Source organism: Haemorhous mexicanus, chromosome 20, assembly GCF_027477595.1.
Source record: "Haemorhous mexicanus isolate bHaeMex1 chromosome 20, bHaeMex1.pri, whole genome shotgun sequence".
Classification (NCBI taxonomy): domain Eukaryota; kingdom Metazoa; phylum Chordata; class Aves; order Passeriformes; family Fringillidae; genus Haemorhous; species Haemorhous mexicanus.
Window position 1 is genome coordinate 4,213,195 of NC_082360.1, and position 67,960 is coordinate 4,281,154.

General features: G+C 50.7%; 4 protein-coding genes across 13 annotated transcripts; 3 read left to right on the top strand and 1 right to left on the bottom strand.

The window, feature by feature from the left end:
* Positions 1-1,973: 1,973 nt before the first annotated feature.
* Positions 1,974-6,187, top strand: SRSF2 (serine and arginine rich splicing factor 2). Of its 8 annotated transcripts, none has more exons than XR_009488900.1 (5): positions 1,974-2,122; positions 2,258-2,666; positions 3,214-3,983; positions 4,636-4,745; positions 5,259-6,187. XR_009488900.1 is itself a non-coding variant. In XM_059864298.1 (4 exons), exons 2-3 carry the CDS (start codon positions 2,305-2,307, stop codon positions 3,515-3,517), a joined length of 666 nt encoding a protein of 221 aa, XP_059720281.1. In that variant the 5' UTR covers positions 1,974-2,122; positions 2,258-2,304; the 3' UTR covers positions 3,518-3,524; positions 3,880-6,187. The 8 variants fall into 8 exon arrangements, 3 of the variants coding, with proteins under 3 accessions (XP_059720281.1, XP_059720280.1, XP_059720279.1); XR_009488898.1 differs by having other exon boundaries at positions 3,214-3,524; positions 3,880-3,983; positions 4,636-6,187; XR_009488899.1 differs by having other exon boundaries at positions 3,214-3,524.
* A 299-nt stretch (positions 6,188-6,486) lies between these two features.
* METTL23 (methyltransferase 23, arginine) lies at positions 6,487-8,234 on the bottom strand. The gene is made up of 5 exons (XM_059864295.1): positions 8,038-8,234; positions 7,854-7,958; positions 7,539-7,776; positions 7,119-7,203; positions 6,487-6,816 (listed from the first exon to the last, which is right to left on the bottom strand). Exons 1-5 carry the CDS (start codon positions 8,116-8,118, stop codon positions 6,615-6,617), a joined length of 711 nt encoding a protein of 236 aa, XP_059720278.1. The 5' UTR covers positions 8,119-8,234; the 3' UTR covers positions 6,487-6,614.
* A 390-nt stretch (positions 8,235-8,624) lies between these two features.
* JMJD6 (jumonji domain containing 6, arginine demethylase and lysine hydroxylase) lies at positions 8,625-22,814 on the top strand. Its single transcript, XM_059864293.1, has 7 exons — positions 8,625-8,879; positions 9,626-10,014; positions 12,896-13,182; positions 14,435-14,570; positions 14,688-14,826; positions 15,464-15,591; positions 17,215-22,814. The coding sequence occupies exons 1-7, from the start codon at positions 8,751-8,753 to the stop codon at positions 17,249-17,251; spliced, it is 1,245 nt and encodes a 414-aa protein (XP_059720276.1). The 5' UTR covers positions 8,625-8,750; the 3' UTR covers positions 17,252-22,814.
* A 6,389-nt stretch (positions 22,815-29,203) lies between these two features.
* Positions 29,204-58,013, top strand: MXRA7 (matrix remodeling associated 7). 3 transcript variants are annotated; one of them, XM_059864627.1, is made up of 6 exons: positions 29,204-29,795; positions 36,620-36,715; positions 38,756-38,816; positions 42,864-42,963; positions 45,068-45,148; positions 52,285-53,979. In XM_059864627.1, the coding sequence occupies exons 1-5, from the start codon at positions 29,307-29,309 to the stop codon at positions 45,099-45,101; spliced, it is 780 nt and encodes a 259-aa protein (XP_059720610.1). In that variant the 5' UTR covers positions 29,204-29,306; the 3' UTR covers positions 45,102-45,148; positions 52,285-53,979. The 3 variants fall into 3 exon arrangements, with proteins under 3 accessions (XP_059720610.1, XP_059720608.1, XP_059720609.1); XM_059864625.1 differs by lacking the exons at positions 45,068-45,148; positions 52,285-53,979 and adding an exon at positions 56,976-58,013 and having other exon boundaries at positions 29,205-29,795; XM_059864626.1 differs by lacking the exon at positions 45,068-45,148 and having other exon boundaries at positions 29,207-29,795.
* The last annotated feature ends 9,947 nt before the right edge of the window (positions 58,014-67,960 follow it).

Sequence of the window (67,960 nt, forward strand, 5' to 3'; positions counted from 1 at the left end):
CCAGGCTCCACTCCAGGGGCCCAGCAACGGCACCAGAGGCCGCAGACACCAAGTGATGCCTAGGAAATTCCACCTGGACATGAGGCAGAACTTCTTCCCTGTGCAGTGCCCAAGCTCTGAACAGATAGTCCAGAGAGGGTCTCCCTCACTGGGGATATTCCAGAGCCATCTGGACAGCCATGTTCCATGCACTCTCTAGGATGACCCTGCTGGAGCAGGGAGGTGGGACCAGATAAACCCACTGTGGTCCCTTCCAACCTGACCCACCCTGTAGCTCTGCGAAATACAATCTGCACCCCAGCCACAGCTACATATATTTAATACATTCATTACATGATCTTTTAATTCCTAAACAGTATTTTTTTAAATGTCAGTGTTTTGCAAAACAGCGTGTAATTTTCATGTTTGGAGGAAAGTCTGTTTGATTATTCAGAGGCTGCTTTACAAAAATGCAATTAAAATATCAAGATGAGGGGTCTTAACACAAGAAAAACTCTCTTCTTCCTTTTTAATATTATTAATTTGTATTAGCAGAATGCTAAGATCCTCTAGAAATAATGTCCCGCTCTTGTCTTTTCTCCCTTATGCCAGTACAAGCTTCCATCCTGCTGCACAGCAAACTGGGCTGGTGGGCTGGAACAATTCCTTTGGCAACAGCAGCAACGTGTGTTGAAGTGACTGAAACTAGGAAACAGTCTTCTGTCATTTTAGGAAAATCACTGTAAAGATAAAATTTCAATTTCTCCTTTGAAAAAGGATTGCAGCAGATGAAACACAGAAATTTTTAATCAAAACTCTCTGGTGAAAAAATGGAATAAACATGAAGCAACCCAAAAAATGTCAAACCAGTACCAGTTTATTTGATTTCTGAAGTCATTTGTAGCAGGAAGCAAACTGTTGCTTCTGGATTTGTATTCATGGCACTGTTTATTTTTATACTTCTTCTGTGGAAAAAAAAAAACCTAAATACAATTAGAGTAAAACTAAGAATTTAAATTCTAATACTGAAATAATTTTCATATCAATACTGCCATTGGATTAAACCGAACAGAATAAATCTTATTTCTATTCTTTTTTTCACACAATGTTATGGAACAACTGGGTAGAAACTTTCAAAATTGTTTTGAGAATGAAAACTAGGTGTCACAGTCCAAGAGTTTGGGCATTTTTTTCATGCCTGAGGTGACAGAGATACAGCTTTTGGGATGGGGGGAGCAGCTTTCTCGGAATTCCTTGGACTCTGAGAAGTTGCTTGTCACCCTTACACAAGGGCTGTGCAAATCTTCTCCCACAGCACGAACTTGCACAGCGGGCCGATGATGAGGATGATTTTAGTATCTCCCTGCTCGGCTCTCGCAGGCACCGAGGAGCCGGCGGGGACCGCCCGGGCCGCGGCGCGGATCCACCGCGGCACATCCAGAGCTGGCGGGCCCGCGTAGCCTTCCTCGGGCACCGCTGCCCGGCCCCTCACAGCCACCACAGGCACGCAGCGGAGCGCGGGCAGGAAAGGTACCGAGCTCCCAGGGCAGCTGCTCGGGGAGAACCGCTCTGGCAGACCCCGGCTCCACTCCCCTCACGGCTCTCCCCTCCACGTCCGCCATTTTAAACCGTCCCGGCCCGCCCGCGCCACAAGCGATTCACTTCACCATCGCTTTTTATTCCAGCGGCGGGGTTTTGTCGCCCCTCTTCCTCTCCCCCACACACACTGCTATGCCCGAATTTCTTTTCTTTTTATTGTTAGTGCTATTTTGGGGTGAGTTTTTTTACGGTTTTCAACACACATTGTTCAAAAATTTCCCCGCCTCCACCGAGCCCTTCCGGGTTACGGCGGCGGCGTTTTAAGAGCCACTTTCCAACGGCAGGGCGAATTATTAATTTAGAAGGGGATTCCCCACGGTCCCTCCGGGACCACCTCGGGGAAAAGGAGGAAAAAGGCATCGGGGGTCGCTCCCGCGGCGCCGCGGGCGGGGCGGTGCAGCGTTTTCTTCCGGGGCGCCGCCGGCCATTTTGTGGCGTTAAGCCGCGCGCGCGGGCGGTTCCCTCTCATTTCCTCGTTGCGGCGGGACGGGGCGGCCGCTCCTGGCGCTTCGCTCCGGCCTCGGGCCGCCCCTCGGACCCTGAGGTGGGTGCTGCTCCCTGCGGATCCCGCAGCTTTCCCCTATGCGCTGTAGCTCTCCTCTTTTTTGGACTCGCCTCGCGGCGTGAGGCGCGTCGCCCTCAGGGCCGCGCCGGCTGCTGACCCTCTTGAACCCCTCAGGTTTATTCTCTTCGTCCGCCGCCGCCCCTTAGGGGCTCCTGCTCACCATGAGCTACGGCCGCCCGCCGCCCGATGTGGAGGGCATGACGTCCCTCAAGGTGGACAACCTGACCTACCGCACCTCCCCCGACACTCTCCGGAGGGTCTTTGAGAAATACGGCCGCGTGGGCGACGTCTACATCCCCCGGGACCGCTACACCAAGGAGAGCCGCGGCTTCGCCTTCGTGCGCTTCCACGACAAGCGGGACGCGGAGGACGCGATGGACGCGATGGACGGGGCGGTGCTGGACGGCCGGGAGCTCCGCGTGCAGATGGCCCGCTACGGCCGCCCGCCCGACTCGCACCACAGCCGCCGCGGGCCGCCGCCCCGCCGGTACAGCAGCAGCGGCTACGGCCGCCGCAGCCGCAGGTGAGCGCCGAGGAACGGGCAACAGAGTTTGGGCAGTAAATGAGATGAACCTCTACTGTGCGCCTGTGCAGTGGGAGCCGTTTGTTTTCATGTTGGTTGCCTAGAGAGATAGCGAGGTCTCTGTCTCTGAACGGTAGGGACACAGAGTTGAGCCATGCGCTCTAGGCCGATCCTGCTTAAGCAGGGAGATTGGACAGGATGACCCACTGTTGCCCCGTCCAACCGGACCGATCCTGGCATTCTGTGCCCTTTACCCTGTGAGTTTCGCGGCGAGGCTGGGAAAAGGAAGTGGGGGTACTAGAGGTTTACTAGCACAGGCACATGGGGTTCCCTCGGAGTGGAAGAGTTTTGCCTTGTAGTAGGTTTAGCCCCCGGCCACTCGCTCTGAACAACGGCGCCCTCGTAACACTCACTTTCTTGCCCACGTGCGTCCTGTTCTGCCTTCCCTGTCCCGCAGCACTCGCTCCAGTCCGTGCGTCACCCGTGAGCAACTTCTAACGTGCCTTTTTTTTTTTTTTTTTTTTTCTTTCCGCCTGGTGTGTTTTAGCCCTAGAAGACGCCGTCGCAGCCGATCTAGAAGCAGGAGCCGCTCTAGGTCCCGGAGTCGGTCCCGCTACAGTCGATCCAAATCCCGGTCTCGCACACGCTCTCGGTCTCGCTCCACCTCCAAGTCCAGATCTGCCAGGAGATCCAAGTCAAAGTCCTCATCTGTCTCCAGATCCCGATCCAGGTCAAGATCCCGGTCCAGATCTAGAAGCCCTCCCCCTGCCTCAAAGAGGGAATCCAACTCTAGATCCAGGTCTAAGAGCCCTCCTAAGTCTCCGGAAGAAGAAGGAGCTGTATCCTCCTAGGAACATGGTAATGTACCCCGGGATCAGCACAGGATGCATGTTACTTTATTAGAGCACTTAGGTGGGGTGTTGGGTAGTTCTTGGAGCATTAATAGCCTGAGCCAAGTGAATCCTAGTGGGGCACATTGTTAGTTGTTGGTTTTGGTTTTTTTTTTCTTGAGCAGTGATTTTTTGGTTATTGATTTAGGGAAATAATTACTGAAGGGTTTTCTACGGAGAAATTTTTTTTTTTTAACAGAGAAAATGTTTTATTGCAAGATTAATGCCTTGGTTTTAATAAAATATTGTATGAGACGCAACCTATGATGAAAATGACTATTTCTTACTGTATTTATCCAACATCTGCATTTTCCCCTTTAAAGCTGCGGTCTCCTGTTTGCTAAAAGAATATTGGCCAGTATTGCAGATTTTAACTGATTTGGCTGATCCTCCAGGGACCAGTTTCTGTGGGCGTGTGTTGGAGCAGGTTTGTCTTACACTGTTAAAGATACACTATCCTTTTAGAACGGAAGATCGGTTCAGTGGCCATTGTACTGACTGGAGGTAATAACTGTCCTAGAAAAAGTGGTAAATTCCTTGCAACGAGAAAACCACGGAAACTAGTTTTTCCTCAAGTCGACATCTTCAAGAGGCATCTAAGGATACACCGGGTGGGGAAAGGATAGTGTGTCTTTAACCCTTCAAACTGTTTGGTCCTATTTTTTAAAAGGAAAGGGCCTGAGCTAGCTCTGGAGTTAGATAATTGTAGCAAAATTAGTCACATTTTCGGTTTTGAATGCTAATTAGAGCTTAGTTAAGTCTTAATGAAGAAGTATTAGTTTTGTAACTTTTATAGAACTCTGAATTGAGTGGTGAACAGGCTGAATTGAAGTTAATGGTGGATTGATCTACAGCCTGGTGCTTCTTCTCTTTTGTAACTAAATATTTTGACCAAACCTTACATTTGGTCTCTGAAGTAAAGCAACACACGGGGGGAGGTGGAACACTGTGGAAATTCCTAAAACTTAATTAAATTAGTCAAAGCCAGTTGAAACACAACTAGAAGTATCCCTGAAGTCATCCACACCCAAAATGGACAAGGTAGAAACCTGGCTGAATTTTTCTCTCTTCAAACCTAGATGCTTCAGCTAAATGAGAGCCCAGATAAAGGACGCCTTTGGGGGAAAAAGATCGCTTGAGTCTTCAGCCCATTGGAGAGACCCTGGCCGAGCAACCAGCTGTTGAAAAGGTTATTTTGTAACATTTTGTCTAACTTTTTACTTGTTTAAGTTGCGCCTCAAGTGGCAGATTTTACATTTTATGTGCCATTTTGTTGCTGTTATTCAAATTTCTTGTAATTTAGTGAAGTGAACGACTACCGATTTCAATATTGGCTTGGATATTTGAGGTAAAACTTCATTTTTGTTTATATAGTGCTGACTTCTATTGGAAATTAAAACCGATGGTAACTTGCTGCCTCCAGTTTCATACTGAGGAATCATGCAGCCATTATATGCTGATAGCTAACTGTCAAAAAGTACTCTCAATTTTATTTTGTTTCCTTAAATGAAAGTCCACAAAACTTCAACTTGAAACTTACTGTAAATGCTTTTTTTTTAAAAAAGAAAGAAAAACTTTGACTTAAAATAGCATCTTCAAATTCAAATTGGTAGAAATCTTTTCAGGTGACAGTTGATATTTGCAAGGATTGTTTTATCAGACTCAATTCTAATCTCTTCTCTTATGTATTTTTGTGCACTAGGCGCAGTTGTGTAGCAGTTGAGTAATGCTGGTTAGCTGTTAAGGTGGCGTGTTGCAGTGCAGAGTGCTTGGCTGTTTCCTGTTGTCTCCTGATTGCTCCTGTGTAACGATGCCTTGTCGTGCAGAAACAAATGGCTGTCCAGTTAATTAAAATGCCTGACAACTGCACTTCCAGTCACCCGGGCCTTGCGTAAAAAAAATGGAGCATACAGTGAGCACATCTAGCTGATGATATACACACCTTATTTTTTCCAGAATGGTAAAACTTACCAACCTACATATATGAACTTACATATGAGAATTGTAATGTTAAGCAAAGAAATGGTTCATTCCTTTGTAAGTACTGATTGGTGTATCTTTTGCTTAAGACATTCTGTACTATACCCACTGTCTCTGTAGTTAATATTAAACATTTTTTCTGTGTTAACTTTTCTCAACTTAATGTCTTGGGTCAGCTTATTTTTAGCTTGAAAAGATTTCTGCAATTATACTGTCAATGTTTAACTTCTATATAGTAACTAAATGCATTCTACTGCTTATAAATTTTATCCACTGGGGTTGCTTTGAAATTACTGTGGGCAAACTTTAATTAGTATTGTTACTAACCCAATGTTGTGTGGCAGGTGGTAACACACCAGGCCACAAACACAGACCCAGCCTGGGATGATGATGTGGGAGGTCCACACTGAGCAGTACTAATAATTGCATTGCTGTGTGCTTGCTCTGGCTCACCGGGCTGCTGCTTGACAGGGGCTGATCTTTACAGTGACGATTTGATTTGGTACCAAATGACTTGTAACTTCAAACATCCTTTGTCAAGGGTTATTGTAATGCCTTGTTTTATCTTATGCATGTATGTTAAATGGGAATGGAAACATCTGAACAGTGGCAGTATGGCTTTGTTGAGGATTAAAAGTACTTTTCTACAAACTGAGGAGTTTGTATGTTCTAGGTTAGTGCAGTCTCCACACTCATTTACCAACAGAGGGGGCTGGGTTTTGTATGTGGAACTTTGGGAAGGATTCTGAGTCCTGGGAAAGGGATCTTATGGGAATGTTTTTTTATTGTAAAAGAGTGCAGTTACCTTTTTATAGCTGAAGCTGTGGATTTAGGTTGGATCTTGTGGATTTCCAGGTTAAACTCTGTGTAGTGGCTCACATGATGGAATTGAGGCTCTGAACTATTTCATTGACTTGGGGGAGGAACACAAATTTCTCAAAAGCCATAGCTGGAAAACCAAACAGCTTTATTTTTACAATGCATGTTTTAGGAATTGCTGCTTCCCCAAAATATCCATGAGGTTTGCTGTAACTAGGACTGTTCTCTGCAGCTCTGTGCTACAGTGAACAGCTGAGTATCACCTTGTACTGCAATCTAAAGTGGAATAAAGTGAAGTGCCCTCTGACTGTGCTAGTGAGATGATCATCATTTCAATTGTGTGTCTTCCTGGCATAGAGGAGCTGGCCAAGTGCTCTTTGTCTGCACCAAAGGAGTGCAGGGGAACGTGGATGCTCTTCAGGTTCCATTTGTGGAGCAGAGCCTCGATAGACCAGTCAGCACTGAGGGGAGGAAAAGGAGTGAAAACCTAACCCAGGGTTATCACTGCTACAGTAACTCCAGCAGGCTGTCACCAAACTAGTCCAGCCCAGATGGGTTTATCAGTTTTCTACTTCACACCAAATTGGTGGTTCTTGGCTTATTTTCAGATTTTGTTGCTTCCAGGGTTTACTGGGCAAATAGCAGCCTGACTCACAATAAAGAGTTTTTCTGAGTTGGAGTGGTGCTGCCACAGAGGAGTTGATGCTCATCCACAGCTGAGACAGGAGTTAAAATTTGAGTTTTAAATATGTTAAAAATTTACCTTCGGACTTGGTATGTTGTCCAGAATTGAGCATGTGGGTTCTTCTCCAACAAGAAGTAAATTGTAGTTAAAATATCTTCAAAGTCTGTGTAGTTTAGGGAGATAAAGCAGTTTGGGTTAGTCTCTGTTCCAGGTGTGGATAAATCTGCCTGGTTCCATGAAATGGTAATTACAAATCAATGCAAGCACAGTGTATCTGTGTATGAGAGACAAAGCAGGGCATGAAGGGACTCAGTTATTTACTTAATCTTCTACTCCCACACCCTCAGCTGTATTTATGACATCTCTAAACTAGAATTAACCCAGTGTAACAAGGTCAGTAGCACAGTGTCACCTGATCTACTGACACTGTTCCCAGCAGTACTTGGACAGGAACTCCTTGCAGTCACAAACCAAATATACCTAGGAGCCTTAACGTACCTTTGGGGTCAAAAAAGACATCTGAGCCTAAAATAATGTCTATGGGCGCAAGAGAGAGCAGTTCTGGCGACACCCGGCCCCAGGTGAGGCCGAGGACGGGCACGTGCGGCAGGCGATTCATGAGGCAGCTGCTGCGGCAGCTCTGCAGGCACTGGGGCAGCTCCTCGCTGTCTGACAGGATCACCTGGGCACCACACCTGGCGGCCACCACGCCGGGGAGACTCACACCGGCACCGATCTGAAATCACAGCGTGTTCGTGGAGACCGCGGGTGGAACCTGACCCGCGGGTCACGAGAGGGGGGAGCGGGCGGTACCTCCAGCACTCGCTTCCCGGGCAGGCTCCGCCTGTGCGTCCACAGGTATTGGGCCAGGACCACGGCGGAGGGCCACACGTACATGCCGTACTGCGAGTCCAGCACCTGCAAGACACGTTGCGAGGCGCTGTGCCGGGATCCCGGGAGCTGCCGCCGTTCCCCGTGTTCCGGCTGCCCCCGGTACCTCGGGCACGCGCACGGCCAGCGCCGCCGGACCCTCCTCGAAACGGTACCGCCGCGCGCGCTGCCGCCGCGGCGCCGCCATGGGCCAATCGCGGGCAGACACGTATTGGCGCCAGGCCGTGCCAGCCAATCGGCGCCTCCCCCCGGAGCGACGTCACGCGGAGCGCCGCCGCGGGCGCTGATGGTGGTGAGGCGCTCGCCCAGCCGCGGCCTCCCCCCGGGGCCGCGGTTAAGCCGGGCCGCTCCCGCCCACGCCGCTGCCCCGGCGGGGCGGGGCTGGCGCCTCCGCGGGCTGCTTCCCGGAGAAGGGAGGAAACCGGGTGACACGCGGTCGGCCTGCTACTGTCCGGAGAGCAGCAAGCGCGGAGCGCGGGCCCGGCGCGATAAAGGCAGCGGCGCCGGTGGGCTCCCGGGGCGGTCGCGGAACTCCGCAGCCAAGGGCGCCCGGTGCCCGCGCTGCCTCCGTGCCGCCCGCGCTGCCCTTCCTCAACATGGCGGCGCGGGGGCGCCGCTTCCCCAGCATCGGCCAATCAGCGCCGAGGCGTGGCGGAAGCCGGGGCGCAGCTGGCCAATGGGAGTGCGGCGGGGGCGGGGCCGCGGCGACAGCGGCGGCACAGGGTGAAATTTCTGGAAGGTGCGGCCGGAGCCGGGCCGGGATCGGGATCAGGGTCGGGCCGGGGGCCGCGGGCGGTGACGGCGCCCATCGCCGCCGCCATGAACCACAAGAGCAAGAAGCGGATCCGTGAGGCGAAGCGCAGCGCCCGGCCCGAGCTGAAGGACTCGCTGGACTGGACCCGTCACAACTACTGCGAGACCTTCCCCCTCAGCCCCACCACCTGCAAGGTGCGTCGGGCGCAGGGGAGAGAGAGGGATGAGGAATGAAAGGGTGGGACTGGGGAATGGAGGAGGGGAAATTGGGAATGGAGAGGGGCGCAACTGAGCGAGTCCTGCGGGGAAGGGAAGCGACCTGAGGGGGACGGAGGGGACTGGGGGAAGTGGGGTGGGGGCGCGACTGGGGATAGGGGAGCCCTGAGGGGACGGGGATGGAGGGGGCGACTGAGGGAATTGGGAACGCCTGAGGTGAAGGGGGAGCTGCGGGACGGCTAATGGGAAGCGGGAAGGGGGGCCCTTTCCCGAGGCTGCGGTTGCCTCAGAGCTGGCGACTGGGAGAGGTTTGGTGAGGGACGGGACTTTTTTCCCTCCACGTGGCGAGGCGTGTGGGAAGGTCAGGGCCCGCCGGGATTGAACCCGCATAACTCCCAGGAGCGCTTCCCGGTGTCCTGAGGGAGTGAAAGGCAGCAGGGGATGTGTCAGCCGAAAGGGCAGGGTGGCCTCTCCGCCCGAGGACCTGCCTGGGTGCGGAGCTGTGCCAAAGGCTTCAGGCGGCGGCTGTCACTGATTTGTGCAGGGAGCGGGCCAGGAGAAATAGGGCTGCAGCCTCGGGGAGCTTAAAATAACACAGAGGCAGCTCCACAGCCGCGTGGTGTGTGGAGCAAAGGATATGTGTGAAGCACCCCCACAAGCAAGCGCAGCTCTAGGACGTCAGTCTGTCCTAATGTCTGTCTTGCTTTCCTCCCTTGGTTTCACAGGATAACGTGGAGAGGGCAGATGCACTCCAGTTAACAGTGGAGGAGTTTGTTGAGCGTTATGAAAAGCCTTACAAGCCCGTGGTGCTGCTGAACGCTCAGGTGGGCTGGTCTGCCCAGGAGAAGTGGACGCTGGAGCGGCTGAAACGCAAGTACAGGAACCAGAAGTTCAAATGTGGGGAGGACAATGATGGTTACTCTGTGAAGATGAAGATGAAATACTACATCGAGTACATGGAAACCACCCGTGATGACAGCCCCCTGTATATCTTTGACAGCAGCTATGGAGAGCATCCCAAGCGAAGGAAACTCCTGGAGGACTACAAGGTCCCCAAATTCTTCACTGATGATCTCTTTCAGTATGCAGGGGAGAAACGAAGGCCACCCTACAGGTAGAGTGACAGCAAGACAAAACGGGGTATTTTAAGCTCATTGGTTGTTCCTAAATACCTGGGATTGTCTCCCAAAAAAAAAAGATATTTTTACATCATCTCTGAAATGAGTGTAAAACTGTAATCCTGCAGGAGAGAAGGGCAGACTTTTATTTATAATAAATTTTTAAATATAAATTCTTTATATCATAATTTCTCCTTTTGCCACCAGTGCTGCTACAGGTTTATGGTGTAGGGTTTTTTATTTTCATTCTATTAAGTCAGTTTACATCACTTCTTAGATTTTTTCAAAAATTACGTAGTTCCTGAGAGCTGTAAAGATCAGTTTTTGCTGTGTGTGCATTTTAGTGTTCAGCTTTTAAATACCTCAGGAACAGCTCCTGGGTTTTGCACCAGTGCCTTATGTACAGTGTGGAATTTTGTTTAATTATGAGTCACTCCTTTTAAGGTAAAGATCTTAAGCTAGATTAGGATCTAATATGGGCACCAGTTCTTAGCTCCCCTTCAGATGGTTTTGAGAGAGAACAATATTTCACATCTATGTAGTCTTTTCAACTCTTTGTTTTTGCTTCAGCTTGGAAGAGGGTGAAACGACATTTCATTCATAAATTCAAATGCAGCAACCTTGTATTTGGGCTTTAGATAAAAAGCCATTTTTATTTATGTTGCTGTGGCACTTCATAGCACTGTGAGCTTAAATTGAACCCTCCCAAGTAATTAAAGTCTTTACAGTGACATTATAATTGTCAGACAATGCCTGTTGCTCTTTGAGTGCCATGAGTCTGTGATGTGGTTTATTTAAATAAAATTGAGCAAGAGCTCATCAGTAATAGCACTTTCCTCTGCTCTCTCGTGCCTGTAGTCCAGTTGTGTTTTTGCAGGAGTAAAGCAAGAATCTGATTCCATTTGAGATCTGTGAAGGAGGTGTTTTTACAGTGCTCCTCATAATTCTCTTCCAAGAACATACCATGCTGTAGTCAAACACAAAACCACACCGGGTGTAGTAGAAACTGAAGACACTTAATGACCTACAGATATTTACCCAAGTTAGAGGTGAATGAGAGAATCTGGTTGTGACTCATTTATTTTGCTGTCTGTGTCCCTCACACCATCCCCACCTACAGGCACATGCTGAGCTCCTTGCTCTTGATCTTGGTATCCAACTTCTTGTATTTTGTTCTGGAAAATGCAGGTATTTTTCAGGGTTTTTTGAGAGCTGAGTGATGCACAAGAGCACAGTAATGTCTCCTGGAGTTAGAGGGTTCATCTAGGTACAGAAATGAGTGTGCAGTACTTTCAGAGCATAATTGAAAATCTCACAAGTAGTGCTGCTAATCACGTGAGGAGGATATGACCTCTACAGGTTGATTCTCTGGGTTGAGAAGTGTGTGATAGTGTGTAGACCTTAAAAGAACAATTGGTGCTGTTTAGCACATTTTTATTGGCATTGTTCCTCTCTAAAATAAAGGCAGTAATTTCTGGAAGCCATTTACTGAAGCAGCTATTTTAATTTGAGGAAGGTGGCTGGGGTTCGCTTTCAGATTGATTTTAGGAGTTGTGAAGTATTTAATGTTAAATTTGATGTCTTGGGTCAAACTGTGTTTTGTTCACTGTAAGTTAAATGTTTGGAGGAAGGTGCTGGTAAATGGCAGTGTTGCTAAATAAGGGTTTCAAACCTGTGTGTGTAGATTCAGGTTATTGTCAGAAAAAGGGTGTTGAGCAGTGCATCTGTCTGTGCCTTCAGACAGACCTTCATGTGTGTAATTTCTTCTGATTTCTTAAGAAAAGCCTTGACTGTTCTGCCTGTAGTTTAAAGAGCTTTCTGAGCATAATATGAATCTGAAGAGTAAATTGGCAATAGAAATGACAAACACCTGCTTATTTTCAGCTCCTTCGTGAAGCAGGAAGAAATCATCTTGATAATCAAACTTTACTGTCCTACAATTGATGCTGACAAATGATCCTTCAAAACCAGTTTGATTTACACCTGCACTGGAAAGGGGAGATGGAGAACTTGCTATATTTTCTGAACTTTTGCATTCCTCTTGCTGGGCATCACCCTCCTGTCACTACACCATGGAGGGACTGTGTTGGTGCTTTAGTTTCTGCACTCTCTGCTGCCAGTTAAACAATTATTGTCATTTTTTCCTCTTGGTGCCTGGTATGAAGTCACCTCACACTGCTTTTTCTGGTATGGTTGGTCTTACTGCTCTGTTCCAGGGGAAATGAGCAGTTGAAGGTGCTGCTGCAGTTAAACGTGTACAGTAGATAAAGTTCTCCACTGGGAGAAATAAACCTTGTAAATGGGCAGTGGGAATATAAGCCTCAAATCCTGAATGGTCACTGGAGAATAAGCTCCATGTAGTTAAGTGTTGGAATGAAAAGCCTCTTGTGAATGAACAGAAGGGGAAGAGAGAGGCCAGGGTTGTGTAACTTGCTCTGTTCCTTGTTGTTGCCTTTTGTTCCTCATTGTTCTGCAGTTCTGATGTGTTTGAGCAGCAAATTCTAGAAAACCACAGAAGAATCCCCCTGCCTAGGAAGAATCCCAACACAGGCAGTTGGGACTTAATCATGCTCATAAACTTTGAAATAATTATTTTATTGAAGAACTATTTAAAACAAAACAGCTATGACATATAAAAAGCCATTTTCACTTACTTATCTCACAGTCATTCCTGTCCCAATTCATATAGGATTTTAGGTTAAACTCCTGTTATATCCTTTTGCTGCAGTGTGAACTTAACAAAATCAGGAATGTAAATATAACTGTCGTTACTTTATTTTCTAACTGAATGTGCAATGAGCTGCTGTAATTGTCTGTCTAGCATAAAGAAAGGGACCTGCCTGCTCTATAACTAAAGCACTTTTCTCCTCCATGCAGATGGTTTGTGATGGGCCCACCTCGTTCTGGAACAGGAATTCACATTGATCCCTTGGGAACGAGTGCATGGAATGCCTTAGTCCAGGGACATAAGCGTTGGTGCCTGTTCCCAACCAGCACCCCCAGAGAGCTGATCAAAGTGACACGGGAGGAGGGGGGGAACCAGCAGGACGAGGCCATCACCTGGTTCAATGTCATCTATCCTCGCACACAGCTTCCCACCTGGCCCCCCGAGTTCAAACCCCTGGAAGTCTTACAGAAACCAGGAGAGACAGTCTTTGTGCCAGGTATGTGCAAATCTCTCCAGGAAGGTAATCTGGGAGAAAAAAAGCATATTTGTAACGTTCCTGTGTCATAGAAATGAAGGGAACATTTCTGCTTTCTTAGATGGTCTATTTCTTTCAAAACAAACTGAGCTCATTTTGGGACTATTCAGCTACTTCCTGAATGTCACAAAATGTGTGTGACCTGTGTCATAGGATTGCTTGTAATACAGATGGCAAAACAAGTGGTATTTAAATTGCAGCATCACAGGAATGTAGTCTCAACTAAATTGCAGTAATAGAAAGTTGTCAGGGCATAAAATAATAGAGGTGTTTGAGCCCCAGTAACTCTTAGACAAAAATGTTTGAGTTTGTACATGGTGGAGCAAATTCATGGCTGAGTATTGCATGTGAATTTTTCTTAGCTGTGGGAAATGAACTACTTAAAGGCACTGACACCTTCCACCCACCTCTCTGTGGTTATGCTTCATCTTGCATTTGAAATCAAAAGCTAAATAAAGCTTTGCTAAAGATGCCCTTCCCTCTGAGTGGCTGCACACTGTGTGCCCATTGTAAGTGGGGGTGAGGTGAGTTCAGTACCAGATTCTAACCTCTGAATGTTGCATCATTTATGTGCAGCACAGCCCATAGTTTCTGTCCACATTGCTGGTGTCTAACATCCAGCTGACTTGGTGTGTGAAGGGTGCCTTGTGATTGTCTTGGCACTTATTAGTGACTCCTGAGTGTACCTTCTGTTAAGAGTTTGTAGCTGTCGGGTTCCATTAAACTGTTCCCACAGTCTTTTCTGGGCCTCTCAGTGGGTTGTAAGAACTCCACTATTTTTATCCCGTGTGGAAAAACAATTTTGCATCTATGTTTAAATGAAAGGTTAATCTCTAGTCATAAGAACCTTGCAAAACCAGCGTGGAAAGTGCTCTCAGCTGAACAGAAAGGGCTCTGTGCAGTCTGGAGTACAATGGCTGCTGCTGTTAAATAAACTGTCAGCAGCCAGCGTGGTGCTGTCAGGTCACATCTTCAGTCCTGAGTGTGAGCTGGGTCATTTGGTCAGAGCATGGAGCTGCCTTCTGTAACAAGAACCTGTCAGGCACTGGGGTGAAAGCTGAAATAAGACAGGAAAGATGATGAGTTGGAAAACTCACCTGGGTTTGGGAGATGAGGTCCAGTTCCACCTGCACTGTGGGAAAGGTGTTCTTGGCTGTTCTTGAACTTGCTCTCTGCCATGCAGCCACCAATGGTCACTGGTGTTGTGTTTTAGGTGGCTGGTGGCACGTAGTCCTCAATCTTGACACAACTATTGCCATCACACAAAACTTTGCCAGCTGTACCAACTTCCCAGTGGTGTGGCACAAGACAGTAAGAGGGAGACCGAAACTGTCACGGAAATGGTACAGGTAAGAGATTCAGTAGCATTCTTTGTATATTCTTCATTGAAAACAAAACCTAAAAATACTCATTTTTGTGCAGTGTTACAATTCAAAGGCTAAACCTGAAATTTTAACTGTATTTAGGATCCTAAAGCAGGAGCATCCTGAATTGGCAGCCTTGGCTGATTCAGTTGACCTGCAGGAATCTACTGGTATTGCTTCTGACAGTTCCAGTGATTCTTCCAGTTCATCAAGTTCCAGCTCCTCAGACTCTGATTCAGAGGTAATGCTTTTTGCTGCAATAGATGATCCGTATTCTGCATTTACATTGTTTTTCCATACCTGATCATGTGCCTTTATCCTTATATTCATGCCATATGGAATAAATTACTAGAAAGCAGCTAAACCCATCTACATAGTGGAGGTGCCTGAGATCTTAGCAGGTTCTGTTTGCTGAAGCCTATCTTCACATTGCTAAATGGATTAAATCTGTTTGATCCATGTCTATATTATATATGAGTCTGTCACTCTTTTAGCTTGTGGAAAATAGCTGCAAAGTCAATGTTCTAAAAATTGGGAGAGGGAAAAAAATCCAAAACAGGTCAGTTAGGACACAGGACTCTTGTGGACACCTAAATCCTTCAGAAGCCAAAGTCTTCTCTTGGAAGAGGAGGTCCTTCTAGGGACCAAAAGGAGCACATTCCTTGTCTTGCCTCAAGTCAGCTTCAGCCAGTGATGAAATCCAAAAACGTTTCTGTTCCTGACTTTTAAATACTTAATTTAAAATTTCCTTGATGTGTCTAAAACAGCACGTCCTTTGACCTTAGGGTTGCTGAGCTCAAAGAACTTGTGGTGAATTGCACAGCACAGACAGTTGTTGAGGTTCCTCTGAATTGTGGTTTCATCTTTCCATGCTGCAGTGTGACTCTGGCTCTGAGACAGAGGGGATGATGCACCGCAGGAAGAAGCGGAGGACGTGTGGGATGATGGGGAACGGGGACACCACTTCGCAGGACGACTGCGTGAGCAAAGAGCGCAGCTCCTCCAGGTGACCCAGGGCAGCTGTTGGTTTTAACAAGCACAGGACAACACAAGGGAAGGCTGGCACACTTCAGATAGGGAATTCCTCAGGAGAGAGGGATGGAGAGCAAGGGATTCCTTACAGGAATTGACCAGTGGTATCGTCCCTCCATGAATTATTTTAATTGTTCCAAACAGAAAACTAAGATTATTGATGTTTTCTTTTTAAAAATCAGGGGTTTTATTTAATAAACAGTCTTATTACTTTTCCTAGTTGTCTCTTCTAATAGATGAGAGGATTTGATTTTATCTTTGTTTAATAAGAGAGGTGGGATGTTTAAACTGCTCTTCAGAGAGCACAAATGAATACTGAACAGTTAAAGATGAAGAATGATCAGGCAGCACTCAGGTTTCAATGTCTTGTTCAAACAGAGAACCTTCAAGCAGTTGTATGGTTTCTCTTACTGCTGCCTGGATTATTTCAATTTGTTCCACTGCTTTATCTGTTAAAGGCAAAATTCTTCCTAAATTCCAAATGTCTGTGTTTACATTTTAAATAAATAAATAAATACGTAAATATCAAGCAAGTTTCAGTCACTGTGGAAGGAGGCAACATTAGTATTGCAAAATCAAGGGTAGATATGCTTAGGGTAAAGTTGCTGAGGAAAGCAATTCTCTAGACAGGCGAGGTTAAAAAGAGTGGAACACTGGGAATCTGGGAGTATACTGCAGGGAAGAACTTAAACATTCTTTGCTAAATGAAGCATTTTTCTCATATAGCAGAGGCTTGCCAAAATTCTTAAGCAAATTCCTTGCAGCTTGGTTAACCAGTGCTGCTGGATTGGCTGCCTGCCTGCATTAGAGTGCTGGCCAGCTCTTGAGCTCTTGGATGCTCCAGGTTTGGCATGGATGCAAGTGCTGTGGTGGCTTAGTGTGTGGCTTGCTAAAGGAGGTGTGCAGCAGTAATTTACCTGAGGAAGTCCATATTCCAGCATGATTCCAGCCTGACTTCCTAATGTGAGACTGCCTGAAGGCCTGTGTGCTCCTGTAGATTGCTCTCTTATTTCCAGCAGTTGCTCATGACTGAATACAATTGAATTACAAGTACAGAGCATCATTAAAGGTTGGGGAGAACTGTACTGACTGCTTATTTTACCCTGGAGGTTCCACAGTTTGCTTGTTATGACATTGTCAAATCCCATTTTGGCAGCCAATGTGACTTCAGGCAGGGAATGAGCAGCAGGAGAGAAAAAACCTTTAATGTAGACCCTGTTTTAAAAAGAAAGCTGTAAAAATGCAGATCACTATGCAGATCTGTTCTTCTGAAAAACCCATGCACTTTTAAATTATTTGCCATTCAAATTTTAAAATGAATACCCTAAATATTGAAAATTATCACCTTGCCTAGAACATTTGCTTTTTGGGTTTCAATGTTCTGCCTCCCATATGTTGTTTCACTCTGTGAGGGTGGGTGGGCATTCTGTTCCAGCTGTGTGATGGCTTAGTTGCTAGAAACGCTTCCAAACACGAAATCTTAACCTTGCTCATACAATGCTGGAGGAAGAATAAGCCTGAGATTAATCTGCATGCTGGGATCTTGTGGCATGGTACAAGGGGAATGCTTAAAGGCAGTTGTACCTTTTTTTGACAGGATTAGGGAATCTTGTGGAGGCCGCAGCTACCCCTGAGGGATAACATCACCTACCCAGAGGCAGCTGCTGATGGAAGCTCTGTTAGCAGCCAGCCAGCTCTGTTCTACTCCCTTCTGCTTCTGTTTCTCACACTCCTTAAGTTTTTGTTACTCTTCTTCGATCCAGACATCTTCATTTCGTGCTGTCCAAGGTTGGCTCCTGAATAACCTGTAGGGGAACACCGCAGCTGTGTCCTTTGTGCAATGCTTTGTCCCCTCTGACCCCTGCACTATAACCCAGCTGTGGGTAAGGACATGCCAAGTATTTCGTGGGTCACAGAACTGGCAAGGAAGGCAACGGTCAGTTTTTAAAGAACTCTTTTTAAAACCAGCAGGTAAATGAAAAACCTGCCTTGCTTTGACACTGTCATATGTTTACATGTTGTCCTGTACACTTGAGGAAAGGAACACCAGCCCTTTTGGCCTATTGGAATGACTGGTGGATCTCACACCAGAATTTTGGGAAGAACAAGGAGGATACGAGCTTCTGCAAGAACTGAGCTGTGGAAAATGAGTCCTTGGATCTTACCCTGCTGCAGGAGAACATTGCTGTTGGGGCTGGCACTTCCAAGTGTGTGTCTCATAAAATCCTGGAATATGAGCACCTGGAAAGAACCCATCAGGATCCTTGAGTTCAACTCCTGGCCCTGCACAGAAACCAAGACACCCACCCTGTGCCCAAGAGCATTGTCCAAACACTTCATGTACTCGGGCTCAGTGCTGTGACCATTGCCCTGGGGAGCCTGTTCCAGTGTCTAACCACCCTCAGGGTGAAAAACATTTTTGTGATACCCGACCTAAACCTGGCCTCACTCAGCTCCAGCTGTTTCCTTTTGTCCTGTCACTGGTCACAAGAGTGAAGAGATGAGTACCTGCCCCTCTGCTGTCCCTCATGAGGGTGCTGAAGACCCAAATGAGGTCTGACCTCAGTCTCCTCCAGGCTGAACAGACCAAGTGACCTCAGCCACTCCTCATACAGCTCCCCCTCCAGACCCTTCAGCATCCTCATGGCCTCCTTTGGGTGCTCTCCAATTGCTTAATGTCTGTTAGATGTTGTGGTTCCCAAAACTGCCCCCAGCACTGAAGGTGAGGCCACCCCAGGACGGTCCCCTCCCTTTCCTGGCCGGTGATGCTTTGCCTCATGCCCCCAGGACATGGTTTGCCCTCTGGGCTCCAGGGCACTGCTGACTCAGATCCAGCTTGCCCCCAGCCAGGAGTGTCTGGACCCCAGTGCAGAATGCAGCCCTTGCCCTTGTTAAACTCCACATGGTTGGTGATTGCCCATCTCTAATTCGTTGAGGCCTCTCTACCCTTGAGGGACTTGACAGCTCCTCCCAATTTAGTGTTTTCGACAAACTTAATATTCCTTCCAGTCCTGTGTCCAGGTAATTCATGAGGATGTTGAAGAGCACAAGGATGAGGATGGAGCGCTGCAGAACCCCACCAGTGACCAGTGCCAGCCTGGTGTCACCCCAGTCACTGTCACCCTTTGTGTCCAGCCTGTGGGCCAGTTGCTCACCCTTCATGGAACACAGTTAACCAGCTCTGGGCTGGACAGTTTGTCCAGAAGGTCACTGGGAGAGACCATATCCAAAGTTTTGCTGAAGTCCAAAAGGTGACATCTGCTGCCTTTCCTAGATCAGTGAGGTGGGTCACCCTGTCACAGAAGGAGATCAGATTCAACAAGCAGGACTTTCCCTGTGTGAAGCTGTGCTGCCTGTGACTGATGCCTGCACTGTCCCCCAGGTGTTTTTCAGTACTTCCCAGAGTAATCTCTTCCATGATTTGGCCAGGCACTGAAGTGAGACTACAGGCCTGTGGTTTCCAGGGTCCTCCTCCTTGATGTTGAGAACTGGGGCATTTGCCAGCTTCCAGTCAGCTGGAACCCCTCAGATTCCCAAAACTGTTCAAAAATCATTGAGAGGTTTTGCAATGACATCAGCAGCATCTTGAGGATTCTCAGATGAACGCCATGAGGCCCCATGGATTTGTAGGCATCCATGTGGAGCAGCAGATCCTGCTGCTTTGGGCTTGACTGGGAGTTGAACATTCACAGTTCTCCAGTTCAGGGCACTGAGACCCCCTTGGTCCATCATCTGTGCAGAAGACAGGCAAAGAAACATTAAACACCTCTGCCATGTCCATGTCTGTGTTTGTGAGGAGAGCATCCTCATCCTGGAATGGGCCAGTGTTATTTCTAATTTGCTTTTTGCCATTAATATATTTTACAAAACTCTTTTATTTCCCTCACGGTTCTGGCCAGTTTCATCACCAGTTGAACTTTGGCCATATGAATTTTCTCCCTACAGTGGCAGCAGCATTTCTGTATTCTTCCCATGTCACCTGACCTTTCTTCCACTGGGCAGACACCTTCCTTTTTCATCTTATTTCCAAGAGAAGATCCCTGTTCAGCCAAGAAAGGGAAGGTGGTGTGAATGCCCCAAGCACTGAAGCAACTTCAGCAGAGGTGACCACCAACCTGAAGCATCTTTTGTGGTCTGAATCTGTGTGCTCCGTGCACACACCTGAGGTGCAACACCTGAACCAGCAGCAGTCCATCTGCTTCCACTCTGTCAGGGTGACAGGTAACAAAGCTGCACTAGCACCTTGTGATGGGAAGCTCAGTGGAGCAGGAGAATCCTGGAGTTTCTTGCTCAGCAAAAACTGTGGCAGGAAAAAGCATTTGCCAGTACTTCCAGTCCTCCAGGTGTGATGTTTAGCACAAGGCAACTGCTGACAAAGTCTGACTCTGGCAGAATCAAATGTTTTGGGCTTGGAACACCAAACAGTTCTGGGGCTGTGGGCTCACTCAGGCCAGTGCAGTTCACATCCCCAAGTGGCTTTTCTTTGAGGGTATACATTCAGACCTTTCTGAAAGTTGCAGTGCCAATTTTAAAGGACTGAGGAGGGGGATATGTTGTTGTTTTATGCTTTTTAAAAATGCAATGTGTTGTTTAAGTCTGTGTAGATGCATTTGTATTATGCCAGGTAAAGCTCTCGTCCCCAAGGGATCTTTTGGAGCTCCTGGTTTGTTATATTAGCAGGGGCTTGTGCTGGTGGTGTCTCTGTGTGGCTGAAATCTGAATTTCCCATGGGCTGCTTCAGTGGGTGCTCTTCTGAGCCCTAGGAGGTGGGTGTAGAACTCACTTCAGCTGTTCTTTGGGAAAGAAAACTTGACAGCAGGAGTGCTGTGCACATAGTAAACACTCAGCAATGCCCAGGCACTGATGAAAGAACAAATTAAAGAGAGATTAAAGCCTCAACTGTGACTTTCTTAAATGTGTTGGGTTCGGTGGAACCTGGAGTGTTGCTTTTCTGGGCTCTCTGATCCATTTTTAACCTTGTCTGTTCCTTATTTAAACACTCCTGGACCATATCCTTCTGTATAAAGGAATCCTAAATATGTTTTTTGGGATCTCTGTTTTTGAGTCTTTTGTGCCAGTAAGAGCAGTGTGGTGGTGGGGAAAAGGAGAGAGGGAATTTTTTAGCTGTCCAGACTCCCAAATTTCCTGTGATAGATAGCTAGGCATAAGCAAGCACACTTGCTCTGTAGCCACTACAGATTCTTCCACAAGATCACTTTTAAAAAATCCTCCAACTTCTCCCACTCCTGGCATTTCTGGCCAAGGCTGAACAGCCTGGGAGCCTGCACAGTCTGTGTGTGTTGTCTCAGAGATGTCTGCAGCTGCTGCCTTTTGGAATCATGTGGGGCCTGCAGAGGTGAAGGCTCACAATACTCAGCTCTGTCACAGTGAGGGGAGTCCTTGGAGAGTTCTCCCTTCCTCTCTGGTGGCTGGGCAGCACCTCAGTGAGGTGCAGCTGCATTTGGCACATGTGGTTCAGTTGGCACAGTCTAAAATCTAATGTGAAAGCCTGATTGCTGTGCTGGGAAAGCCACACCTCTGCCTCTAGAAGCACAGTGGGAAGATGCAGAGTGCAGAGCATTCTTCCATGCCTGTGAACTCTCCCATAGTGTGAAATAATGCAATTCCAGGAGAAGCCTGTGTTGGTGGGACACCCCTCAAAGTAAAGCAGCGTGTTTACAACAGACAGCAGACATCATGATACCAGCAACCCTCTCCTGACTGCTCCACAGGGCAATTCCTGCTGTGAAACAGTCTGTGCAGGCTTACCTGGGAATTATGACTCTGGGATCTCCAGTTCTTCCTCTTCTGGCTTTTGCCTGAGCCACTTTGGTGAGTCTTTGAGCAGTGAGGAAAATCCCTACCTCACAGGGCTGTTGTGAGGCTGAACTGCAGTTGCTGTGTAAGATGCTTTGAAGCCATCCACCCACAAAAAGTGTTCCATTCATCCTGAGCAGCCTGAGCCTTCTGAGCCTGGTGGGAGCTTTTTGTAGCAGAAAACATTGGGGATGTTGTTCAACACTTGGCCATGTGGTGTTCTGTGGTGGCCCTTCCAGAATTGCTGTATGGTACATAAATTGTAGCAGAACAAAACTTCCTGTTTTCACCAGGGTTGAGCTGTTGCAGTTCCATGGCCTGCTCTAAACAGGAGATTCTGCTAGAGCAGGATCTGGTTTTAAATAGAACTAGATGCAATTTTCTCATCAGGGAGTCAGCTTCTCTGGCCTTACAGGGATGGGGGGAGCTGGTGCTTCCCAGGCTGGGTGAGGGAGCAACAGTTAAAAACTGTGCTCCCTTTGTGCCTCACTCCGTGCTCGTGGGAAGCTGGCTGGGGAGAGTGGGCTCTGTGCTCTCACTTCTCCAGGCTTTTGCTTCTTGGGACATCCTTGTCTCTTGTTCCAGCCCTGCTGCTTTTGTACTCTAGAGGCCCTGGATGCAGCTGGTCCAGCACCCTGTGGACCCCTCATTTCCTTGAGGAAATTTCCTCATTCCCTTGAGCCCCCAAGCAGCAGCCCAGCTCTGCCTCACTTCTCTGGGGGCTGCTCTGATCCCCAGGGATGGCAGAGAGCTTTAGGCTGGGTGTCACAGTCCTGCCTGCTCCAGGAAAGCTGATGGGATTTGGGAGCTCTGCCTGTGCTTCAGAGCCTGGTGACAGCCACAGGCTGGGAGAGTTCAGGAGGAAATGATCCAGCACTCCATCAGAACCACAAATGTGGGCAAGAGGCACCAGTGCCAGCACCTGTTCCTGCACAAGTGCTATGGGAGCAGGTGACACCGAGGAGCCTCTGGCAGAGCTTCCTCCCCTTTCAAGCTGGTGTGTGCTGGCTCCAGTTTGTCTTCTCAGTTACATCAAACCTCTCCAAATGCTTCAAGGAAAGACAGCAGCCTCTTTCATAGTTAACCTCTACTCTCCTCCCTGAGTCCCCACCATTGTGGGCTGGGAAGTGAGACTGTTGGCTGAATGGAGTCTGGAATGCCTCTGTGGGCTTATTATAACTGGGAGGTTTTTGGCATCCCCCTTGTAAAGGGGGGGAAGGAAAGTGTTACCATTTGTGGGACAGTCCTACTGTCAGCTCCAAGCCCTGCCACTGCCCTTAGCTGCTTTTATCACCCATCCAGCAGAGCTGGGATACTTGTCTTGTTCGGATGATTGTGGTTTTGCTTTTTATTTTAAATAAAATCAATTATTTTGCATTATCCTGTCTCTTTCATACCGTGCTGATCTGAAAAAACCTTACAGGTGTGCACTCTGTTTCCTAAGGTGCTAAATGTGTTGGGAACAGCTCTGGGAGTGCTTGGGGGTTTGCCCATCTGTGCTGGGCTGTGGCTTGGAAGCTGCTGGGGTTGCATTGGCTCTGGGAGGTGGGTTTTGTTGCTAGGTTTGTTACCAGACTGTCCCACCTGCTCCTTGGCCCTGCCCTGGCCTCCCCAGTCTGTGTCACAAGAGGTTTCTGTGTTGTGTTTCTGGTGCCACCTCACACTGCCAGGAGGGGGTTTCATCTTCCAGGTGTCCTGTGCTGCTTTGGGATGGCCACCATGGTGATCAGAGGGATGGAGCACTTCTCCCATGAGGAAAGGCTGAGGAAAATGGGATTGTCCAGCCTGGAGAAGAGAAGCCTCCAGGGTGATCTAATTGTAGCCTTCTGCTCCCTGAAGAGAACCTACAAGAAAGATGGAGAGAGACATTTTACAAGGGCCTGGAGGGACAGGACAAGGGGAATGGCTTCAAACTGACAGGGGCTAGGTTTAGCTTGGATAATAGGATGAAATTCTTCCCTGTGAGGGTGGTGGGGCCCTGGCACAGGTTGCCCAGAGATGCTGTGGCTGCCTCATTCCTGGAAATGTCCCAGGCCAGCGTGCATGGGCTTGAAGGTGTCTCTGCCCATGGCAGGGGTGGAAGAGGATGAGCTTTAAGGTCCCTTCCAACCCAACCCATTCTGTGATTCCATGATTCTAAATAAGCCTCACAGTGCAGAGGGACTCTGTGGAAGGGCTGCACTCCAAGCAGAGGGGTTTGGGGCAGAGCTGCCTCAAGGAGCCTGGCTGTGAGGTGGAACAAGGACTGGAAAGATAGGAGAACTTGTATATTTTGTCAGTGAGAGTTGTTGAAAGCAGTAACTGTAGGTAAATAAGCTGGAACAGAGTGTGGGACAGCAGCCCTGAGGCTTTTGAAATATTTATAGCAATATAGTGTAAAATGAAACACCTCAAAGAGTAAATGGCTTTGTGGCAGCAGACAGCAATTCACTCATTTCCACATAAACCTCTGTCCTCCCCTTCCCAGACACTGCTGGAAACATTCTTCTTCTTTAGTGTCACCTATAAAACATTTTTTTTTCTTCTTTCCAGTTGCCCTTCAGCAGCTCTCCCCATGCCCAGCTCACCTCCCCTGCTCCATGCACAATTAGCAAATGAGCCCCTCCTCTCCTTGTGGATGATCTGGGTGTGTCCATGCCTGGCATTTAACAAGCCCCAGTTCCAGAAAATGCTGCAAGTTAATGGTGGCTAAAAACTGTACAGCCACTGTAGAAATGCTTTTATAATTGATCTCTCTTATTTTTCAGTCTGGAGAGGCAATTTAGAGACAATCTCACCATTCTTCCTCATTTGCAGGTATTGCTGGTACCTCCTGCAGTCCCTCTGTGGCCTTGCAATCAGGACTTGATTTATTTTTATTCCTCTTGATTTATCTACACATCTTTGTGACAGTTGCAATTTCATTTCAACAAGGAGGATGACACACTGATACTTTAATTCCTGCTGGGGAGCCTATGCTGCACCTTTGCCAACATTCTGCTCCTTTCCTCCAGCCTGATGCAGAAGCAAATAACTCCTGCTTTTTCTTTTGTGGCAGTTGGAAAGCAAGTCATGGAGCAGGGCCATGTCCCTCCTGCAGTGCCAGACATGGCACTGAGCTGCTGCATGTTCTAAGACTGGTTTGGAGTTCAATGAACAGGCTTGCAGCACATTTTTTCTTTCAAGGCACATAAAGACTTTTCTGTGGGGCTTCACCTCCTCTGGTTCTGGAGAAGTGTGGATCAGGGCAGGTAGAGCTGGTTGGGAATGTGTTCAGAGGGAAATAACCATTCCATGTCCCTTCTGGTCTGACACCTGGTGGCTCCCACCTGTGTGTGATGCCTGTGACTGTGTCCTGTCCTTCAGCAGAGGGGCCTGGAACTGGAGCTGCCCTGGAACAAATCCTGCAGCCTGCCCAGGGCAGGAGGAGGGGCAGGGCAGCTGGAGCAGCAGCAGTGTTCCAGCTGTACTGACAGGGAGAGGTGGACTGGGCATTTCTGCTGCAGCACTGCTTTGTTTAGACCCAAGGCTGTGTCATTTCTCAGCTGCTCCACTGCAGCTGGGGCTGGAATGGCTCCCAGTATCCAGGAGCTTTTGGAATATCAGCTTGTATCAGTGTGCTGTCAAGGGCAAGGCCAGTTGTACTGGTTGAAGACTTTAAAGACCCTCAACAACAACTCAGAGCCTGCCCTGGGTCAGGGATGAGATTGTAAAATCTAATTTTTAAGTGGTTGGAAAAGCTGTATGGGTGAGAGCAGAGGCCTCACAAGCAGAGGGGGAAGTGACAGGAGCTTAGGGAGGAGGTCTAGAAGAAATACTTCCAGAAGAGCTCTTGGGTTGGATCATTTCTTTTGGTGGAAGCAAGGTACAGCCATCCCCACCCCTGGGCTGAGCTCTGCTATTTGTGAATTGAACCCAAATATCCCTGAGCCAGCACACAGCCAGATGTCAAAAAGCAAATGAGAAGCCAGCCAGGTAGGAGAATGACCTGCGAGCCTGAAGAACAGTGGGTACAGGGGCATTTCTTGGGATAGCTTCTCATTTCTGGCATCAGAATGGAGAGGGCTGTGTTCTTGGCAAGGAAAAAGTGGCATCCATGACTGGGAGGGTGACTGGGGGTTGCAGAAATAATCTGAGTTTGGAGCAGTTACAACACTGGTGTGTGCTTACTTTAGTGAGGGAAAATGGGTTCTGGGAGGATCTGGGACATGAAATCCTGACTTTTCCCCTTGGCAAGCAGCATGTATCTGCACACCTCACTGCACAGGGGCTTGTAGAGCCACCCTTGGGTTGTGGCTGAGATGCAGAGGCAGGTATCGGAGCTCAGTGACCTCCTGGCTTTGGGTGGGAGGGGCGCAGAGGAGCTCGGAACAGCGCCTGCCTGTACAGCTCCCGGGCTACCGGGCACTGAGAATGTGTGCTGTGCTAGATCAGATCTTTTCTGTGCCTGTAGAAGGTTCTCCCGACGGTCCCACAGCCCATTCCTGCATCCTGGGGGCGGGTGTGGTCCCCGCAGTGGCCCGGGCAGCAGGAGCCAGCCCGGCTCAGTCCGTCCCGCAGGAAGATTTGCAGCGCAGCATTTTCCGTGCCGGGGCTGTTTCCTGGAGCAGTTCTCACCGCGGCTCTCCTGAATCCCCCTTTGTTGGCAAAACTCCTCAGCTGCTGCCGCCCTTGGCTCCCCCGCTCGGCCCGGAGCTGGCAGCCGTGTGAAAGCGGCTTCTGTGCGGGGCCGGGGCTCTGGGGACCGTCCCCAGCCGGCCCCTGCCTGCGCGGGGCTCTCGGGGTCTGTGCCCTGCCTGCCCGGGGCTCTCGGGAACTGTCCCTGCTCTGCAGGGACTCTCGGGGAGCAGTTTCCAGCCATCCCCTGCCATCCCTCCCCTGCCCTCCCGGGACTCCTGGGGACCATTCCCTGCCCACCCGAAGCTCTCGGGGTCCGTTCCCGCCATCCCCTCCTACCCGTCCCGAGCTCTCGGGGACTGTCCCCTGCTCTGCCGGGGCCCTCGGGGACTGTCCTCTGCTCTGCCGGGGCCCGCGGGGACTGTCCCCAGCCATCCCCGGCTCTCCCGGGCGCTGCAGGGCGGTTCTCCTCCCGAGAGAGGGCAGCGCGCTCCAGCTGCTGCCGCTGTCCCGCTCCAGGCTCAGCCCAAGGCTGGGCTGGGGCTGGGCCGGAGGTGCCGTGCCCAGGGGAGCCCCTCCCCGAGCCTCCCCTGCCAGCAGACCCCGAGATCGTCTCTCCTGGGGCTGCGGGCAGGCCCAGGGCGCAGGTCCCTGGCTGGGAGCCTGCCTGGCGGAGCGGGAGTGTGAATCCATCCCCTCCCTTCACGCAGCGTGCAGATGAAGCTGGAGGCATCAATCGTGCCTTGTAAGTTGATAGGGGAGCCCCAGAGATACCTCTGTGCTTCCCGGCAGGAATTCTGGCCAGGGACTAGGCCGAGTTTACTCCATCAGTTCCCTCTGGAGAGCCATGGAGGGGACAGGTCGGCATCCGAAGGGACCTGCTGGGCCCAGATTCTGCTCAGGGGATCATCCCCATCAGATCACGTTCTGCAGGAGCTCTCACCCCAAGTGTGGACATGGAAAGCTGAGCTCTGTTGCTGATCCTGTCACCTCATTACTGCATGAGTTTGGCTCAGTTAGAGCAGCAGCTCTTCTGGCAGACACGTCTTTGCTGCTCCTGCCTATTGCTCTCAAGACCAGGAATGTTGTTTCTCACAGACGTCCAAACCCAGCATCTCTCACAACTCCTGTGAGTGCTGCAGGTTCCAGCAACCTGAGAGGGAATTGCTGCAGGTCCAGAGCCAGGAGCTGCTGCTACTGAGCACCTCTGATGCTCCTGTTGACTCCCCTGCCAGGGATTCCAACCCCTGGAGAAGCTGTCAGGACCAGCTTCTCTTATTTTAAAGGCAGTGATAAATCCTGCTCTGGAGGGTGCTGGCTGAAGTGCTCTGTCTCCATGCTGGGTTAATGCAAGCCACATGCTGCTGCATTCCTGAGCGGGCAAACACCCTCCAACACACTTCCAACCAAGAGCTGTGGAAAATTTATACTGCCAGGAGAAAGAGCAGGAGGTGTCCTGGGTGTTGGCAGTAATCAAGGGCCCTGTGACAGCTGGAAATGTAACACCTAAACACCCCATGTCACCCTATTAGCAGCTCCCAGCGCCCAGTTTCCCTCAGTCTCACCCAGAATTCTTCTTTGTGCCCAAAATTGGCAGTCCACGTGAGCACAGGAGCAAGGACCCAGACCCTGGAATTTCCCCACCCAGGTTCTGTCTCTGGCCATGAGCCATTTCCAGGGCTCAGAGGGAGCCTCTGAAAGCAAGTGATGCCCTGGACTCGGGATGGTGCCTTCATGGCTACTGGGATTAGGGCACGAAGGGGGCAGAAGGGACCAAATACACATGGAAAAGCTGCTGAACCAAAGAGCGCTGTGACGCTGCCAATCTCCGGGTGATTTGGCTGAGCTCTAGAGCAGCTCTGACGATCGAGACCCAGGAAATGCAAAGCTCTGCGGGAGAAGGGGAGCTAAGTACCGTGGCTGGTTGTTGCTAAGAATACAATTATCCATACGCTAACGATTGCCTGCCTGATAGGATTACCAATAAAGACAAACGCAGTGAGGATCATGGCTTCACTTCCTTCCTCCACCCGGGGATTTAATCCCGTCTTTGTTTGAGTTTTGTCTCTGGTCAGTCAATAAAAATAAACTCTGCTCGGGGTGGTATCTCCGGAGCCTTTTCCCTGGAAGAAACTTTCCGGGGTGAATTCCATGTCTGCTCTCCTCATGTGCATCCCACTCCGGGCTGGTTCACCCTAGCAGGAATAGTTTAGGCCTTCTAATTTCAGCCTGCTTTGTAAAAGGTTGGCTAATCCTCCCAGCGTTCTCGAGAGGCAGGAAATCCTCAGCGGCAGATCCTGGAGGAACCTGACAACTCCTTGTTTGCCAGTTTGTGATGGCTTTTGGACATATCCTGGTTTTTGAGTCTCCTCAAAATGCTCAAAAATGCTCAGGGGGAGGCTCTGGCAGCCCAGCTGCTCTCGGCATCAACTTTACCTGGTGGGTATCACAGCAGTTTGTGGCACTGATATCTCCTGCAGCTCCTGGGGAAGGTGGAGTGATGCTCTGGAGCTTGGCATGGATGTGCTGCCAGATGCTGCTCACCCAGGGGAGTCAGAACAGCCTTCCTGGCCCTCCGGCCCCTCCGCTACCCTGCCAAGGGCTAACACGGTGCAAATGCTCATTAAACATTTCCCGGAGACCAGCCGACACCCCGGCGTGTCATAGTTCACCAAGCCCTGGGTGCCTGCGCAGGGAGCATCCCGGGAGACTGGCACCTTCCCATTGTTCGAATGGGATCTGTTAGCGAGTGACAGGACAAGAGGAAATGTCCTCAAGTTGCGCCAGGGGAGGTTTAGATTGTGTATTAGGAACAATTTATTCACTGACAGGGGTTATCATCTTAGAAGTCTTTTCCAATGTAAATGATTCTAGGATTTGACCATGCAAGGCACTGCCGAGCAGTTTGGGAACGACTTTGTGGATTTAAGGCATTGTCTAATGAAAGATCCCCTTGTCCCAAGCCGGACTCTCGCATCAAGCAGAGCAGCCCAAGCCTTCCTCTCCCCGTCGCCCCTTCCCAAATCCCACCCCTGGGTGCGGGTGGATGCGGGCGCGCATCCCCGGCGGGCGGGGAGCGGGGTCGGGCTGAGGCTGCCGGCTCGGAGGGGGGGGTGGGTGCCGGGGCCGGGGGGGCCGGGGCGGTAGGCAGGGCCGGCGGATGACGCCGGGTAAAGCCGGCCGAGAGCCGGCCCAGCCCCGCCGCTGGCCGAGCGCTGCCCGCGCACCCCCCGCGGCCGTGCAGTCGAGTCGGGCGGGCTCCGGCGGCAGGGCAGGATGGACCTGGCCGTGGACTTGTACCTGGCCGTCCCGCTGCTCTTCACCGTCCTGGCCCTCGTCCTCGCCTCCGTCTTCCTGAGGCTGCGGGGAGGCGGCGGCGAGCGGGCGGCGGAGCGGCCCCGGGAACCCGCGGCGGAGCCGGCTCGGGAGGGCGGCCCCGGGGGCGAAGCGGCGGTAGCGGCACCGGCCGCGGCCAAGGGGCCGGAGGACGAGGAGAGCCGGGTGCCGGTGGAGGAGGTTGGAGTGGGAGACGAGGGGAAGGAAGCGGTCACCGAGCAGCGGGAGGCGGCGGCGGAGCCGGGCCCCGCGGCCGAGCCCAGCCCCGCGGCGGCAGAGAGCATCCCCAGGCAGCCGCCCGCGGAGCCCCGGCAGCCGCCCGCGGAGCCCCGGCAGCCCCCCGAGGAGCCCCGGCAGCCCCCCGAGGAGCCCCGGCAGCCGCCCGAGGAGCCCCGGCAGCCCGAACACCGGGAAGATGCGGAGAGCAAGGTAAGGCCGGCTCCCCTAGGTCCCCACAGCCGAGGTCCCCCCAGTCCCCCCGTGGTGTCCCTTCTCCATCCTCTGTTCCTGCGGATGGCGGGGAGGGAGCAGCGCTCCGAGTTTTCCCCTAAAATAAGAGAGGTCCCGGCAAAACCCGTGTTTTGTCTTCGGGTGTTAACAAGCCCGTTGTCCCCGGGGGAGGCAGCGGTTTGGGGGGGTGGTTCTGGCTCCTTCCCTCCCCCGTCCCTCAGGAATGCTCCTAAAAATAATCAAGAAAGTGAAGATTTAAGGGAAGAGAAGCGTGTGTCAGTGTGAGCCTCTCCTGTGTGCACATCTAACCCCCGGGAGTCTTTTCCTTTCTCCAAGAGCTTATCCAGGAGGTGGGGTATGTGTTTGTGTTTATTCTTCCCGTCCGTATCCCTTTTCTGTGGGTTACAGAAACTGTCCCCGGGCCAGAGCAGGTTCCTTGGGCTGTCCCTGCCTGCCCCAGGGAAGGGACCGCCCCACTCCTCAGCCCCAGCAGGATGCTGGCCCCAAGCTCTGACCCCTGGCTGAACTGGGGGGGCTGGGGGCGGCAGCGATGCCTATAAACGCCCGGTAAATCCTCCTCCACCACCGGATCTTCTTTAAAAATAAAAGAGCGACCCAGTGTCCGCGGGAAGATCTTGTTCTGCTCTTGCCCAGCCTGGATGGGACTCGGTGACAACCTGAGGCACCTGAACTCCCTGCCTTGGTAGCTTTCTCCCATGTGACTCCTTGTCCAAAGGGCGGGAAGGGAGCACTGGGGCGGCTCGGCAATGCGGGAGCTTCGCCGTATGCCGGCAGCGTGTTTGGGCCAGGGCACAGGGCTGGGGCCCAGTCGCCTCCTGGCTATTATTAGCAGCATTTGTAATCCTCAGCAACTGTTTCCAGGCTGCCGGGCAGTGCATACTCAGCCCTCGCCTTGGAAAGCATCTCCACTGACTCACCGGATAGCCTTGGGCAGGTCTCTGAGGGCTCGCACACCCAGCTCTGTGCTGTGATGCTCTGCAAGACCCACGGGTCACCTGCTCGGGGCTGGGATGTGGCTCTGCCTCCCTGTGCTCCTCGCACCTCCCTTGGTGGTTTTTGAGCCTCAGAGCTCTCCCTGTCCCCTTCCCGGTGCCCCTTGCCCTTGGATACAGCTCTCGAGCAGTCCTGTGTCTTGACACAGCATCCTGGAAACCGCATCTGTTTCTCTCTCGTGTGATTTATCAGTGCCTGTGAGTACCAGGATCCATGGAGAGCTCCTGGGCCACCGTTAGCCAGCTGGGTCCTGGCTGGGCCAGCCCAGCACCAAAGTTGGCCACTTGGCTGGAGCTGCTCTCTGGTGAGGGGCAGCACCCATTGGGACAGATGGCCAGATCCAGGGCTGCCAGAGTCCACAGGTTCCTCTGCTGCCAGCTCATGGGAATGTTTTCCTCCCCTCTGGCTGCTCTTCAGCCCTGATTTCTTTGAACAGGCACTGCTGCAATGCTTGTTGCCTTCACAGAAGGGCTCAGCTCCTTTGTCCCCACTCGGCACAGGTGCAGTACCAGGGTTTTGTGTGCCTGGAATGAGTTCTTACTCAAGAAATGGGGAGTTCTGTGTCCTCCAGAAGCTTGGCTGGGCTCTGTGGGACTGGGGTTCCTCACTGCCCTCAGCCCCTCTTACAGCAAAGGAGCAGCACAGGGTCCTGCCCAGCTTTTCCTCCTGGGAAATTGTTCCCTCACTGTGCAAGCAAGGCAGGACAAGTCACCCTGGGCCTGAGCAGCATCCCTTTGGGAAGGTCAGGGAGCAGGCCTGTGTGATGTGGGTGGTGGTGGGGAGCAGGGAGGGGGAGCAATGCTGAGTAAGTGTTTGGGAGCCGTGGCCCGCGCATGATCCCACGGGTGCCAGGGCTGGGTCGCACAGCTGGCTGAGGGACTACGTGCCCTTCCAGCAGGCACCACACACGTGTGGCAGTGCCTAGCCTGCTGATCCAAGGGTTGGTGCTGTCGGCAGAGTGGGAGAGACCATCCACAGCTCTGCAGGATCTCCCTGGATTCCCTGGTTTTGCTCCCTGTGAACATCCTCAAAGTTGCTTCATCCTTCCCCTCCTCCAGCACCACCCAGACCCAAGCCCAGAAGATGTTACAGGCAGGGATGGGACAGGCCCTGGGCAGAGCAGGGAGTGCTTTGCAGGCGGCTGCTGATGGAATCGTTCCCTTTCCAGCCTGTCTTGGCTCGGTGAGGGCTGCAGTCCCCTGATGTGACTCAGCAGAAGCTCCCAGACCCTGTCCGTCTGCTGGCTCCTGCAGGCTCAGGGCTTCTCAGTACATCAGCAGGCAGAGTGCTGTGCCTGCCGCTCAGAGAGCTTTCTTTCCTTATTTATTTTTTCTCCTTATTTTTTTTTTCTTTCCTTATTTTCTTTCCCCTGTTTGCCTAGCACGCACTGTGCCAGGCTGGCTCGCATTGCCCGCAGCCATTAACCACTCGACCAAAATGCTGATGGATGAACCCGCCCAGGGAGAGCAGCCTCGGTGTGTTAATGAGGGGCTGGAGCCGTGCATCCCGCTGCCTCCTCCTTCCCTGCTCCCTGCCTGTGCAAACTGGGATCTGCTGGGGCAGCTGCGTGTCTCAGCCTCCCTCCTGCTTCCATCTCCTGCGAGGCTGGTAAAATCGCTAAAATTGGAGGCTCCCTGCCCCTCTCTGCAGTGACCTGTTCATTGCAGCATCACGCTCAGGGCTACAAAATGACCCAGTGGCAGAGCACGGAAAGGAGCCCAGGAGTCCTTGTTTCCCTTAACTGCTGGTAGTGTTTCCCCTTGTCTCTGCTGGCTCCCATCACTGAAAAAAAACTTAATTAGTCTGTCATTGTCTGTTCTCATCCCCATCCCCGGCTCGTTAATGGATGAGGCAGTGCTGTCAAAGCAATCCCGTAATGAAAAGCTGCTGGGTGGGAACGGGGTGGGAACGGCAGCGACGCTGGGGCTGTGAAGCTCGGTTCTTGTGAGAAACGGTCAGAAACTTCAACTCCCTAATGAGCCATTCTGTCCTGAAGTGACAGGTGGCAGGGACCGGGCAGGGTTTTCAGTGTTGGACCAGAGCCACCTCCGGGATGCCATCCTGGCCAAAATGTTCTGGAGATTGGGAGGGTGAGTGGGCAGCGCCAGGACACGGCAGCCTGGCTGGTTTGCCAAGGGTTAATTGCAGCTGAGGGCTTCAAACAGAGCAGGGGCTAGTGGGTGACAGCGGGGAGAGGGGACACACAAACCCTGCCTGGGGGCTGTCACCTGGACAGCAGAGGCACAAAGGCTTCATCTGTCTCTTCTGCCAAGCTCCTGGTGCATTTTCCCCATGCCTCCCACCCCAGGCTGGGCCTCCCTGGGGTCTCCTGGTGCCTCTGGACACACCAGGCAGCACAAACCACGCAGCTCCCACCAGAAGCCCTGTTCACATTTAAAAAGTCATCATTTCCCCCTCTGCCCTCCCTGTGCTGCAGGGGAGAGGGTGTCTAATTAAGTCTGGCTGTAATTGGCAGCTGTTCAGGCTGTGTCTGCACTGCCAGAGGGCTGGGACAGGAGCTCCAGTGTCCTACAGGGCACTGGGGAGGGATGTGGTGATGTGCCACCCCCATCACAGCCCTGGCAGCAGCACTGCCAGGGAATGCAGGGCTCCCCACCCAGATCCCTGACTACTCAGCTGTGCCCAGCTCTCACCCAGAGCAGCCTGTGCCAGGGACAAATGCATCATCTCTTGCAGTGAATGGAAACTGGGAAGTGACACAGGATGTGGGTCACCCCCCCAGGGAGCCTGTGCCCGTGTCCTGCCCACCCTGAATCCCACCATGGGGCTGCTGCTGGGACGTGGTGAGGGACAGGGTGGCACTGGGGTCTGTGTTGTGTCCCCTGCACGGGTCAAGGAAGTTGGGCTCCCACAGGTCCCCATGGGCTGGGTGAAGCCCTGGAGCTGTGCCAGAGCCAGGGCACTGCTGGAGCAGAGGCCACAAGGATTCTTTGCCTCCTGAAGTGCCCACTTGTGTGAAGGGCTGCCAGATGAGGGCAGCTTTGCCTCCTCCCAAGGATGCCATGCAGCTCACCCAGGCAGTAAGGGACGTGCTGGTGTGGGGTGTTTGCTGTAGCAAAAAGGAAAGGAGCTGGCTGGATGTGGTGGTGCCTGCAGGGATGGGTGCTGCTGAGCTGGGCTCCTCACCTTGCTCTGGGACAAGATGGGACACACCAGAGTTCTCACCAGCCCTGGCACTGCCTGTTCCTCATTAAGGGCTGGGTGGTCTCAGAGCTTCAGAAATGCTCTGCCCGCTCTGTGGCTTGTCCTTGCCCATAGTAGTGACAGGGGAAGTGGCAGGAGCAGATGCTCCCACACTTTGGGGGACTCAGACCTGCAAAACTCCATCTCCACATGAGGGACATCCTCTCCAGGCACCCCAGAGCTGGCAGGACTGTCACCAGGGCTGGAAAACAGCTCTTGGTCTGCAGCTGCTCGTCTGGCCAGAGGGAGGATGGAGAGCCCCAGCGGTGGGTGAAGGGGAGCTGCTGACACAGCAGCTGCTTTGCTCTGCTAAACTCTGCCCAACATTATTATTATTACTTAGTCTTTTTTTAAAGGTTTCTTCCTTCCCCATTTCTCCTGGCTTTTCTCTTTCTGGCTGGCTCTCTCCTGTCTGCTTTCTTTCCCTCTTGCAATGTCTTGCATCAGGCTTGGAGCAGAAAGTGCAGCCATAAATGGCAACACACAGGACCCAGGATTTTAATCCAAGATAATTTTCTACTCTTGCTTTGCAGCCTGGGATCTTCCCTTTTCCTGAAGCTGGAGCAGGGCACCTATTTGTCCCCAACCTGCCTATAACTGCTGGGGCTGTCCCTGAAGAAAGGGTGAGGGACACACCACCCCCAAAGTCTCCTCTTGTCCTTTCTGAGAAAGAAGCCCATTGCTCAGAGGGGTTTGCAGCAGGGATGGAGGAAGTGGGGAGGAAATGGCCCGAAATGAGCTGAAAACCAGATGATGTTGCAGTGGAAAGCCTGACTCCCATCTCCCGTCGGCTGGGAGAGGGTTCAGTGGCGTCAGAGCCTTGAGGGGGCATTTTGGGGTCACGATGCCAGGCTCCTCTATCTGAGCCATCCTCCCCAGGGAGACCCAGGGCTGTCCACGATCAGTGCTGGCTGTGTCCAAGATGTCCCTTAAGCTTTGTCCTCGCCCTGCTTTGCTCCAAACACAGCTGCCAGAGTCAGTTCCACAAGCGGGTGTCGTGGCCATGGAGCTGAAGGGCAGCAGCACGTTCGTGATGATCCAACAAATGCTTGGCTCTGCAGCCAGGAGCCGCCGAGGCAGATGGATCGCTGCCTTGTTATTTAAGGTGGATGACTTGCTGGATTTTAACCCTGGGCTTTCCGGAGCCCATTGAGCTGTGCCCAGGTGTGATTCACAGGTGCCGGGGCACGGGCTGTGCTGTGCCTGGGCTGGCTCGGTGATGCCCGCGGGCAGGAGCGGGCCCGGAGCGTTCCCGGAGCGTTCCCGGAGCGTTCCCGGAGCGTTCCCAGCCCTGCGCGGCCCCGGGGCCCGGCAGCTGCCGCCCAGCGCGTCCCTGGCTCGGCAATGAGATCTTTGTTTGCTGCAGCAGCTGCTGGGGCAGCCCGTGTCAAGTCTCCTCCAGATGCTCCCGGATAATGACGTGCACGGCTCCCTGCAGTGCTGCTTCTCACCTTTTTTTTTTTTTTTTTTTAATTTTCCTGCGGGGAGGTTTTCGTGGCTGGTGTGCACCGGAGAGATGCTGATTTGTGGGCTCTTGGACAGAGCACTCAGGTCCTTTCTTCTCCAGTTGTTCCTTCCTCACTCCCAGCTGCTCAAAACTCTCCCTGCATTCTCCCTGGGCTGTGCTTCCCACAGAAGAGCAGCACCTGGAGTGCCATGGTGTCCTCCAAGTCTCCCAGTGTTGTCCCAACACCATCCCCCACCTTGCTTTGCAGGATGCCGGGACAGCAGCACTCACTGGCCACAGCAGGGCTGAGAGCTCTGAAATTGGGGGCTGCTCCAGGCCGAGAGGGCTCTCCCCTCCTCCCTGGCTGCCAGGGGCTGTGGGCACAGCCAGGCTCCAGGTGGGGCTTTGTCCCTGCTGGCGTTTCAGCCAGCCCAGAGCTGCTCCCAGCCCCATGCTGGTATTTCACTGCAAGGCCAAGGGACACGGTGTCCCTGCTCCCTGCCCATGCATATCCTCCCCCACAGCCCTCCAGGCACAGCAGGCAAACCTTCAGCTGAAGGTTTTGGACAGGGAAAGCTGGTTGAGCACAGGGGTCCAGGCCACCCAGAGCTGCTGTGGGGCTGAGAGAGCTGGGAAAGCCTAGCCCCAGGATAGCAGGGTGGGATGGGGAGGTTTCCAGGGGGTGTTTGCCTGTGATGGAGAAGGCAGCTGGCAGAGCATTAACAAACCAAACATGTCCTCTCCCTTCTGCTGCATCAGCATCCTGGGCAGCTGCCTGAGCCCTGCCAGGACACACAGACAGCCCAGCCTGGAGCTGGCACAGCCAGCCCCCCTCACTGGTGGCTCCTTGCCCTGGTCCCACCCCAGGGGCTGGGGCTGCCACAGGAGCAGCTCCTGAGCTCCACAGGGAGCAGCTCCTGAGCTCCAAACCCTGGCTGCAGGGCAGGGCATTGGAGGTCTCTGGGGTTCCCCACTCCAGCAGCCATTCGTGGCTCAGCACATGGCACAGGCCTGGGGCAAGGTGGGCTATTGGCCACCTTTAGCATTTGTCCATGTGTGCTGGAGCTGCCAGGGCTGGTTGGTTGAGCACAGGGAGGGCTTGGGGATGTTTGTGCTCAAAGCTTTTGTCCTTTTCCAGATACCACCCCTGGGTGCCTCACCTGGATCCAGCCTCGGGCACACAGGACAAGCAGAGGACACAAGTGGCCATGAAGCACTTTCCAGCCATGCAGAGGTGTGTGGGAGGGAGAGTCAGCCTGTGGAGGGTGGCACAGCCCGCAGTGTGCCAATGTCCCTGCACGGGTGGGACATTGTCCCAGGGTGGCAGTGGTTGTAGGGAGGGGGGCAAAACTTGCCTGCTGTTCTCCCCTGCTGAAGTTGGGTGGCCTCTAAGTGACACAGCCCATTTAAAGCAGAAAGAAATGGTGTTCCAGGTGCAGGTTTGTGATGCCCCGGGGATGGGGGTCAGTGAGGTGGGTCCCTCCAAGGCAGCTGGACCACGATGGCTGCAGGAGGGAGAAGCCCCAGGAGGGCAGAGGGACAGAGGGACAGGGATGTGGAGTCTGGGGCCACAGCATGGGGGGAAGGGAGGTGCTGGCATCTGCCTCCAAGCCATCCAAGCAGAAAAATGTTGTGCTGTAGCGAGCTCCTGGCTGCCACGAGCAGGGGTTCCCAGCCAGCCCTGGCACACTGCTGTCGCCTGCCAGCCTGGCATCCCTGCCTGCTCCCTCTCTGCTCCTGTCAAGTGTCTCTTCCTCTGTGTTGGAGCAGATCTGTTTTCCTTCCTTGGAGGTTTGCCACCCAAATTTCCTGCTTGCTCTCATTGTTAAATGCTCAGTTCCTTATGCCCAAGCAAGGAAGAGGCTGAAATCTCCCTCTTTGTGGCTGGTCCTGGAGGGTTGGGTCTCCCAGGGGATGTCCCAGCTCACAGGGGGAGATGGATGTGATGGGGAACTGCTGCCCTGGGCTTGTCCCCTCCCTGTGCCCTCCCTCTGGGTGCCTCCCCAGCCATCCTCAGGGGAAGCCTGGGTGTCCAGTGGGAAGTGCCCATGTTTGGAAGTGTGGCCCAAAATAGCCATGGCTGCAGCAGGTGGGGGTCCTGGTGGCATCTCCTTCTGGGGAGCAGGGTGGCCAGAGGAAGCCAAGTGGCTGTGAATAATGCACATTCCTCCCCCATGACAAACTAACCCAGCTCTGGGCCAGGGCTGTGCTCCAGCAGCTCCTCCACAGCTCTGCCCTGCACAGCCAGCACTCAGCTCTGTGTGCTCCTTCTTGGGTCAGTGTCCCTCCCCTTGGATCTCCTTCCCCCCAGCTTTTGCCTTGCTAATGAGGGGCTTGGCAGCCTCCCCCCGTGCTGCTCCCTCTCTGCAGGTGCTTTGTCCTTCTGCCAGCCCATGGGGTGCACGGGGCCAGGAGGCTGCAGGAGACACCCGGGGTGCTGGTGACCCCTGGGCTCGGCTCACAGGGGTTTGAGCTGGAGCACAGGGCTGTGCAGGAGGAAATCTCTCATGCAGGGGCTCTGCCATGTGTCCTTGTCTTATCTCCAGAGCTGGGGTGCTCCCCTCTTTTCCTGCTTGGATTTTCTGCACAGGACAAGGAATCTGGGCTTTATGAAGTTTGTTGTGTCTTGTAGAAGGGAGCCCCAAAACTTCCAAAACTGCTTTGCTTTTAAAAAAACCTCAAAATGTGCTGTTGCTGCTCCCATCTGTGCTCAGCTCCTGGAGGGGTCCCAGCACAACCCCCCAGTGCTGCCTTTGACCCCTGGGCCTGACTGGTGAATGTCCCTGTGCTTCAGAGCAGCTCCTTGGCCCGTGGCTGCAAGGTGGCTTTGGCTGGTGATCCACCTTTCCTCCTGCCAGGACAGCCTGTCCAAACCTGCCCTGGGGGCACACAGAAGTCCCTGTGGCTCTTGGCTCAGTCCCCTTGGGCAGGAGGGGTGGCAGGGGTGCAGCTGGGAGGAAGGTGCTCAGGCACACGGCTCTTCTTAACAACCTTAATAACTCTTTGATTGTAAACCTTAATATCTCTTTGATTCCTTGCATTTCACAGCCAGATCACTGGGACTGACTAGTGAGAGGGAAGCAGACTAATGAACCTCACTCATTAGTGAGCATCCCTTTGTCCTGTGCCTTGGAGGAAGCACGGAAGGGGTGCCCAGCGCTGTCACCCTGTCACTGGAGCTCCAGGCTCTGCATCCCAGCCCTGCCCCAACCAAACGTGGGTTATTCAGCACAGCACCTTCTCCTCATGGCTGTTCTGTTTCTCACTCCTCCAGGAGGAAGAGGTGGACTCAGAGAATGAGAAGCTGGTGGTGAGAGAGCCCGAGGATGAGGATGGTGAGTGCCAAGCAAGCCAGAACTCTGCAGGGAGATTATGGACAGGTCTGGAGCCCTAAGTGCTTGGGGATGGTCTCCTTCCTCCAGGAAATTCCTGCCCCTTCCCCAGATGCCCTCGGGCTGTTTGCCGTGGGGTAGCTTTGTGATGCAGCTGCTCCAAAAGCTCCTTGCTCATCCAGGACAATCTCCAGGAGCTTTAGTCAGGGCCACGTTTAACTGATTAGCCAATTAGTTGATTGGAAAATGATTAATTGACTAATTGGGGTGACAACAGCTGCAGTCCTAAGAAAATGAAACAGATGGTGCCTGAATTGTGTCTGAAGGGGACTCTGCTCTCCTGAGCAGCCCTGGAGATGCTGGGATGTCTCCAGGAGTCCTGCCTTGGGGTGGCTGGGGACAGCTGGGGCAGCAGGAGGCCTTGGGGTGTTCCCCCTTCCCTGCCCCACTTTCTGCCTGGCTCTTTGAAGGTGCTCTGTGGCAATCCCCCAGCTTGGGAGGATTATGCCTAATGCCACAGAGAATCAAATTTTAATCCTGGTGCCATTCCTGCAAGGCAGGGGAAGCTCCTTTGGAGACAGGGCTCCCAAAATACACTCATTCCACCCTGCTGGGCTTCCTCGCAGCACTGCTGGCTGGGGATGTCACCGTGGGGGGCTGTGGGAGGTCTGGTTCAAAGATTCCTGGGTGTATCCTGCCAAATGGATGCTCAGCAATGCTGCTCTGCCAGGATCTGCTTCTGCAGGTCCAGCTCTGTTTCAGGGCTGCCCTGGCACCGTGGGGCATCCTTATAAATGGGATGGGGGAAGGTGCTGGCCCCTGGCTGTGAGACCTGGCTAGCACTATGTCCTCCCTAAGCACCTCCTGCAGGCAGCCCCTGGCTCCTCTCCTGAATAATTCACACCATTTCTGAAGTATTTTCTAATGGGGTTGGGCAAATCCATGGCCTGGGCTAAGGGATGCAGCTGGGACCATCAGCAGTGCCCTGGGACCAGCCCTGCTCTTCCTTCAGTGCCTCCTGTGTGTCCTGGCCCCACTCAGCCCATGAGCAGAGATTGCCCTGGGGCATGTGGAGATCCCACAGCCTGGGATGCTGCCCTGTGACCAAAGCCACCAGAGCAGCCTTCCCTCCACTGTGGGCAGGGGTAACGTGTGGATCACACCAGAGCAAGCCTGTTCAGGGGAGAGCTGCTCTCTTGGGGCTGCTCTCACCCTGCCAGCTCAGGGTCACAGCACTGGCAATGTGAGGGCAGAGAGATGAAAGACAAATGTTTTCTTTAATATGAACTCATGGAGGCTCCCAGTAAGTAGGTCACCTCCTATTCCTGTAGTGTTTTCCCTGTCTACATGAAAACCCAGCCTCTCCTTTTCTGTGTGTTTCCTGAAGTTTGTTTTCAATCTGCAGAGAAAGTTCCTGAGCTCAAAAACCAGCCAGAGGTTTCCAAAGCCACACACTGTCTCCCTTTTTTAATCTCACCCTGTGGGCAGGGAGATGGGGACCTTCCTTGCCTCCCTCCTCCCTTATTATTTTCTGGGGAGGTGGTAACTGAACTGCTCCTTTTGGGCCAGTCTAAATCCCAAATCTCACTTGATTTGGCAGAAAACCACATGAGAGAAACAATCTTAATTGTCCTTGAAATCATTCAAGCTTTACAAAGGTAATGAGCAGCTCCTGCTCTGCATCAGCATAAGGAACAGGATGTTACACCCTTTTGTGTTTGTTTTTTTTTTCCCCTCCTAATATCTCCCAAAGCAGCAGCCAGCTGAATTTTCTTTCCATGCACTTTTATGGTCACCCAAGGTGCTGATAAGCTGCAGCATTACTGCTTGTTTCCAGCTAGCCAGGTTGGTTTGTTTGGTTGCCCATGGGGAGGGTTTCCCACCCAGGGAAGTGGAATATGGCCTAGCTGAATGTTTGGGGCTGCACACCAGAGCTTTGGGCTGCTTGTGTTCAGACATTTGTGACCAAGCTGGATAAAGGGTTTGCATCCCCTGGGAGCCCCAATGGCATTTAGGGATTAGAGAAACACTCCAGATCAGTAATTGAGTAGTAATCCACCAGGACTTCCCAGGGAAACTCCCCAAGATCAGGAACCTGGAGATGTAAAGAAGTGAGGAAATGTGGGCATTAGCAGGGGGGAGGTCTCTGGGAAATTCCCATCCCACTCCTGTTGCTCTAGGCAAGGTGTCCTGGTTTAGGGCAAATTTGGGAGAGAGTACCTGAAGGGGTTCTTCTAGAAAGTAGATTTAAGTGGAGTTTTTTTGTTTTGGTTTTTTTTTTTACAATAACTGATGAAATTTTTTTAGTAAATTACACTTTTGACATGGAAATTGGTAAAAGTTATTGTGCCTCACTCTAGTGAAGCCTTGCACTGCTTGTTTCTGACATCTCTGGTTTCCCCACCTACAAAATCAGGCTCTGACTTACCTTTTACAAGGGAGTCCCCAAGGTCTGGCAGCAGCTGAATGTGGGCACGAGCCTGGGGTTGGAGAAATCCCAAAGTCAAGGTATTGGACACAAGGAGAAAAATCCTTAAGGGCAGTATTGGTCATAAAATAGAGGGAAGCTGATGCAGAATCCAGCATGTGAGGAAGGGAAGGGAGGGGCTGTGAGGGGTTTTTCATTTGGGCAGGAGGAGGAGGAGAGACAATCATGAATATGGGCACAATAGCAGTGGAGGGTATGGGAAGGGCCTTCCTGTGCTCCTGGGAGCAGAGGATGCATCCATGAGCTATGTACAAGTTGGGCTTTCTCTCCTGCCAGGGGAGTTTCATCCCCTTAGGGTGCAGGAGCCCTTTAGGGGTCCTACTGGTGTCATCCTGGATACTGGTTTGTGGATAATGTGCAATTTTTTCAGGGCCGTGCAGATAATGAAGGAACATCTTCCTTTTGTGCCCCCCTTGGAAGCATCCCCAGGGCTCTGAGGGTTGGGGGGAGCAGCAGATGTTTCTGGGAATGTGCAAACCCCAGTGCTGGATGGCTGGACTGAAGCAGCCAAGTCCTGCAGTCCTTGGGAGATAAAGGCTCTCAGATTAGAAGCCCACAGATAACACATATCCACAGCAGCAGCTCCTCCTGGGCCCCCTCTTGGACTGACCTCCCCTCCTGTTGTTTTCTCCTATCTGTAGGGAGATAAAGCACAGGAGAGGTTTTTAAGAGCAAATAGTGCTCAAACAAAATCCGATTGGAAAAGGATCAGCTTTGGCTCAGAGTCTGAGCTTTGGTGCTCTAATTAGCCCAGGGTGAGGCTGGAGAGCTGGGTGGGAGAGCACCCAGGAGAAGGAGACCTTGGCTTCCTCCTCAGGGCTGGTGACAGAGGGGCTGTGTTGGTGCTCCTGGGGCTGCCTGGCTCAGTGCCGTTTGCAGCCCTGGCATTTGCCATGTGGCATCTTCTTTTCACAAGCTTTGTCAAGGGCTGCAGGAGAGCTGGGAGAGCTCTGCTTGTGGCACCATCCATGAGCCCCAAGCTGGGGAAAGGGCCCCTGGATGAGGAGAGGGAGGGAGGGAGGGAGGAGGAATGCAAGTCTGGAGAGGAGAAGCGGAAAATGCTGCAAGTTAATCAGGGCAGGATTAGCATGTCTTGATAAGCCAAGATGGGCCTGCAGGGCTTTGAATCCAGGGAGAACAATGGCATGTGGTTCCTGTGCTGCAGGATTTCCTTGGATCTGCTTCCAGCAGGCTGCTCACTCACAGCAGTCCTTGCTGTTTGCAGTGCAGGCTGTGGCCAGGCTCCTGCCATCCTCTGGCCAGCAGCACCTTGGTTCTGCTCTGGGATCCACACTGCCTCCCTGGCAGTGCCCAGGCTCCTGCCATCCTCTGGCCAGCAGCACCTTGGTTCTGCTCTGGGATCCACACTGCCTCCCTGGCAGTGCCCAGCCTTCCTGCAGATTGGACCTGACTCAGGAAAGGTGCTGGGGTGGCCAGAGCATTTGGGGTGCAGGAGCAGAGCAGAGAGCACCCAAAGGAACAACACCACTGCTGTGGGCTGTGGCTCTCAGGAGGTCTCTGGTTCACAGATTTCTTGCTCATTTTTTGTCTCCCCTCTCCAGCTGCAGAGGAGACATTTTCTTTTAAATACAGTCCTGGAAAGCTAAGGGGAAACCAGTACAAGTCAATGATGTCCAAAGAAGAACTAGAGGAAGAACAAAGGTAAGTTGAGCTTCCTTTTTCTTCTTGCCCAAGCCCACCTGGCTGATGTGCCCTTGGAGCAAGCTGGGTGTGCTCAGACTCTCTCTCCCCACACTGCCCTCAGTGTCTCACTGCTCTGGAGCTCCAGACATCTCCCACCCAGGAAGATATGAGAATAAATAAAGTCACACTGATTTAGGAGATGGAGGCACTGTGGCCCTAAATACCTTTGGAGCTCCTCTGGATGCTTAGACCAAATTTTCCATCTGATGCAGCTGGTGTATTTGCCCTGATCCCATTAGTTCTGTGGTGATAGGTGTCTCCTGAGGACCTGATCTTTTGTTACTTCCCCTCCCTTGGCCCTGTGGCTGGCATCCCAACCAAGGGCATGGGCACAGCTCAGAAACACTGGGGCAAAGTGAGGGAGCACAAGGTTCTAGAGCTCACTGAGATGGGGCTGACACTGCAAGTGTCCATAACCAGGGCTGTCTCCTCAGCTGGACATGGTGGGGATTTCCCAAGTAGTGGGCCTGGTAGAGATGGAGAATTGTCCATCTTGCACTTTTTGCTGAAGTATCCCCCTGAGCCCTGCATGAAGAAAGGTCAAACCTGTCCTGTCACTTAGAACAAGCTTTCTGGCTCAAGATTCCCCAGCCTATAGAAGGAATAACCCCACAGCTGAGGGCTCTGTGGCAGGCTGCTCCCTTACAGGTGTCTGCAGCTCACACCCCTTCCCTGAGGGTGAGCTCCAAGGAACTGATTTCTCTGTGGTGGCTCAAAAAGCCTGGGAGATGGTGTTCTCCCCACTGCTGTCCCAAGGGCTGTGGGACCCAATTCTCCACCCAGAGGTTTGCAGAGGGTGATTTAGGGGCATTTGTCACCCCTTGCCTGTCAAATCATGGTGTAAATACCCCCACAGCTGGCCTGGTATAAAGAACCAAGCAGAAACTGGAGCATAGCAAAGAAGGCAGAGATGGGGGATCACAGCTCACCCCCAGCTCAGGCATCTCCTGCTGGCAAACCTTGCCTTGATGCTCTTGTGCAGCATCTTTGTGATGCTGGCTGAGGTTTTTCTCTGTGAGGTGAGCAGGGCACTGTGGTAGGCAGAGTAAATCCAGAGACCTGCCCTGCTCTGGGGTCAGCAACCGAAATGAGCTCTGGTTTCCTCTGGCACGAGGTTGATTCTGCATTGGTGGCATCAGGAAAAAAATGTTTGCTTTCTTCTTTTCCATGTGTCTGTTGTGCCTGAAGCCCCCACCCTGTAAACTGCTGAGCAGGGCTGTGAGTGTCACTGTGTTTTTCCCTTGGGGAGGGTGGTGGGGGGATGAGCCAAGTGAATGTCAGGGACACCCATGGGGCTAGATGGGATTTGCTTTTCAGGATCCTGCTAAACACCAATGCAAAAATCTACCTGCAGCTGGCAAATTCAAACCCTTTGCACCAGCAGCTTTATCCAAACCAGCTGAGCAATCACTGCTCAGGTTTTCAGGGCCAGGAGTCCTGCAGGGCCTTGGGCTGGTTCCTGTGTGGCAAAAACTGCCCTTGCTGTCACCTGGGCGCACTGAGGGGACATTGTCTAAGGACAGCAGTGGGATGGGGGTTTTGTACTCAGGACTCAGAGCAGGCTCCAGGGAGTGATGGACCTGTCCTGGGCACATGGCACCGCTCAGGCACCGCTGCTCTTGTCTGTGTGGAGCAGTCCCAGGGCAGCACAGTGCACCTAGAACTGATGGGCTTCGTGTCCCCTGGAGGCTCTGAGCAGCCCTCCCCACCGAGGGCTACTGGCAGACGTGTTTTTCCTACTGCTCCTTTTTCTTCTCTTCCATATTTGTGTTGTTCATTTCTTTAAGGCAGCTTGGTGAATTTTTTTTTTGTCTTGCTTTGTTGCTGGCTTACTTTTCCCCCCCTCAAATCTTCACTGCGGCATCAGCAGCTTTTCATTGCAGGCCTCGCAGGTGGTGCAAGGGGGCAGGGCTGCTGCCAGGTAAGCTGGGAGAGCTGAGCACAGCAGCTCAGCCTTGTCCTGCATCCTTCTCCTTGCCCTTCCACCCCTCTCCCCCTCTCCATGAGCCCTGACAGTGCTGCTGACCTGCTGTGACCCGGGTTTGCCACCTTTATGTTGCAGGATTGAGCTGACCTCTGATCTCACATCTCTGTAGCAAGTACCTTAGGTCCTCGGCCACAAACATTCTTGCAAATCTTTTTGGTAAGGACATGCTGCTGCTTAGAGGTAGTGGTACCACTGGTAACACCTGCTCGTGTCTTGGGTGATTTTGCTTTTGGGTTATTTTCATGGGGAGGGGTTGTTTTGAGCTGCAGTTCGTTGCCTGTCCCACCTCCCTCCCCTTCTCCCTCTCCTTCCCTCCTCATAACAGATTAATGAGTCCACTCCCCTCTCCCTCCATCTCACTTTCCATGAGCACTCCAGGGCAAATGGGGGCTCTCACATTTGGATGCTCACCTCTTCCAGCTTGGATGCCTGAAACTGGACATCCCACAGCCACTTCTCTGTACTGATCTGCGAAGCTGGGGCTGCTGCAGAGTGGGGGGTTAGTCCTAGGGTGTGTTACCAAAACTCAGACAGGTTTAATGTGCACTTTTAGCCCTGTCACTCCTCCGGCTTTCCTGTGGACCAACAGGTTCCCACGTGAAGCAGCAGAAGTGAGAAACATCCCAAAAATCTAAGTGGGTCCTCAGAGGCTGCTTGCTGTGTAGTTCACAACTTTGAATTTTGGGACTTCTTGATTTTGGAGATGCCACTGAAAATATTCCTTGCCTGTTCCAGGAGGAGCTGTAGGACTTCAGACAGGAGAGTACAGGCATGCAATAGATTTGGTTATTTAAGCTAAAACCCAACTTCTGTTCTAACCTGCATCCCTGCAGAAGCTGTGGTTTTCCTGCCTACAATTCACTTGAGTCCTGTGGCTTCCAACTGGGGCTGAATCTGGACTAAAAGGGGAAGGAATGTGACCTTCACTGAGTGATGCAACTTCCTGCTTTTGGTGACTTCAGCCTTGAAAATTAGAGTGCTCATGGAGGGAGGAGGACAGTAAATCCTTTTGGCAAATACTTCTGCTGGGGTGGTGGCTGTGCTTGATCACACCTGGTGGGTCACCAGTCCTTCTGGAACAGAAGCACGTAGCCTTTGCCCCCCTGGGGAGAAAAACAGTCTGGGTAGGAAGGGGAAGAGTGCAGGGGAAGGATGCAGCCCTTGGTCCAGCCAGCATAGCTTATTCCCAAATCCTTGTCCTCTGCACCTGAGGCTTTTGGCCATCTGTTGCCAGCTGTAGCTGCCACAGTGCAAAGCTGGAGCTCAGGAAATGTGAGTCGTGGGGCTGCAGCTGCCCCTGCTCAGGCAGGGCTGAGCTGTGTGGGTGTGAGACACAACCAGGCTGCCTGAGGGGGGTTGCTGTCCTGGCTGGGCAGCTCCTGTGCAGGAGGGAGGAAGAACCCTGCAGTGTGCCTGAAGGGCCTGGCTGTCATGGGTGGCTTGGAGTGGTCTCTGCCAGATGTTCTTCAAACCTCCCTTAAGGCTGAAAGAGCTTAGTGGGGATTTTTTCTGTTAGAAATGAGTTTGGTCAGGACTCTGCTGAGTGTTGACAGCTGCAGTAAGGCTCCACTCCTTATAAAAGAGAAAACAATGGAAGAAATGGCCCCCTTGGGTCTCTCTTTCAGTTCTCTCTTTCCATGAGGGAAAGCAGGTCCCAGCCAAGCCTTGGATGGCCTCAGTGCTGTCAAGGGTTGAGCTCTCTGTGCCCTCTCCTTGTCACTCTTGGCTAGGAGTGTTGGTGGGACAAAGGAGAGCAGATCCCAGCTGACAGGCTCTAGAAAGGTCTCTCCTCTCTGCCCTCTGGGATTGAGAAAGAGGTGGGGGTGAAGAGCCAGAAGCTGCCCCATGGCAGACCCATTGAACAGGGTCTGCTGAATGGCACCAAACTGCTCCTGACAGGGGCACTCCTGGATGGAGCAGGAGATCCCCCAGACCACTGCAGGGAAGATGGGGATAGCTGCCCAGTTTCCCTGGCTAATGGGCTCAGTTCCCACATCCAGGGGACCCATTCAAGGAGCAAACTCTCCTCCTGCCTGTCAATCCTCCCCTCTCACCTCCTGGCCAGCCACAGGTGGGTTGAGGTGACACTGTTTGAATACAGACTGGGTTTAAGCCTAGGGCTCAACTGCAAATTGGAATTCACGCAAGGGGAATTGGATGGCTGTAAATATCAAGCTCAGCCCTTTTCTTAGTGGCAATTGAGCACTGGAAACTTGCCTCCTCCCCAGCTGTGTTCAGAGTGCCTCTTGGTTATGGGGCACTGAAAAAAACTGGGTTTAGACCCTGAAATTTCAGCAAGGCAGGGTAGACCCTGGTTCTAGGGAATGTCAGAGAGGAGAGACCTTTCTCTGCTCTACAAGGCATCCTGAATGAAAAAGTGGGATGCAGCTGTGGCTTGAGGGCCAACTGTGCTGAAGTTTGAATTTTGAATGAGACAATGCTGGTGATGACAACCCTGGAGCACACAAGGGCAGGAAGCAGCTGCAGAGGTTTAGTGACTGTGCTGACAGACCTTGACCTATTTCAACCATCTCCACTAGTAGCCCTCCAAAAATAGGTGGGTGGACAGGCTAGGGGAGGTTTTGGGAGAGCTGTCCATTGGCATCTGTCCGTGTCCACCCCCTGCATTGCCATCACATAACCCTGGCCTGCCTGCTTGCTCCCCTCTCTGTACAGCATGGGAACTGGGCCTCGTTCTCCTCCCTCTCTTTTGCTAACCTTCCCCCCACCCAGTGGCTTTGCTGTCCTGTCCTGTCCTGTCCTGTCCTGTCCTGTCCAGCATGGTGCTTCTTTTGGATGAGGGAAGCTGGTAAGTTTGGGCTTTCTGGGGGGTTGAGGGTTATTATTTGTTTGCTTCTCATCTTCTGCAGCACGATAGTCGCCCTGGGCTGAGGGAGGAGGAGTAGCAGCAAGGGGGGCAGAGCCCAGGGCCATGGCACTCTACAGGACAGGGTGGCCACTGCTTTACTGCAGCCACCAGACACAGGGATGGCACCAGCCATGGGCGAGGCTGCTTTCAGCTGCCCAACAACCAAGGCATGAGGTGTGTTTGCTTTCCAGCTGCCTCTTGTAGTAAAGGGCAAGAGTTTGGGGATCCCTGCTGAGCTCCCCCTCATGCTCACTCTGTAGGTGCCCAAGTCCACTTGGATGAGGAGGAAGTCTACTGATGGCCTGGTGCTGTTCCCTGCCTCCATATCCCCAGGGAAAACCTCCTCTGACCTATGAGATGTCAGTGGACTGGAGCTCTGGCCCTATTTATAGTCATGATTGAGTCATGAATCCCCAAAAGCTTTAAAAACAGTAACTCAGGATGCCTCCCTCAGACAGCCAGGGAAGGGGAGGCCAGGAACTCCTTCCCATCTCCTCCTCTCCCATCCCAGAGAGGAAACCCTTGCAAACTCCCCCATAGCCTTTGCAGGGTGTGAGTCTCTGACCCTGCCTTGGCATGAGATTTTAGTTCAGACAGCAACTCTGCTTGAGCTCCTGGGGTATTTTTTTGGCTCAGGTCCTGAATTGTCCTGGCTTGCGGCTGCTTTTCTATGTCTCCCTCACCCAGCACTCATGACTTGTCTTCATCTGCTTCTGCTTAACCTTGCAGCATGGGCAGCTGGCTGTTCTCTGCCTGCTAACTCCCTGGGAGCCCTGCTCTGCCTGTGCTGGGCTCCCCTGCAGCTGGGACAGACCCAGGGATGCAGGAATTGGGGCATCTTGCCAGGCTGGGAGCAAACTGGTGTTCAGTGAGCTGGAGAACAAACACTGAGTGATGGAGGAAAGCACAGCCCAGCCTGCCCATGGCTATTCCCACTGCTGTGGTGTTGGCTGGGAAGGTCAGGAGTGTTACAAGGGAATGGGCACACGAGTGATGGATGAGCTGGTCAGGAGCCCAAGCCACCTCCCTGACTTTTCAGCTGTTGCTGCTCTGGCTGGGCAATGTGGGAAGCTTCTGCCTCAAACCAGCTGTAGGCAAGGTCTGCTGGGGGTGGTACAGCCCCCAGTGCCACTGGCTCCTCACCAGCCCCTGTCCTAAAGCCAATGAGACTTTTGCTCCCTGGTCACACTGGTCCTGGCAGCCTCGAGGCACAGCAGGTATTTCCCAAAGCCCAGAGCACCTTTCAACTTCTCTGTCCCGGTGGAGGAATTTCAGATTTGTGTTGATGAAGCTCTTTTTGGTATCTCTGACTCAATCCCTTCTCTCTTTTCTAAGCACTGTCTCCTTGTTCTGCATTTAAGTCCTCTCTGTGTTTTGCTGATTGGCTGAAGCAACTGGCTCACATTTTTGGGACCACCAGGTCCCAAAGCTTAATTTAAAGCTTAATTTAGTGTGTCATTCCTCATATTCTTCCTGCAATACTTCGAGACTGGGTTATAGTCACCACCAGAGATGGCAGCTGCCCCCATGGTAAAGAACTGGGGACAGTGGTGATGGGACCATCCCCAGCAGTGAGATGGAAGGGGACTCCCTGGGGAGGTCTCAACCACCCATTGCCAGGTCTGCCCAGCACTAAGGGCTTTTATTCCCTGCACCTCCTCCTCAAGGGTGAATCCTAGTTTGGAGTGAGAAGAGTCTGGAGCCAGGTTGCTGCTCACCTTCCTTGCCAGGATTTCAGAGCAGAGGACTGATGGTTCTGACAAGGTCCTGAGCCAGGGAAAGGAGCTGGGAATGCTCTGTGCTCCTGAAAATAACCTTTTTGAGTGAAACTATTCCTTAAAAGGGCACAAGCAATCACCAGACATGGTTACAGTAGGGCTCTCCTTAGAATGAGCCAGGACTCCTTTGGAAAGCTGAAGTCTATGAATGGGCTACAGATTTCCTGACCTGCTGTGGATTTTTGCACACATGAGAGGCAGATGCATGTGGCAATGCCACCAGTAACCCCTGTTTTTCAGAGCCGAGGTGCTGTCTTCTCTCAAAAGCAAGAAGCCTTGTGTCAGTGCTGTGGGTGAGCTGGAGTGAAGGGAATGCTCTTGAGGCCACCAGGACATGCAGTTTCCATGCTTCTTTGTGACCTGCAGTCCCTGAGCTGCTCTCATATCCCAAGACCTATTTTTGTCGGGGTTCCTTGTTCTCCAGATTTTCCTTGCGCAGAACCATGTCCAGCTGACAAATTGTGTGATTCAGTGACTTGGGCAAGAGCAGAGATATCTGGATAATCTTTATCTGAAGAAAGGACACAGCTTCTGGCAAAAGATGACCCTAACGTGATTTGATTGATGAGCTGCTGGGAGCAAGCATGCTGATCCAAGGAGAATGGAAAGGAGGGAAGAGCCAAGGATAAGCAGTGGCTCAGATCTCTGGGCCTCCATCCCCAGCTAATTAACATTTCCAGTTTCCATGGCTGAAATGGCAGAGCTTCTTAGTCTGGGGGGTTACATGGCCCCAATGTCCCAGAGAGGGACTGCCTCACGCTCTCTAGTCCAATTCCCCTCACAGCTTGCTCCAAGACCAGGAAGGGATATCCCTGTTGTGCAGATTGGAATTTCTGGCTCTGATGTTCATCCTCCATTAGGATCATGCTGGTTTTGAGGTCTTCTCACTCCAGCTGTCAGCCTGGCCTTGTGGAGATGAGAATCCCTGTGAGAGACTCATCCCCCCTCTCTGATGCCCCCCATCCCTCCCTGCTCCACCTGTGGCTCTCTGGAGGGGACCTCTCCTCCTGGACTCCCGTGGCAACGAGCTTATGCCCTGCCACGTGAAATCTGATTATGCTTGCGTGACTTGAGCGGGATGATCCGCTCCTCAGTGCCGCGGATCCCGCAGAGTGATTATCCACTCTGGGAAATTTCCTTCTTTGTCCTGATGGGATGGCCACCGAGCCTCGGCAACGGCGCTCCAGTAACCCCGGTGCCACAGGATGATCTCCCATCTGGGCTCCAGTAACCCCAGTGCCATGGGATGATCTCCCATCCAGGATCCAGTACCCCCAGTGCCACAGGATGATCTCCCATCCGGGCTCCAGTACCCCCAGTGCCAGGAGATGATTTCACATCCAGGATCCAGTACCCCCAGTGCTATGGGATGATCTCCCATCCAGGCTCCAATACCCCCAGTGCCACAGGATGATCTCCCATCTGGGCTCCAGTACCCCAGTGCCACAGGATGCTCTCCCATCCGGGCTCCAATACCCCCAGTGCCACAGGATGATCTCCCATCTGGGATCCAGTACCCCCAGTGCCATGGGATGATCTCCCATCTGGGCTCCAGTACCCCCAGTGCCATGGGATGACCTCCCATCTGGGCTCCAGTACCCCCAGTGCCATGGGATGACCTCCCATCCAGGATCTGGGGCACCGGCCATGTCACAAGGCTGCTGGACAAGGCAAGATTTTGCAGAAGAATGAGGAAGGAATGAAGCTGTTCCTCACCCTCATGCCGAGGCTGGCAGGAGCAGAGGGCTTCCAAACATGGCTCAGGTGTTATGGACCATGAACCTGATTGAATCGAGGAGGAATGAGGCTGGGGTGTGTCTGAACGTGTTTGTAGGTTGCTGATGTGTGTTGTAGCTTCCCTCGATCCCAGTGCAGGTCTCTGTGTCCATGGGCAGCTGTCCAGCCTTGGGCCATCTGTTTCCTGATGTGGATGGTTCACCCATGAGAGATGCTGGGGCAGTAAGGCCAGAGTGTCTGGAAGATTCTGGCTGAGAGCAAGGGACCACATTTTTTAGAGCCTGGCTCTGCTACGTGGAGGGAGCGCCTGGATGTCCCCACACATTAAACACATCTCACCCTCCTTCCCTGGGACACTGGGAGAGCTTCCCAACAAAAGGAAGTGACCTGCAGGGAGTCTGGGGATTTTACCTCCTTCCCTTGGACAGACTCATCTGTAGAAAGATTGAGAAAGTTGAGCAGTTCAGGCACACCACCCTGTGAAATCAGCACTTGTTCTTGGCTCATCTGGCAACAGGTGAGAAGACGAATCTGGGCTGGTCAAGGGTGCCAGCAGCCCCAAGAGGCTCTGCAAAGGACAGTGAGGCAGTAACGCCTGGAGTTAATTAGTTTGGCTTCTCCAGTTCTTATTAGTAGCTCAGAAGGGTTGTAACTTAGCTTGGTGCCAGACAAGAGGATTTACACTTCCGATTGAGTTTTGACTATCCTGCTGCAGTTGATGAAGCAAAGTCCTTCTTAGAGGCATGAGGTTTGCAAACAGCAGCTTGTCCTGCCCTGAGGGGAAGCTGCTTTGCCTTCTCCCCAACACACACACCGAGGGCTCTCCCTGCTCGTTTATGTGAATAATAATGAACCAACCTGAGGAGTGAAATGACTGAAATGATTTCTCTCCCTGTTTCTCTTTGCAGACCTGAAGACTATATGAAGTTGTCCCTAGCCTCCTCCTAAAGGCATCCCTTGGCATCATTAAAGGCTTGAGAGAAATACCAAAACCAACCAAACACACCCATAAGAGAAACCCATAAACCCTCAAAACTTGGGATCCCCTCTTGGTCTGAAGTTGAGTTCTACAAAAACTCCTGTCAAGTTTGAGGATATCCTATTGTGTGGCTCCATGGACTGACTGGGGCAGGGCCCAAGCAGTGACTTGAGTTGTGTTTGGGGGACTGGGAAGAACCTTCCTCCCTCTCCCCCAAGCAAAACCCAAAGTGAACACTAAATATGCAACAAGTCTATTAGTTGTGTTGGCTTCATATATTAGGCCATTAAATTCATGTTTTTCCTTTCCTGGGGTGGGCAAACCATAGCTCTGCTCTCAGACCAGCTGGGACCTTGTACCAGAATCTCAAGTTATTTTGTCCTGGGGTCAAACTCCTCTTTGTTGCCGGGGGGTGGTAACTGCCTGTGATTTCCAGTGTTGTACAAAGCTGCTTTACTCTTTGAGGGCTGGAGGGACAAAGTGGGGTCCATGTGAGGGATGGCTGGGCTGACTCAAATCTTGCTTCTGTAGTTATTTTAGCAGAGAGCTGATTCTGTAGGTACAGAGGATACCCAAGAAGTGATGAAGTTTGATGGTTTAGCTGTTCTGCTTGTGGTGGAGAGGCCACTCTTTGGCTGCTGATATTATCTGCATCCTCATTTTCCCTACTCCAGCTCCCAGGAGGAGAGACCCAAGGAGGCAGCTATGGCATCAGGGGTTCCCTCTGGCTCAGGATGAGATAGTGGAGGTCCTGGGAGAGGCCCACTCCCCATTCCTCTGCCTGCTGGCTATTCCAGTGCCCTCTTCTCTTGCTGCTCCATCGGAGCCAGAGCTCAGGGTTGCCCCTCAGCTCTGTCACACAGAGCAGATGAATTTGGCTGGGCACATACTCAGTTTCAAATCAAAGCCAGCTGGTTTTTGAAAGAGAGAAGAGGGTCCAAGTCCTTTAGTGATGTTGTAGAAACACCAGGCTGGGTGGGGATGTGTCCTCCAAAGCTTCTCTGTCACTGCCTTTTGGCTAACACTGCAAACATATCAGGAACCCAACAGGCTGCTTTTTTTTTTCCTTTTTAATTCCTATGCAGACAATACTTGAAACCTTGTACACAGTTGTCCTTTCCAGCTCCTGGGGTATGCAAACTCCTCCTAAATGGGCTAAATGTTTAAGGAACAGCAGGAGGCTTCAGCTTTAGAAGAGGCTGGGCTGCCCCCTCCCAGCCGACAACTGCAAGCGTGTTCAGTGTTTTGTATATGAATTAAGGCACATCTGGACCCTCTGCTTCAACATCCTCCTGGTACAGCCACTGTCTCTTCTGGATACTGGCTGGCTGGCTGTGTCCCAAGCACCCAACTATGCAAAGAATGCCTTATATCTGTTGTGTTTAAGTTACATGGCAATATGTACATCCAGCAAAGTCAGTAGTTAAGTCCAGATTTTTGCTAGTGGCAGCAAGTCAAACTCTTTCTTCAACTCAAATGGCTGTCTGGGTTTTTTTTTTTACTTTTGTTTGGTTTTGTTTGTTTTGTATCTGATGGTGGCTCTTATACAAAAGGACTGTAATTCTAGTGGCTTGAATCTGTAAAAATTGCCTTTGTTTCGTCCAATAAACCTTTGAATAGTTTATTTGGTTTGTGCTTGTTCTCCCTACCTCCAGCAGCTTGTAACTTCTTCCTCAAGAGATTTGTGTTTTGGAAATCTGGATTTTAGGTTAGAAGTACATTCTGCCCTACTATGACTTTTATCCCATAAATTATTACATTCCCATAAATGATCAGAGGGAAAATCAAGGATATTCCCCTTTTTCTGCTGGAGCAATGCAGTGTTGCATTCCTGCTCTTGTTTGGCTGCAGAGCAATTAACAACATTCCCACTGCAGAGCTCTGCCCAGGATTTCAGCTGCTGTGGACACGGGTGCTTAGCAGTTCCTAAACCCCAGCTCTCTAACATACCTATGGCTCACTGCCCCAAACCTCCAGCTAACTGAGAAAGTCTTGGACTGAAATGTCTAAAAAGAGCCTAAGGGAGTTAAGTATGCAAATGTAATTGCCTATGAAGAAGAATTAGGCTGCTTCAAAAATCCTCAATTAATCTATTTTGTTAGCAATAAGTAAAATCCTGTTTGACCTCCTGAATCCAAGTAGTTTTGAGGACAGCTTTATGAGAAGACAGAATGATTTTATTTGTGAATGGGTTATGTTTGATCTGAACTCATCCAAAAAAATACCCAAAAGCAAAGCAAGCTGGATCACTACAGGTTTGTTTTGCAAGGTCACCTCTGATAGGAGAAGCTCCTCTTCAAAGACAGTTTCATGTTTGTGGTGCCTTACTCTTCCTTCCCAGGCTCTTTTCTCTCTTTATCTTTGTTTTGCTATCCCTTTGTTGTAGATTGTGTAGTGTAGAGAAGTAACAGCAGAAACAGCTATTTTTCTATTTTCCAAATGCACAGTCATGATGTTTAAAGTTGAGGGGAGAGCCAAAATGCATTGATGTTGTGCTTCAAAAAAAGAGAGTGAATATTGTCTGTGATACTGAATTTGGAGACAAGGAAATGGGGCTTTGGAGAGGTTTCAGCAGTGCTGGTGTCTGTGATATAAGGAGTGAGGGATGCAGACCTGTGTGGGCACTCCCAGCTGGGATGCACTGCAGACACAGGAGGCCAAGCTGTGTATTGAATTTCTCCACACCAGACTGGCAACATGCCCTCTGGTGCCCAGTGGTGATCTCAAATAAAATATTGATCACTCATGACCCTGCTTCCCTTCCTCTCATCTGAAAAGGGCAGCTGGATGCTCTTTCTGTGAGCACAAAACATTACAGAAGAGGCAAATCCAGGCTTCCATAAACAAAAGATCCCACATCATTATCAGGATTTGTTTGGCCATAGGACCTTTGCATTTTAATTGCAATGGAAAAGAACTGGCAAATGAACTTGCTTTAGCCAGGATCTGCTTTTTTCCTGCCCTGTTTGCTTCAGCAATGTTGAAAAGACAGGCTGCTGTTCCTGCTGCTGCTGGGGCTTAGCCCAGGAGAGGGGGAAATGCAGAGCAGAAGCTCAGGGCCACAGGAAGAAGGTTCCTCTGCTCATTCCTCACTATCTTCCTCTGATCTTATTCCTGCCATGGTGGCTGCTGGTGTGTTGATGCTGTCCTTTCAAGTAAAGATTGTGCCCTGGTTTTGCCTGTCAATAGTTATTATTGCCCCTCCTGTTACTGGAACAGATGATAGCTTGTCCACACAGGCCTTGCAGGAAGACTACCCCAGGTTATCCAGTGGCGTGCATTTAAATGGATTAATTAAATGGTTTAAAGTCCCGTGTGGGAAACTGGTTGTGGCAGGAAAGAGGACTCTTTACAGGGTGACCACGTGGGAGTAAAAGGCAGATTCTGTGTTTTTAGCCCATGGGAGGTGCTGAGCAAGCAGGAGGAGCTGGGATTGTGGCAGGTCTGTGCTCTGAGCTGTCACTGAGTTCTGGCCTCACGCTCATGCAGGGACAAAATTAGCCTTGAAGTAACAGGAACTTCATCTGCCTTGTCACAGCCATAAAGCACCACATCCTCATTAGTTCTTTGTATCTCCCACAGGAGAGTCAGGAATGAGATGTGCTAGGCAATAGAGCAGCCTGATCCCCATCAGGTAGGAGTCTGGCAGTGGGAACATTCCATCCCTCAGCTAGCCCTGCCTGGAGATATTCATCTTGCCCCAAAAGGGAATTTTGTGCAGTTCCATCAGTTCATGAGCTACCTGCCAACAAATGGCACTCATGTGCTGCCCACCCCTTGTACCCCCCAGTGATGAGCAGTATAAATCCTCCTACAAATAAAACCCTGACACAGATACCAATCTTCATGGGATGTACAATGGTTAACTGGTTCAGGGTAGGGAAAAATCAAGATATCTTCTGTCAGGGTAGAAGGGTGGTGTTAATAATTTACTATGGGACTGCCTGGGGATTAAAAATCTCAGCTAGGTATACCACTGGTCAGCCTCTGCCTACACAGGGACCACGTCACTGCTGGACTGGCTACCTGGGTCCATCTCACCATTGCACATTGGCAGACAAACTCGAATCAAAGCAAATTCCTATCCGTGATCTTATCTTCCAGTAGCTGATTAAAATCATGTCCACACTGGGAGGTGGTCTGCTGTCTAGTTTTAAGTTAGGATATGCATCTAAAATTTAATAGCTATTCCTGAATTATTCTGTATCGACATCCTCTCATTACAGAAGGAAAGCACATTGGGCTGTTGAATCTTAATCCAGGTTTGTTACGGAGTTTGCTAAATTGGGACATGTTGGTCATATAAAATTCCATATGTCAAGTTATCCTTAAAAGTTTGAGCATAGATAAGCCCTAAGGAGCTCCAAAGCCAGTGTTAAAGCAGGCTGGTTTATCTCCACGTTTAGGGAGCTGCAGAGAGACGTGCACTGCACGGTGATGGGATAGATGGGAAGGGGGAGGAAGGAGACCCAGAGGCTATCTCTGCCTTATCTCACACAGACAGATTCCCTGCAGCCACTAAGGCTTGCACAGTGACCTGCCTTTGGCTCCGTGTTTCATTTGACAGTGATGTTCTTGCTCCTGGACTGGCTATTCCTACTTCTCCTTTCTTCTCAACAGGGTTCAGAGAGAGCAGCTGGCTGCCATCTTCAGACTGATGAAGGAAAAAAGTGACACGTTTGGAGAGATGTCAGAAGGGGACATGAAGGAGCAGCTCAGACTGTATGATATATAACCCTGCAGCCAGGGGAGGTTGTGCCCAAAAGCCATCTTGGCCCTCGTTCTGCAGGACACTGGAAGCTGTAGTGCTTTAAAAATATCTCAGTAGTTATTTTGCAGTTCCAGATTGTTTTGCAAACACGTGTAGGCCTGTGATATGTATTTTAAAAGACTTATAATTCCTCAGCCGTTTAATAATTTTGCTTTGTAGAGCTATCATCTCATACAGTGATTTTTTACCTCTTTTTGGCTGGGTCATATGTCTCAGTCCTACAAAGCTGTTAAACTCACTTCTTTTCTGGCCAGGCTTTATGCAAATGAACTTTCAAGCCTAGTCTTTCTCAGTTTGACATCTGAAGAAAGCCAAAGATGATAGGTGTAAAATGGATGAAAATAATAGAATAACTCAGGTTGAAGGGTCCTGTAGTCCAGCCTCCTGCTGAAAGTTGTGAGACCAAGGTGGGTTACTCAGAGCTTTATCCTGCTGGGTCTTGAAAAGCTCCAAAGATGGAGACTGCCTCCCTCTCTTGGCAGGGAGGCTTCCAGCCCTACAGTTAGAAAACAAACACCAAAAGCAAAGCATCAGTGCTCTGATCAGGACGTGTTGCCCCTCATCTCCTCCTTTAGGCTGGCTTTTGAAACCAACCCAAGCTGGTTCTGGCTGACCTCACTGAGATCATCCTCATGCCTGAGGAAGCAGTAGCAAGCTTCAACCTGGGAACACAAACATCTCCTCACACTGGTGCAAGGACCACAGAAAGGCTGCTGGGTTTATCACAAGGATGGTTGTGTCCACCTCAGATCCTGCTCTTCTCATGCAAAATTATGTAGGAAAATACATACTTAGGAAATCTCTGTGATTTTTTCAAGCATTTTGAGCGGTCTTGAGCAGCCCTTGGTGGTTTGAATTGAGTAAATCAATGAACATTCCTAATTATAGCTAAATGTCTTCTGGTGTGCTTATCTCTCCTTATACTTTCTTATCAGGAAGGATTTTCTTGATTTTAGTAACTGCTCACAAAGGGAGGCAACATTTTCTGTCCCAGTTTTAGGGAATGATCACTAAAAAAATTAGTTTTGCTTTATTTTGTGTAATCCTCTTCAGTCCAAGAAACCTAATATCTCATTATCTGGTTACTGTTTCCCAGTACAGTGAGTTCTGGAACATCAGACACTTAAACATTTAAGAATCATTTTATCTTCTAATTGTTTTCACTTAGGCCAAGGCATATTTATAATGAGTTCAAGCTGGTTTTACTACCAGTCATGACTTAATTTAAATGCAATGTCTGAAAATTACCTCTTCTTATTGAACATGAACGAATTCAGTGGGAAAAGTAGTTCCATGATGTGAAATATCACTCTAGCTTGCTGTGTCCCTAGGACACAGTTTCCTTTGTCAAGCTGGGAGAAATGTAGAAAAACTATATGGGGCTTGTCCCTCATTCAAAAAAATCAGGATCTTCCAAAACTCTTCATGAAAGCAAGCAAATGAGAGAAAAGGCGTAGTTGATTTTTAGTCTTTGTCTTGCAGACTTCACAGTATATTTCCAAAATATTTTTATATTTCCTATGTTATGGTTGGTTCTTCTCTGAAGAGGAACACTTCTGGGGCAGGAAAAATAAATCCTCAAACCCTTCAATTTCAGAGTATGCCAGCAATGATAACACTGTACAAGGGACAGCTGCTGGAATTAACCCTCTCCTGTCCACACCAGCTCTCAGCACCATCACCAAAATGTTCACGTGCTGCCGATAACAGGACAGTGGTGAAAAACCTGCTATTTAAGATTTAAGAAAGAAATGAAGATAAATAGAAAAAGATAAATAGAAAAGCCTCTCTTTGCCCAAGACATGAAAGGAAGGGGTATCAAGATGTGAAACCCATGGGGTTTGAGCTGTGCATTCCTCCATGTGCATTGGCAAGGCTGTAATGCAGAGCATCCTGCTGGACACATCCACGTGGATCTGTGGAGGTGCTGGGGAGGGGCCTGCAGCCATGGGGTCTGTCCTGATTTGGCAGCTTCTGAGGCACTTCTCCTGCTGGACTCATCAATATTTATACAGAAAATGTCACCAGTGGCTATGGCAGGGTTTCCCTTCATACAGAAAATGTCACCAGTGGCTATGGCAGGGTTTCCCTTCATACAGGAAATGTCACCAGCTGCTGCAGCAGTATTTCCCCTTCTGGAATCATCCTCTAAATAACTGCAGAATCACAGAACCCATTGCAGACTCATTTCTGTTGAAGCGACCTTAGAAGTCATCTAGTTCCACCCCAAAAGGGCATGGTGGCACTGGGGGATCCTTGTCAGGGTCAAAGGCCCTGGGGGTCCCCAGGACAGGATGGCAGCACTGAGGGTCCCTCATGAGGGGACAGTGACACTGGGGGTCCCCATGACAAGATAATGGCAGTGAGGGGTCCCTCAAGAGGGAACAGGGACACTGGGCATCCCTCATGAGGGAACAGTGACACTGGGGGTTGCCATGACAGGATAATGGCAGTGAGCGGTCCCTTGTGAGGGGACACTGACACTGGGGGTCCCTCATGAGGGGACAGCAACACTAGGGGGCCCCAAGACAGGATGATGGCAGTGAGCGGTCCCTCATGAGGGGACACTGATACTGGGGCTCTAGAAAGAAACTTAAAATTCTTTTTCCCTGGGCAAAGGCAAACAAATCCCCTTGACCAAAGTTATACATAAATTTTTAAACCGGTATGTTTTCCAACAACACTGCGGGGTCCCCTTGAGAGGATAATGGCATTGAGGGGTCCCCGTGAGGGGACAGGGACACTGAGGGCTCCCCACGGCCGCGGGCCCCGCTGCCATGGCAACAAGTGACGATCGCCATTGGACCGACACGTCCCCACTGGGCTTCCGTACAGCAACGCGGAACGGGCTCGGATTGTCCCTGTGCGCCCTCCGTACCGCGCCGCAGCGGGGGCGGGGCTGGCTGGAGACGCGCCGGGACCGCCGTTATGGGCAGCGCGCGTGGGCGGTCAGTGACGTCAGGCGCTGCGGATGACGTCACGCAGGTGCTGCCTGAGGCGAGGCCGCTCCGCCCTCACGGCGCTGGCGGCGCTGGAGTCCGGAACGTGGGGAGCTCTCGGAAGTTTGGACCTGTGAGCCAAAGCTCAGAACTGAAAGCAGTGACGGGTTTGTCTTTACAAACTGCTGTGGGTCTGCTGGTAGATGAACCAGCACTAGGAGACAAACAATGGGAAGGATTCCACTGAGTGATGGATGGAAAAAGATATTTACCTTTAGAAATAAACTGTAGGTGTGCTGATAAATGGAATTGGATATTGAAAGATGAAAGAAACAATGGGGAAAACCCATAAATTCCATACGAATTAAAAATGAAAAGGGAGGGTTGTACATTAGAGGGGAATCTCTGGTATCAGGAATTTCAGTAAGTCTGAACCTCTCAAGTACCTCAGCCAAAAGGGAAAGAGAGAAGGGAAATGTGGGAAATTGGGATCAAAAGGAGGCTGAGCCCTCCTAAAATTTGAGAGACCCCCGGGGAATGCCCCATGGCCTCTCCCTTTATTTGAATAAAGTAAAAGGATTCCTCTGTCTCCTTTTTGCACATAAACCTCTGGTGTTTGTGGATTAATTTTCCTGACAGAAAATTTTCTCCTGTAATTAAACACGGGATTCGATTTGAGAGCTTGGAAAAGGCTTCCAAACTTAGGTGCTCGAAGCAAGAATGTGGATTTGTAGTCTAAAGCAGAGACACATTAAGTTGAGAAGAAAAAAGTTTAGAGTTTTAGAGTTTAAGGTATAAAAATAAAAGTAGTTGCAGAGGTAAACAAGGAGTTTAGAATGCAGCACTTAGGTTTGTGTGCCATAACATGATTGGCTAAGAAAGCTCACACTGTAGCATGAGTCCATAAGACAAAATATTTAAGGATTGGGTCAGAAACATAAATATCCTTGTTGACAGTGTTTTATTGGATAATAAATCCTTAAAAGGTCTTGTAACTAGGGGTCTTGTGACCTTCTGAAGCATGCTGTGAAGATGTGAGCCAAACTTACCCTTCCTGCCTATGTAGAAGATAGAAAAATAAACCCCATCATCAAAACCAACTCAGAGGTCCCATCTCGAACTCTTTCAAAACTTCAAAAATCCCCTTAACTGTGGCTCCCCAGTTGGAGAGCTCCCACCTTCAGAGCTCTCTTGATGCCTCAGGTTTTGGCTTTTCTATTTTTCAGATTCTGTGCTGCTTTAGTGTGTGGGTCTGAGCTTCATACTTTCCACCTGTATTGCCTCCTGTGCTGTTCAGGGGAGTTCTGGGATTTTTTGCAAACTATGTCAAATATTTCAAATAAATTCCTCAGGGGTATTTCTCAGCATGAACCAAAGGCAAAATTCTTCACTAATACCTGCCAGAGGAGAGCAAGCAGGAGTTTCCAGAGCAGCTTTGGAGTTAGAACACTAACAAACACCCCACTGCTTCCTTCCTGCCTCACCCTTCCAGTCCCTCATGTCTCTTAACCACTGTTGCCAGACAGGGAATTAATTTAAAATAGTTGGGCTTTATCCCCATAAGAACAAAGAAACAAAGTTCAAAACTCATGTGGGTAACAATCTGGTTTAGATGATATAATTTCCCCTGGAAGGTGAAATAACTTGTTCTGAAAATTTTTTTTACCTGGTGCCTATGGGGAATTTGGGCAGTAATTCAGTGAGTGTGAGGCACAAGCAGCTCCTATTTTAAGAAAACAGCTTCACCTTTACTGCCTTTGCTTTTGTTGGAGAATCACATTTTGATATAAGGGCTGTATAAAAAGTAACCCCCTCAGCACTGAAGCTTTTTCTGCCTGAATTTCTCTGAAAGTTTTCTGACCAACACAACCTCAGAGGTGGTGAAAAATGTTCAGTGGTGTCTTCTACCTTCTGGTTGTGGCAACTGAGTGGTACTTTGGTTTTTTAATTCTTTCTCCATAATATGACTAAAATTTTTCTCACTAAAGTGAGTGCTCATAGGGATTTTGAGGTGTCCTAGGAATCATTTTTCTTGTGAGCCCTCTCTAAATATCAAATGAAGCAGCAGAAGTTACAAGTTGTGGAAGCAGCAGTAGATGATAAGAATTCCTAAAGATAGGCTCAGGAGATGGGGGTGAAGTGCCAGTGCCATGGATTTGAATCTGACTGTGCTAGGACAGGGACAGAGCAAAACGTGGAAGACCCTATGGTTTGTTTTGTTGTTTCTTTTTTTTAAATTTTGAATAGATCTTATTCAGATCATCCAGTTACTGGATCCCAGCCAACACTTCTGGAATAATGTAAGACACTTTTTTTTTTTTTTAACCTAAAGGGGAAATTCTCCTGTCTGAAATTCTTTCTTAATTCCTAAAGTAGGTCAGGAATGCAGCCATTGAGGTTTGTGCTGTCCTGAGTCACGGTGTGCTTAGCTGCTGGGAATGCTAATTTGCACTGGGAACAATAAACACAAAGTGGAAGTATTTTATAGTTTGTTTCATCTTAATTTGTCTCAAAGGAAGGGGATAATTGATTTTGTTTTCCATGAAAAGCTGCTGCCAAACCTGCTGCGGGGATTGTGACTTTTCAGGCGTGGAAGCAGGATCTTAGGCATGATGTTGCAGGGAGAGATGAGCCAGGCAGCTGACATCACCCTGGGGAAGCACAACCAGCCCCAGCACATGTCCAAAATCGGCAGTGGGACTGGACCGGGGTGGCAGGGAGGCTGTGAGCCTCCCCCAGTGCACCCCGGGGACGTGTAAATGTGCACCCTGCATGCATTTATGGGAGCATCCCCAAATAATCTTTGGATTTGGTGGATGCATGGGAACACTGGGTTCCTCACCTTCCCAAGGCATCTTCTGAACCTCAAGAATTAGAGATCCTTGGCTCTGTGTACATGACCTATGTCAAAATTAATTATGCAGGGAAATTCCCCTGGGGACTCACTGCAGCACCACGGGCTGTGCCTGTGAGAAATCAAAGTGAGGGATGATGAGTGCTCACAGGGCAGTCCGTTTTTCCTCCTCTACACTGGTGAAGAGATTGCAGCCCTGCAGGAAGGAGCACTTGGAGAGAGATGGTGCTGCCTGGCAGTGGAAAGTGGGTTTTTTTCGGGAGATGCCCATTACTGCCCTGCTGCAATGGCTCATGTTTGCTTACCCAAAGGTAACTTGAACGCAGCCCTGCAGTTCCAGTCGGAACAAAGCTCATGTCCTGCAAATGTGTGCAAAGGGAAGGTGGAGCCAGCAGTGTTTATCCTCTGGATGGTGCTGTTGTGTTGTACAAACAGCAGAGAGGGCCCGCAGAGCTCCAGCTAAACATTTCAGGTGCTGTTTGCTCCGGGGAGGGTTAAGGATGTGCTCAGTCCTTTTCTATTCACAAATCTCTCACAAATCCCTTATATTGTGATCCATCTGTTCTCCAGCATTCCTGAGACTGGCTAAACTTAGTTACTGACTACGGATGAGAAAACTCACATTTTCTGAGCAATTCCTCCTGGTCAGGACCAGGAGATTTTTATTAGCATCTTGTTTGAAACTTCCCTCGTTCCCCCAGCCACCAAGGGTTAAGCTCTGTTTCACCTGTGGGATGAGTATTTGTTGTCTTGAGGGAGTGCATTGAGCTAGCCTGGAGTTACAGGGAAAAAAAAGCTTTCAGTCTTGATTAAACTTCACTGTGAGGGAAGAGAAAGCTCATGCCTGTGAGGAAGCCAAAGTTCCAAAGGCCAGAACTCTGATGTTTGAATGTTGTTTGTCTTCATAGCTCCAGATAAGATCTGAAATAGGTATTTCCTACTGTAATGTGTGTGACCTTTTTCTAATGGTCTTGGAACTTTATTGTTTTGTTTTATAACTCTGTCATAAAGATATAACTGCAATCCTTTTGGAGGAGAGGACGTTGTGGATCATTGCCTCTGTCATTTGTCTTCCTTGTCAACACTGCTATAACCCTTTTATCAGAGAGAAAACCAGCAGCCTGTGTGGTGCAAGATACTGTTTTGTGACTGCCTGTGACTCGCTTCTACTCCTGATAATTGATGGAGGTAGAAATTAACTCAAAATGCTTTTTTTTAATGGAAATGGGAGGGTGGTAAAGGAGTGGTGGAAGTGTTTAGATTGTAGTGAGTAAGGAAGGTCTCACTGGCTCAGTAACTCCCCTGAAAGGTGGTGCTTTGAATTCATAGTGCCTTCCAGCTGCCTGTCAGTTTCTTCCTTTGCAGATACCCCAAATTTTGGTAGCAGAGCATTGCAGAGAAAGCTGCAGTCTGCTGGCAGTAGCTGTTACTGACAACCACTGCAAATCCATGGGGTACAGGAGAACCCCCAGTGTGACAGCTCAGAGCTGTGGCTGGTGTCCCTGGCCAGGCTTGTGTCCTTGCCAGGTCCCTGCAGCAGCTGTGGTGAGCTGAGCAAGAGCTGGTGTCCAGGATGTGTGCAGGGTGTGCCTAACCAGAGACTGGCTGCTCCCAGTGGGGCAAAGCAGAGGTCAGCAGAGGGAGTGTCTGACTCTCAGATGCCAGTTGTTCATATGTGAAGAAAGTCCTGACCTCAGATGAAAAACAGCATCAGATTCATGCTTTAAATTCTCATCTTACTGTAGCCTGCTTGTCCACAGTGGTGGTTCTCCACTGAAGCACAGGATCTTTTAAATCCCTCCCGTCACCCTGAATTCCCTTTAGCTGCCACTCTGTTTATGTGGAGCGTGTCCTTTCATGCCAGCAAGGACCACTGAAAAATCCAGCTGTTAACTTTGGAGGAGAAACAGCCCAGCAGCTAATGGAGATGGCTGTGACCTGTGACCTTTGGTGGGAAGAGGCACATAGTGAAGATGGGAGGGATAAACCAGACTGTCTGGAAAACAGATTTGCAAGGAGATGGAATGACTGACTGCTCAGGCTTGTACCAGCATCTGACTCTCTACCAAAAGTTAGAGCTAAAATGAAAGACTTATAGTTTCTGGATACTTCCAAGATGTGGTCAGAATGGCTGGGAGGGAGACTCACACCTGCTGAATTCTGAACTTTCTGTTTGTTTTGGCTTTCTGTCAGAAGCTCTCCTCTCCGTGTGCTTACGTACTTCGTACTTCAGTTCTGAAGGATCTGACCAGATACTGTCCATTCCTGTTCCATGCTCTTTGTTCTGTTTGTTTTTCCACTGTGATGTGAAGCCTGTGGATGAGTTACTGCATGGCAGCAGTAGAAACACCAGCAGAAACCAAACGGAGAAAATAGAAACCCCAGCTTTCCTCTGTACAGACTACGCTGAAATTTTCACACCCACACACTTAAATCAACTTTGTAGTGGTGAAGTTTGACTTTTGGAATGAGCAAGAAAACTTCTATTTCAGGCAGCACAACATGAAAATTTTAGGTTGGGTTTGCCAATTCTTTTTCCCCTGTGGGCTGTGCTTTTGTCCTGTAGTAAAGGATTCCTGTGCCTCATCTGCTGTCCTTGTGCTGTATGACCTTAGTGAAGAAGGAGAATGCCACTGTGTCTAAACCCAGTGACCTTGAGATAGGAGCAGAAGCATTCTGAAAACTTTTTTTTTTAGGGGGAAGGTTATCTTTTCCCTATTTTCAAGCTGCCCATGAACAGCCAAGAGTGCTGTTTTTCAGCTATTCATTCCTCTCCTCTCCTCTCCTCTCCTCTCCTCTCCTCTCCTCTCCTCTCCTCTCCTCTCCTCTCCTCTCCTCTCCTCTCCTCTCCTCTCCTCTCCTCTCCTCTCCTCTCCTCTCCTCTCCTCTCCTCTCCTCTCCTCTCCTCTCCTCTCCTCTCCTCTCCTCTCCTCTCCTCTCCTCTCCTCTCCTCGAGTCTCCTCTCCTCTCCTCTCCTCTCCTCTCCTCTCCTCTCCTCTCCTCGAGTCTCCTCTCCTCGAGTCTCCTCTCCTCTCCTCTCCTCTCCTCTCCTCTCCTCTCCTCTCCTCTCCTCTCCTCTCCTCTCCTCTCCTCTCCTCTCCTCTCCTCTCCTCTCCTCTCCTCTCCTCTCCTCTCCTCTCCTCTCCTCTCCTCTCCTCTCCTCTCCTCGAGTCTCCTCTCCTCTCCTCTCCTCTCCTCTCCTCTCCTCTCCTCTCCTCTCCTCTCCTCTCCTCTCCTCTCCTCTCCTCTCCTCTCCTCTCCTCTCCTCTCCTCTCCTCTCCTCTCCTCTCCTCTCCTCTCCTCTCCTCTCCTCTCCTCTCCTCTCCTCTCCTCTCCTCTCCTCTCCTCTCCTCTCCTCTCCTCTCCTCTCCTCTCCTCTCCTCTCCTCTCCTCTCCTCTCCTCTCCTCTCCTCTCCTCTCCTCTCCTCTCCTCTCCTCTCCTCTCCTCTCCTCTCCTCTCCTCTCCTCTCCTCTCCTCTCCTCTCCTCTCCTCTCCTCTCCTCTCCTCTCCTCTCCTCTCCTCTCCTCTCCTCTCCTCTCCTCTCCTCTCCTCTCCTCTCCTCTCCTCTCCTCTCCTCTCCTCTCCTCTCCTCTCCTCTCCTCTCCTCTCCTCTCCTCTCCTCTCCTCTCCTCTCCTCTCCTCTCCTCTCCTCTCCTCTCCTCTCCTCATTTGGATTCCATCTGCCAGCTTCAGTGTTGAAACAAAATTTGATCACCTTGGCTCTGCTCTGAGTCAAACCAGGTTAATAAAACTGGGGAGCAAGTGTCTCCAGGCATGAACGTGTCTCAGTTTGGCCTGCAGGAAGCCCTGGCAATGTTGGTGCATGGATAAATGAGTCCATGGATCCATTTATAAGAAATGGATAAATGGAACTATAGGCTTCTGGTTTACTTGAAGTTGTACCTTATCAAATTCTGGTATTAACAGAAGCTCAAAGCTGGCTTGAATACAGTATTGTACAGGGAACAGTAAACAACTCAAGAAGTGGCCTTCTAGGAAAACTGACCTTCAATTCAGCTGCAATCCCAAGACAAGGAATTGTTTCACAGGATAACACAAAACCCAAAGACTTACCACATGACAAGACAGGAAGTTTTTATTCCTGGTTAGATGAGATAGCAAACCACGTGAAATTCCACAAGTTAGATGCCACCTATTTATCCTCAAAGAGGAAGAGGCAAATGTGCATTTTGTAGATGTCAGGTAAAGCTAATTCTCAAATCAAATTGTATATGAACTTCCATCCATCAAACAGTGCAGTTATTTTAATGTGTTTGTGGGGTACTTGACATATCAATGTGTTTTTAATAGATTGGTCTCCTGAACAATGGTAAAATGTTTTGACTGTGTCAAAATAAGTAACAAACTTTGACTTGTGGGCTGCTGGAGCCTGGTGGCTTCAGCCATCAGGGCTCCAAGAATGTTGTGGTGGAGCCATGAAAGATAAAAGCTGACAGATAAAGCTGAAAGCAAAAAGATACCCCAAAGAAGCAAAACAGAACTGTTGGCACCATCCTGGTTAAATTCTGATGTGATTAACTGCCTTTACTGCTCTGTCTCCTTTCTATTTGTTTCAGAGATCTTCTGTCTGGAAAATGTGGGGTGCTATGGGATGGCTCCTCATCCTCCTGGCAGCCAGGAGTGCCTTTCAGCATCAGCTGAAGGACCCACAGTAAGGTCATTTGCAACTGCTTTAGGGTAAATTGCACAAAGTTTGTCAGCCCAAGGGCTTGTTATTTCTCAGTGATTCTCAGAGCACTTTACCATATGGTTTCACAGATAGCACACACAGTTAAACAACCAGCAGAATAACTTTTCATAGTTCTCATTTTAATACAGAGCAATGTGTCTCCTTGCTCTTGATTGTTTTATGCATTTAAGATGTTATTTTAGTTAACTGAGCTTGTTTTTACTTATGGTTACAATATCAGGGGGTGAATATGAACTTGAATACTGAGCAAGTTTCCATGTGGGGTGGAGCAAAGGGGATCAGCAGAGTGTGATGCAGTGGTGGAGATTGCTTAGGGAGAGGGAGGGAAA

Excerpts from the sequence above, each read along its gene's own strand:
- METTL23 (XM_059864295.1), bottom strand. The coding sequence starts at position 8,118 with ATGGCGGCGCCGCGGCGGCAGCGCGCGCGGCGGTACCGTTTCGAGGAG. Across the intron at positions 7,959-8,037 it reads TGGCCGTGCGCGTGCCCGAG|GTGCTGGACTCGCAGTACGG; the intron begins GTACCGGGGGCA and ends CGTGTCTTGCAG. Across the intron at positions 6,817-7,118 it reads ACAACATACCAAGTCCGAAG|TGCTGACTGGTCTATCGAGG; the intron begins GTAAATTTTTAA and ends TCCTCCCCTCAG.
- SRSF2 (XM_059864296.1), top strand. The coding sequence starts at position 2,305 with ATGAGCTACGGCCGCCCGCCGCCCGATGTGGAGGGCATGACGTCCCTC. Across the intron at positions 2,667-3,213 it reads TACGGCCGCCGCAGCCGCAG|CCCTAGAAGACGCCGTCGCA; the intron begins GTGAGCGCCGAG and ends GGTGTGTTTTAG.
- JMJD6 (XM_059864293.1), top strand. The coding sequence starts at position 8,751 with ATGAACCACAAGAGCAAGAAGCGGATCCGTGAGGCGAAGCGCAGCGCC. Across the intron at positions 13,183-14,434 it reads AGAGACAGTCTTTGTGCCAG|GTGGCTGGTGGCACGTAGTC; the intron begins GTATGTGCAAAT and ends GTTGTGTTTTAG. Across the intron at positions 14,571-14,687 it reads CTGTCACGGAAATGGTACAG|GATCCTAAAGCAGGAGCATC; the intron begins GTAAGAGATTCA and ends AACTGTATTTAG.
- MXRA7 (XM_059864625.1), top strand. The coding sequence starts at position 29,307 with ATGGACCTGGCCGTGGACTTGTACCTGGCCGTCCCGCTGCTCTTCACC. Across the intron at positions 29,796-36,619 it reads GGGAAGATGCGGAGAGCAAG|ATACCACCCCTGGGTGCCTC; the intron begins GTAAGGCCGGCT and ends GTCCTTTTCCAG. Across the intron at positions 36,716-38,755 it reads CACTTTCCAGCCATGCAGAG|GAGGAAGAGGTGGACTCAGA; the intron begins GTGTGTGGGAGG and ends TCACTCCTCCAG.